This window comes from Schistocerca serialis, chromosome 4 (genome assembly GCF_023864345.2).
Source record: "Schistocerca serialis cubense isolate TAMUIC-IGC-003099 chromosome 4, iqSchSeri2.2, whole genome shotgun sequence".
NCBI lineage: Eukaryota > Metazoa > Arthropoda > Insecta > Orthoptera > Acrididae > Schistocerca > Schistocerca serialis.
Window position 1 is genome coordinate 277,634,710 of NC_064641.1, and position 72,089 is coordinate 277,706,798.

Below are 72,089 nucleotides of genomic sequence, written 5' to 3' on the forward strand. Positions count from 1 at the left end.
TTCACAGACTCTTTTCCGTCACGTCTAGCGTTACAAAATATGGTTTTCCAGATATCTGGCAGGTGGTCACGTCAATGTACTGGGCAGTGTAGATTTAATACAAGGAACACTAGATATGTGCTTTAGTGGCCCGCAGTGTTTGATAGGCATCTGACTGTTGTCAGATTGAGATTACTGTGCGGCGAGTACTGTGTACAATAAACACAACCAGTGGCTGGCGCATGCGTTTCGAATACTAAGTGTTAGTCACAAGTTCAAATGTTACATAGTGTGGCCGTGGGATCAGAAGAGTGTGCACTTTGTGTTGAGTTTTATCTCCCTCCTAAGAACGTGTTGTAGATTGGTACAAGGGACAGTTCAATATTTTGTTTGAAACTATGTTGAAGCCGTTTTCAACTAGCGTATACAGCTCTAAGTTGCCTGAATTTTATGTTGATGTTGCCCTCAGACGAAGTAGACCTGGTAGCCCTGTTTTATGAGGCAGTAGTAAGTTACCGATGAAGGACCTGTGTGGTATAAGTAGAACCAGTTGTGGTTTTGTTTAAATTCCACTGTGTTTATATGATTGCCCGATTGTAGCCGCGCTGTCTAGGGCGCTTTGTCCCGGTCCGTGCCGTTTCCCCCGTCTGAGGCTCGAGTCCTCCCTCGGGCATGGGTGTGTGTGTTGCCTTTGGCGTAAGTTAGTTTAAGTTAGATTAAATAGTGCATAAGCTTAGGGACGAATGACCTCAGCAGTTTGATCCCATAAGACCTTACCACAAATTTCCAAATTTCCTGATCTACAATCAGGAAGAGACTTTGAGTATTGTTCTTTCTAATCTGCTGTTCTTGGTTGGTGCCCGCTTATGTATCACAGGAACTGAAACAAATTTGAGTTGTATGCATATTGTACTAAATATGAAGTTTTTTATTTATTTTATTATTATTTAATTTCTTAATTACGTAAGGATTAGCTCTGGGCATAATAATGTTGAATTATTGTTAACTGGTTAACACCCTATTGATGTCATTGTGGTTGTGTAAAACTACCTATGTTAGTAACACACCCTGTTTAAAAAAAAAGTCTACCCCTGCACAATATCAGCTCAAACCGCTTTCAGCCAAATCCTATCACATAGAAGGAAAGAGTAATTCTCTCTCGAAAGAGATCGATTGTAACGTAGCTGATGGAACAGTTCTTGTATACTACTTGTTGGCCAGAGATCTATACAGACTTGGATTATTGGTAGAGATAGAAAAAATAATTGATAGAAAACTCTGCTAGTCAGCTTGAGATGCTCGCAGACATTCTAACTTCACTGCGGCGGAGGACATTAAGGAAGAGACACTGTGTATCGAGAAGAGCATTTGAAGACTCGTCGTCCGACGCTAAGACTATTGCACAACAAGACTAGCGCATTGTCAGAAGATACTACTTGTGTCGAGTCTCTTGCAACATGGTTCTACGGCGATACGGGAAAGGGGAACGTCGTAGTGTGAGAATGAAACAGCACCGCAATTGGAAACATACTCCAAAGTTGGAGTACAAGTGCCAGTACGATTCTTGCAAAATAGTTCAAGTGGCTCTGAGCACTATGGGACTTGACTTCTGAGGTCATCAGTCTCCTAGAACTTAGAACTACTTAAACCTACCTAACCTAAGGACATCACACACATCCATGCCCGAGGCAGGATTTGAACCTGTGACCATAGCGGTCGCGCGGTCCCACGATTCTTGCCGGCAAGGTGTCTAAATTTGCCCGCAGATTCATAGAGAAATTATTGCGGCATGTGGGCCAAATGCAATTTGGCGTCAAGCCATAGTGGAATGGTTGAACATTTTGATTAAGGCCGCACAGACGTGGGTGATGTTGACCGATAAGGGAGGCCATCGGCATCGACCAAAGAGGAAAATATCCAGGCAATCGAGGAAGAACATCTCATGGACTGAGATTTTCAAATACAGAGGAGGTTGATGCAGCGGTTCCCGAATGGCTCCGCAACCAAGGAGTTGATCCCAACTGTCGAGGAACTAAACAACTGGTAAAACGTTCCGACTGTTGTTTACTGAGACTTGATTACTATGTTGAAAATTAGTGTCATATACCTGTTACTTTGCAGTCCAGTGCAACATTCGAAAAACAATTACTTGGCATATGATAACAACGTGTAACTCAGTGTATGGAGTTCACTCTTACAGAAGGTGATTAAGCTGGTTCTACCTATGCATTTTATGCAACCCGTAACGGCTTCAAAATGTGTGTGCATGATTTTCATATTCTCTCGCTCACTATGTGCAAAATATTAAACCTACCGATAAAATGAACAGGGCCTTTTCATGGCAAATGTAAAGCTGTTAAACTTTTTACCAGCATGCGTTTTCGCTGGAGGGCACGGTTTTCGAGTTATTCAAGAAAAAAGCATTAGGACGTCATTTTTGTACAGTTTTCATTTTTTTAATAATTCTAAAAATACGATGTCTAGCGAAAACGTATCCAGTACAAAATTTAGCTGCATTAAATTTGTTACGAAAAGGTCTAGTTTATTTTTTTCTGAAGGACTAATAGTTAGCACATAGCAAATAAGAGAATATGAAAATCTTGTGCATAGTTTTTGAAGGCTGGGATACGTTTTCTATAGAGTCCGTAGTTCTAGGATTTTTCACAAAAAATCCGCAGAAAAGCTACCTTCAAACACTTTTCTCTTGAATGACTCCAAAACCGTGCCCTACAGCAGAAATGTACCCTGGCGCAAAACTTAACCACGTTACACTTACCACAAAAATGTCCTGTTCATTTTTTCAACAGGACTAACAGTTTGCACATAGTGAGCGAGAAGTTATGAAAATATCGCGTGTTGTGTTTGAATGCAATGCGGGTTGCATAAAATCTGTAAGTGGTGACAGCTGAACCACCCTGAACAATAGTTAGCACAATAGGCTCGGATTCAGTAGGGCGAAGCTTCGTACCTACATCCAGCCATCATGGTCTGGGTTTTCCATGATTTCCGTATTTATTTGAGGCAAATGCCAGAATGGTTCCTTCGGAAGAGCACGGTCGATTTTCTTCCTTGTCCGTCCTGAAAACGAGCCAGCGCTCCATCTCTGATGATGGCACTTCCGACGGGGAGTAAAATTCTAATCTTCCTTTCTTCCTTTTTCGTATATAATGACGTTAAAAATCACAGACCCTAGAGATCGTACATAAGGGCAGAGATAATCTTTCTGCCTGTGTACAATCCGCGAATGGAGTGGGAAGTGAGTATATGATGCTTTTTACACTTGTGCCCAGCTTCGCGTACCACAGGGTGATTTGCTGAGTGAGAATGAAGGTGTAGGTTTTCCGAGATAGTTCTAAATGAGAGCCAATGATATGGCAGTTTGATCAAAACGAATCTGCTAATTATTGCCACAATCGTTCCTCTTCTGAAGTAGTACTTCGTTTATAGCGACCTAGACATGGACAGCACATTCATAACTACCATTTACTCTTCTTCATATGATACATTTTCAAAACGAGCCCAAATCCCACCCTAGATCATCATTAACACGCGCCTTAAAGCTGCGTCGTCCAAAGCTATTAAATATTCAGCCTCACTATTTATCACTTGTCATTTGACAAACCTTACTGATTTTAATGAGCGGTCCACTACGTTGTATTTAAGACCACCTAAGTTAGAAGCGTGTACTGATTTGCTACCAGGAAGCCGTATTCCGGACAGGGCACTAAAATTTCAGTAGCCTAAGCGAACATGTAGTCTCTTTGGTAAATGTTACGTCTGACAGTTACGAAATAAGTACAGAGGACATCCAGGCTTGCCAATGATATCACAAACCGAGTCGCCCTACGGGGTGCCGCATTGGTGAGACAGTGGAGTCGATCGGAAGGCCTGTAGTTTAAATCCCCATCCGGTGATCCTGATACAATTTTCCCTTGGTTGCTGAGATTCGTTCGAGGCAAATGTCAGGGTGGACTGTCGGAAGTAAAAAAATAAGTCCAGGTAATGTTTTTCCCCCTCCCTTACTAATCCGATCTTCTGCTCCGTCTAAAGAACTAGTCGTTGACGATACGTTATTCCTGATTTTCCTTCTTTTTCATCCACTTCGGTGAAATACGCTCTCTGTTTGCATACCGTGCATGCCAGCACTGGAATTAGTAGTTTTAGTTATTTGTCCTCGAATTATTCAATAAATGGTTTTAAAATTATCACATTACATAGAAAGGTATATAAATACTGGAAACCATAACTATATTTCAGTGTTACTATTGCACTGACGGAAAACAATCGCAATACCAAAAAATAATAGATGTAGTAAGCAAAATTTAGGGGATATTTTCGTGTTGGTAACATATTTAATGAGTAACATTGCAAGATCATAAGTTAATATAACTGCGAGATAAGCCATTTCAAATGTGAAATGCTGGTACATTATTAATCGTTGACAGGACGTTGAATACAAGCTGCAAACGTGCATGCATTGCGGTGTACGGGTGCGGGATGTCAGTTTGCGGAATGGAAAATTTGGAAATTTGTGGTAAGTTCCTGTGGGACAAAACAGCTAAGGTCCCTAGGCTTACACACTATTTAATCCAACTTAAACTAACTTATGCTAGCGACAACACACACACACCCATGCCCGACAAAGGACTCGAACCTGCGACGGGGGTAGCCGTGTGAGCCGTGGCAAGGTTTCGAGAGGGTGCGTTTCTGGATGAGGTATCGAATATATTGCTTCCCCCTACTGATACCTCCCGAGGAGATCACGAATGTAAAATTAGAGAGATTAGAGAGTGCACGGAGGCTTTCAGACAGTCGTTCTTCCCGCGAACCATACGCGACTGGAACAGGAAAGGGAGGTAATGACAGTGGCACGTAAAGTGCCCTCCGCCACACACCGTTGGGTGGCTTGCGGAGTATAAATGTAGATGTAGATGTAGATTCCTGCCAAGTCTTTATGCACTATCGCACAAGGAAAATTCAGCTACTCGTAGCCCTATTACACGACCACGTTCAAACTTAGTGAGGTGTTGACAACGGCGTCTTTGTCATCTTAAAGGTGTGCTAGACTAACATCAACTTACCACGCCCAATCTCAAAGGTAACTCTCGTGACCATTTGAAGCAGATCTGATTTTCGTCCTCATAGTGACGCTACCAACGCCACTCTTATGCAGCTGACGTGAAACCTGAATAGACGCCATCTTTCAGCCGTAGAAACACGCCTACCAACTTTTGTTATATTATACGACTCTTTCTTGGTGTTACGATTTTTTTTCGTCAGTGTATTTACTCCGAAACAAATATACACACATAAACGTCATTGTCACAGCTAATAAATTTTTTTTTAGGTTTGTGACCGCATTGTCATATGTAAAACTATCAACGTTTCAATCACTTGCTACAGTGCTTTTGTTGTAAACAAAAACACCCTGCAACGATGATAGAAATGTCGGTAGTTTTACATATTGACAATGCAGTCACAAACCCAGAAACATTTTTATTGAAATATGCACATGTTTACACAGTCTCATTCCCCTTACTTCACTGAGTTTCTTACCATATAACTCTTGTCCACCTGCCTACTGTGCACATCGTGGTAACGCAAACGGAGAGAAAAGTGGACAGCACAAGCACTGAAACAAAGCAAACAATTTATGCAGTACTTATTGTCTGTATATATCCATGATTTGAAGGAGATCCTCTCGCTGGGATACTCTCTTCGTGACGTCTAGTTTCTAAACATTCATTTGCATGGTATAGACACGTTTCTACTCAGTAGCTTATTTCCAAATACGTCTGGCTTTTGTATGCCTTTTTCCTGTGTGGTAGGTAGTTATAAATAGTGTGTCTAGCACCTATGAATTACTTTAATCCGTTACTTTTCAAGACGTTAATCAACAATATTAGTACGTCAATATTTAACAAATATGTAAGGCTATTCCTTAATTAAAACTGTTTCATAGACACACACAATACTTCATTCTCTGAATATATCTCCGTCGGGGTGCCTATTGAGCAAATTGCTAATGAATCTGAAATCCTTATTCTGCAGCACAGGGGTCCTGTTTATGCTTGAATTCCTTCCAGTTCTCCATGTTAGTGTCTACTAATAAATTTTCGGGTAAATTATGCTATAGCGCATTTTTGGAACTGTTTCTGCATTTACTTTCGCTGCCTTTTCGTTAGGAATGTGATGTAAAATTTGGGATAGTTTATGTTGATGTGATGAATCCATGGCACAATGTTATCATCGTATTTGTATACACCGATATATTTTCATACTTTCAAGTGAAATATTAAGTACGAGCAAATCCCTTTTAAATTTAAAGAAATTTTAGTTTTACTTCTACGTTGAGCGTTACCTTTTAGTGACTAATGTCTCGTTTCCATATGTTATTATGAAATTCTAAAGTTACTTCATCTACACTGTAAATGAAGATGAGAACGAATTAAAATTTTAAATGCCACGAGAATAACTAATGTACGCCAACATTCCTGTGAAAAATATACGTGTCAGAGAAAATGAAGCGAAAATTGGACGGAAATATAGGGTGAAATAAGCACAAAAATTAGCCTATTGAGTCAGTAACAAGGGTACGTATTTGGATTTTTCCTTAGTCGTGTAAATGAAAGAACAAGGGCAGTAATTGTGTAGCCAAATTGTCATTTCAGAGCTACAAATCACAAAAAAGTAACAAATGAGTGAACAAAAAGCGAGCGAACAGAAAGCGTTTATTTCCATGATGACTTTTTCTCTGGTGAGAACTTTGTCAGTCTTCAAAACAGTCCGGTGGAACAGTCTGCTTATGAATGAATCTAAGGGAAGTAACGTATAAGCCAAAAGTAAATCATAGGGAAAAACGATGCGATGTCCTGAAACATATAATGCAGATTTGGAGAACTAGAAAATAGAAGCAACAAGCTGCGAGATGTCGAAAGGAAACCTTTGATAGATGCAAAGCAAAATAGCATATCGACGGTATGAGTACACCCACGGCTTACACTACCGAAATGTTCCTGGAACGTGATAGCGTTGTAGGAAGAATAAGGTGAAGGTGAAAATGAACAAAAAAGTGTATATATATATATATATATATATATATATATATATATATATATACAGTTGCTAGAAGGTTATTTGAGGTAATGTTACAAAAACTAGTGAAGCAGGTACCTTAAAAACTGATTTACGATAAAGATATCATCACATTACCCAAAAAGGCAAGAGTATTCAAGCAATAAAATTATAGGGCCATCAGTTTGACATTTCACGCTTGTGAACACCTAACCAAAGTAAAATATGCGACACTGCAGTATCTGTATTATTCCGAATAACGTAGGAATGTTCGTTCGGGCATCTGGACAAAATGGTCGTCGGGACTACATGGACTACCCTAGCACGCCACCACTGGGTAAAGAATGGCTTAGTAGTCAAAGAATCTGCCTAGTAACCAGGAGACCCCAGTTAGAATGCTGGTCTAGCACAAACTTTTAACTTTCCCTATTGATTTAAATCAATACTTACTCGCAGCCAGGTCTGTAATTCCTTCGCGTCTTAATTCATAGTGGCTGCTGGATCAATGCCAAATGTAAATAAATGTATACTGAAATTTATGGATCTCCTTGACTGACTGTGTCAGGATTTGTAAACCCATTACGACAAGACGAATAAAACTCGGAAATATTATTCGTCACGTACATAGCAGTTCCAGAAAATTTCGTTTTGAAGAACATGCATTCCTTGCCATAATCTCACATTTCTTAATACATCACTGATGGAGAAACAAGTGTTCATCAGAGTATCTATGAAACTTCAGTAAGGCGATGCATTCAAAACACTCTTGTTAAAAACATTTGTTAAAATATACGCCGATAGTATCTGAGGGAATACTCATCTTCACCACACGTTATTTAAGTGCCGAATTAACGGTGGCGATGCAAATCAGTGGGTCTTAATGACTTCACAGTATTACCACGACCAAGAAAGATAGTCTCGAATGCCCTCAATGTCGATCGAACGTCAAGCAGTAATTCACCTTCTCATTTTAGATATGACTTAATGTCACTTAATATCGTTCATCATGTCAGATGATTCAAGATAGCCTGCAACTGTGTCATTCATGGTTAAAATAATGAAAACTGCACCAGCTACTTTTTTATGCTTAGCAGAACGCGTTTCGAGAATTTATTCTTATTTACAAGTGCATGTGTGCATTTGTTTACATGAATATGTTTGGTGAGGTTTGCATGTGTGGTTTTAAGCCTCTCTTTCGTGATGATATGCGTGTCTGTGATATTCTGTATAATGGAGGAGCCAAGATATCTTCTAACTTCAGAAAGACGCAAGAGAGGCAGAAAATCAAACAAGCAAATATCACCAAACATATTCAAGGGGAAAAAAAGTGCAAATGGCCCTGAAAACGAGAATAAATTCTCAAAACTCGTTGTGCTAAGCACAAAAAATAAGTAACTGCTGCTGCAGTTTTCATTATTTAAATCATCAACTTATTGTCATCTTTATGGCGGCCGGCTGCAGTTGGACGTAATTTTGCTAAATGGGTGCAAAGTACTGACAATGAAGACTGCTGCTCTAGTAAACATTTGGATATTTAAAATAAGAAATAGAATCCAACTTTGAAAACAGTTCAGGAATTTCGGGAACTTGTACTAATGGAAGTATCGAAAATACATTTCGGTTCACTATAATCCATACCCTATTTCAGCTGATGAATGTAAATTTGAATGTATTGAAAGTGTTCTCATCAGTTTCCTTACAACTCATTTTAGAAAGAAACCTCATCAGTTTCCTTACAACTCATTTTAGAAAGCAATACAAATTGCACCTATAGATACTTTCATTTTTGTCTGAAAAGAAACACTAGAAGTGAAAAACCTTATGCAGACTTCTAGGTATAAAGTTTTGATGCGCTAGTTGGCCTTTTGGGATACACTCAAACCCCGATAGAGTAATATTCACGGATCCAGGAAAATTATGTTGTTATAGCTAAGTTATTGTTATAACGAGGTCTTGTTGATAGTGACTACTACAGTACTGTACGTTAAATATCGGTATATACAGTACTGTAGTGCTTTTCTGAAGAAAAATAACATTCAGAGACAAATAATGAAACAGATTTTGTTCACTCCATTTATTAGTAGAGTAACTTACTTGAGTACAGAAGAATTCACTTATTTTCCTTTGCTTGTTTTTCTTAAGGATTTTCTTGTCTCAGTCTCCTCTAACGAAATGAACTGTTGCGCGGAAACACTGGGGTTGAAGATGCTACTTACTGAATATTTTCCAAATGACTGTGGCCTCTATCAGAGGAGGACGATTCTCACTTATCACAACATTGTCATTATCAGAAACTTCTTCGATGACAGATTCCTCGGTGTATGTTTCAAACACCAACGCCTCATCATTCACTGACACAGAAGCCATTACTAATACATCTATGGTTTTACCGCTTACTACTGAATACATCACAGGACCAGTCTGAATATCATCCAGCATTAGTTTTTTCATCCACCACAACATTCACACCAATTCTTTTTTGTTTTTTGCAGTAGTTCGCAATCACATTCGGCTCTACACAGTTCCAGGCTCCGGTAATCATGTTACAAGCCTGCGGGGACCGACCACCTTTCTCTCTTTCTTTCTTTCTTTCTTTCAATAATTGAGGTCACCTGTGGAAGGAGATCTGAACGGTATTTTGTCTTGAAGTTCTTAACTATCCCCATGTCTAGAAATACATTCTACAATGCTGGTGCATGTTATCATGCTCACCACAATGATCCACCAGGAATTTTCTCATTTTTCCTTGCCAGCTCTTTATCAAACAATAAAACCCGGTCACTAAAGAAAGCAGTCGACATCCATGCTTTTTGATTTGTCTTCTAATTGGCAACAATAAAAGAAATGACATTGGGAATAGGGAAAAATTACAAAATTAATCTGTTAGAGTACTGTATTGTATACAGTCTTCAAGTATACTTATAAAATTACAGCTGCAGGTAATGAATCAACTTATGAATTAAAGGAAAGTGAAATTAAATTCATGTACTCTTACTCGTTAAGCTCGTTCCATTTCTTAAGTATCGGTTGTTGATCGCCTGATCACCATTAGTGTGACCGTATGTGGCCCTGAAGTGTTCCTGCGGAGAAGAACAGTTAGTGGTACGTTAGACACCGTGGTTATAGTGGGTGGGGCAGGTAACAGTATTGACAGAGATCCTGGGTACAGCATAGAGTGTGACCTGGCGAAGATTGCATCAGCATCGAGGCATACCAGTGTTGAGTTTGTATCTGTTCTTGGGCGCCATGACCGACCTCATTTGAACTCTTCTGTCAAGAGAGTTAATTTGGAGCTGGAACGGCTGCTCATGTCGGGTGCGGGGTCACACATTGGTGTGGTTCATGTTGATTCTGTCAGTAGGTGGGATTATACTAGGCATGGCCTTCACCTCAACAGGAAGGGGAAGGGTAAATTGGCTGGGGAAATAGCAGGAAAGTTAAAGGGGGGAGGCACTGTCATGAGTGGTAAAATACCAGTGGTTATAGGATTCAGAAAAGACCCTTTTTTAGGGTAGGGAGGACAGAAAGAAAACAAATTTTAAGAGAGGTTAGAACTGAGACAAACCTTCAGTTTGAGAAAGAAATCAAAAAACATAATTCCAGCTTATTACATCAACATAAACAGCCATTGGTTAAGAATTTTCAACTGTCAGCAGATATTTTAACTCCATCCAATTTTAAGTCAGTCAATGTGAAATGTCAGCTATCTTTATTGCATCAAAATATTCGAGGACTGAGAAATAAAATTAATGAATTAACTATCTGCATAGATGAATTAGAGTCTTCAAACCCAGCTGACATAATCTGCCTCTCTGAACATCATGTGACCACTGGTATAGAACTTTTAAGTGTTACAGGGTTTAGGTTAGCATCTCACTATTGTAGATCAGAAATGGAGAAAGGAGGAGTTGCCACATTCATCAGGAACTGTCATAAATTTAAGAACATAGACATTCATAAATTTTGCCTAGAACAGCATATGGAAGCATGTGCAACAGAATTAGATTTTCACAAAAAATCTTTCATAATATTAAGTGTATATTGAGCACCTGCAGGTAACTTTAATCTGTTTGTAAACCACCTTGAAGCTGTACTGGCCCATTTAACAACCAAAAACAAAGAAATAGTGGTTGCTGGTGATTTCAATGTAGATTTCCTTAAAGACTCTCCCAATAAGAACCTATTTGAGTTAGTAACACTATCATTCAACTTAATTCCCACAGTAAAGTTCCCCACTAGGATAACCACTTGCTCACAAACAGCCATTGATAATATCTTTATAGAAAAGTCAAATGAACAAAATTATATTACAAAACCAATAGTCAATGGCCTCTCAGACCATGACATGCAGTTCCTTCTGTTAAATGTTAATACTGAACAGGATATAAAATCTGTTAAATCTGAGCTCAAGAGGGTAATCAGTAAGCCAAAAATTGATTATTTTAGGACACTCCTCAGAGACATTCACTGGACTGATGTTTACAGTGCTCATGGCATGAATGAAAAATATAACATATTTGCTAATAAAGTGCTTACCTTATTTGAACACTGCTTTCCCCCAAAACTTACCAAGGTTAGAGCAAAGTCTACAAAGAAGCCATGGATTACTCGAGGAATAGGGGTATCTTGTAAAACAAAAAGAAAACTGTATCTGTCAATCCGAAACATTTCCAATGTTGATGCTATAGCACATTATAAGAAATACTGCAAAATATTAAAGACTGTAATACGGATGTCAAAGCAAATATATTACAAGGAAAAGATAGTCATATCAGATAACAAAATAAAGACAATATGGGATATAGTGAAGGAGGAGACCGGTAGAACCAGACATGAAGAGGAACAAATAGCATTAAGAGTAAATGATGCATTGGTGACAGATGTGTATAGTGTTGCAGAACTTTTTAACAAACATTTTATAACTGTTACTGAAAAGATGGGGTTGTCAGGTTCGGTAGATGCTGCTATGGATTACCTTAGACCAGACATTTCAAGTAACTTCCATAATATGAATTTGACCCTCACTACCCCAACAGAAATAATGTCCATCATAAAATCTTTAAAATCAAAAACATCTAGTGGGTATGATGAAATATCAACAAAGTTAATTAAAGAATGTGATTCTGAGCTAAGTAACATATTAAGCTATCTGTGTAACCAGTCGTTTATCAGTGGAATATTTCCCGAATGGCTGAAATATGCTGAAGTTAAGCCACTGTTTAAGAAGGGAGATAAAGAAATAGCATCAAATTTCCGTCCAATTTCACTGTTGCCAGCATTCTCAAAAATTTTCGAAAAAGTAATGTACAGTCGTCTTTATAACCATCTTATCTCAAATAACACACTGTCAAAGTCACAGTTTGGATTTCTAAAAGGTTCTGATATTGAGAAGGCTATCTACACTTACAGTGAAAATGTACTTAATTCATTAGACAAAAAATTGCAGGCAACTGGTATATTTTGTGATCTGTCAAAGGCATTTGACTGTGTAAATCACAATATCCTTTTAAGTAAACTAGAATATTATAGTGTAACAGGAAATGCTGCAAAATGGTTCAAATCTTATATCTCTGGCAGGAAACAAAGGGTGTTATTAGGAAAGAGACATGTATCAAGGTATCAGGCATCATCCAACTGGGAACTAATTACATGTGGGGTCCCACAAGGTTCCATTTTGGGGCCCTTACTTTTTCTTGTGTATATCAATGACCTTTCATCAGTAACATTACCAGATGCCAAGTTTGTTTTGTTTGCTGATGATACAAACATTGCAATAAATAGCAAATCAAGTGTAGTCTTAGAAAGATCAGCCAATAAAATATTTGTAGACATTAATCACTGGTTCCTAGCCAATTCTTTGTCACTAAACTTTGAAAAAACACACTACATGCAGTTCAGAACTTGTAAGGGGTGTCCCAAGAGTATATGTCTAACATATGATGACAAGAAGATAGAAGAAGTGGACGGTGTTAAATTCTTGGGATTACAGCTTGATAATAAATTCAACTGGGAGGAGCACACCACAGAACTGCTGAAGCGTCTTAACAAATCTCTGTTTGCAATGCGAATTTTGTCAGACATAGGGGATATAAAAATGAAAAAGCTGGCATACTATGCTTACTTTCATTCCATAATGTCATATGGGATTATTTTCTGGGGTAATTCATCAAGCCAAGCTAAAGTTTTCCGGGCACAAAAACGTGCAGTAAGAATTATATGTGGCGTGAACTCAAGAACATCCTGCAGAAGCCTGTTTAGGGAACTAGGGATACTAACTACAGCTTCCCAATATATTTATTCCTTAATGAAATTTGTCATTAAAAATATATCACTTTTTCAAACCAACAGCTCAATTCATGGAATCAATACTAGAAATAAGAATAATCTTCACAAGGATTTAAAGTCACTTAGTCTTGTACAAAAAGGTGTGCATTATTCAGGAACACACATTTTCAATAACTTGCCAGCAGCCATAAAAAGCTTAACAACCAATGAAATTCAGTTTAAGAGAAGCCTAAAGGATTTATTGGTGGCCAACTCCTTCTACTCCATTGATGAATTTCTGAGGAAAACCAACTGATTTGTATATAAGTACAACATAACTTCTGCACAATTTCAGTGCAGTAATGTGTTCACTGAAAATTTGTGTGTGTGTGTGTGTGTGTGTGTGTGTGTGTAAGTATAATCTAACTTCTGCACCATTTCAGTGCAGTAATGTGTTCATTGTAAATAAGTATTACAGTAGTTGTATTACATGTTTCTTACCTTATAAATAAATATAAAACTTTTTTATTTTAAATTCAGTGCAATAGTATTTGTAAAATGACTCTTAGTGTTCATTAAAAAATGACGATCATTCCACTTGGGACCTGTGGAATGGTACATTAGCTTATTTGTTTTAGTTTAAATATTTGTCATGTATTGTTGTTTTTCTGACATGTTCCACATCCTGGAGGACCTCCTCACTACGGATCAATTGGAATGAAAGTAAATCTAATCTAATCTAATCTTAGACTGCTTCCCTTCTTTACATTTTTCTCCTCTAAAGGCCATCGTTTTCTCTGGCATCAGCTCGTAGAACTATCCCGTCTCATCTGCAGTGTACGTGTTTCCAGAGCTGTATTCCTCCAGCAGTTTACATATGGTGTTTATCTGCCAACACTCTGCATCATCTAAAGGTACCGATTTTTCTTCGCCTGAAATCAGTTTACAAATGATTCCATGTCTCTCCTTAAATCTCTGCAACCATCCGTTACTTGCCTTAAAATTAGAATCACCAAACAACTTAGCCACACCTAAGACATTTTGACATGTCAAGGGCCATTAATTAATATGATCTGCGGACGCATCTCATTAACATTGATGTGCCAGTCCATAGTTCCTCGCCACGTGTACCTGTTTCATTCCGTTACCGATGTCTTGGAAATATCCGTATTTGTCTCTGACCTGACCTGCTTCCGAGTTTCAGCTATTGTCCAAATCTTACTATCCAATTCCAAAGCATATTTATATCAACTTAAAAATATTGAAAGATTACAAAAATCGTGAAAATAAACTACCAATGAGCTCAACACAACTCTTCTGACAGAAATTCAAGCTCACCAATGTGCAAACTAAAACAGTTAACTCTAGTTCAAACATAGGACGTCTATGACCTTTTCTATTTGCCGCGCAGCACAGCTCGCCCGTCTCCACTCACCACCTGCTTACCGTCAGCACAGTGTGAAGCGAAGCGTCTGGAAACACGGCGCTCATGGTCACGAGGTTTAACAAACAAGGCGTTGTTGTATCGGTAATAGTTTACAGAGGTTTGCCTGTGTTTCCTACAGGCAAAGATTGGAATTTCGCTACAATCCGTTGCCGCAGACGCAAAAATAAATTTTCCAGAAACAAAAAGCCTCCACAATTACATACTGGATGGTTCATAAAGAATATACGTATTACAAAGTTGAATTTTCTCATTTTGAAAGTACTGAAGTGGTGATCTGTTTTACTTGCTAAAAAACATTCAGATTCCTAGATGATATAAAATATTTCTTTATTTCAGACAACCGGTTTCGACAGATTTGCTGTCATCTTCGGGTCTTAAGAAACACGGTAAATAGCACTACTCAGTTCAAATAAGTTGGACTTATTTTAAACAGCGAAAATCCACTTTACACTGCGTATAATATACCGTTGTAATTATACCTTTTACGCCACTTAAAGTGGATTTTCACTCTTTAAAATACGTCGAGCTTATGTAAACGGATGTCGTACTACACTATGCGGTCAATAGTAGCCGGACACCCCCCAAAACATAACGTTTTTCATATTAGGTGCATTGTGTTGCCACCTACTGCCATGTACTCCATAACAGCGACCTCAGTAGTCATTAGACATCGTAAGAGCAGAATGAGGCACTCCGTGGAACTCACGGACTTCGAACGTGGTCAGGTGATTGGGTGTCACTTGTGTCATACGTCTCTATGCTAGATTTCCACACTCCTTAACATCCATAGGTCCACTGTTTCCGATGTGATAATCAAGTGGGGACATGAAAGGACACGTACAACACAAAAACGTACAGGCAGACCTCGTTTATTGACTGACAGGGACCGCCGACAGTTGAGGAGGGTTGTAATGTGTAGGCAGACATCTATCCAGACCATCACACAGGAATTCCAAACTGTTTCAGGGTCCACTGCAAGTACTATGACAGTTAGGGGGGAGGTGATAGAACCTGGATTTCTAGGTCGAGCGGCTGCTCTTAAGCCATACATCACGGCGGTAAATGCCAAACGACGCCTCGCTTGGTGTAAGGAGTATAAACGCTGGACGAATGAAAAGAGGAAAAACGTTGTATGAAGTGACGAATCACGGTACACAATGTGGCGATCCGTTGGCAGGGTGTGTGTATGGCGAATGCCAATTGAACGTCATCTGCCAGCGTGTGTATTGCCAACAGTAAAATTCGGAGGCGGTGGTGTCATGGTGTGGTCGTGTTTTTCATGGAGGGGACTTCCACCCCTTGTTATTTTGCGTGGCACTATCAAGGCACAGGCCTACGTTGACGTTTTAAGCATCTTCTTGCGTCGCAATGTTGAAGAGCAATTTGGGGATGGCGATTGTATCTTTCAGCACTATCGAACACCTGTTCATAGCGCACGGTCTGTGGCATCGTGGTTGCACGACAATTACATCCCTGTAATGGACTGACCTGAACAGAGTCCTCAGCTGAATCCCACGGAATACCTCTGGGATGTTTTGGAACGCCGACTTCTTGCCAGGCCTCACCGACCGACATCGATACCTCTCCTCAGTGCAGAATTTTGTGAAGAATGTCTTGCTATTCCCCAAGAATCCTTCCAGCACCTGATTCAACGTGTGCCTGCGAAAGTGGGAGCTGTCATCAAGGCTAACCGTATTGAATTCCAGCATTACCGACAGAGGGTGCCACGATCTTGTAAGTCATTTTCAGCCAGGTGTCCGAAGACCTTTGATCACATAGTGTATGTACTGTGTTTTTGTGACGTAACAAGCATCTGTGAGCGATATACAAAAGGATATGCCTTTTGCACAAGGTGCTTTATGATTTGAAATATGTTAGTTAGTTAATTAGGACAAACCGTTTATAATGTGCTGCTTTTTATCCTCTTGACAATTTGGCATGAGGTTTCAATGTATACTGACTACTTTTTACAACAAAAAGACTTTTAAGAATTGAAGATGACAGCAGAGTTCGTCGAAACTGGTTGTCGTAAATATAGAAGAATTTAATGCGATCTAGCTGTTGAATGCTTTCAAGTATTACGAAGTAGTATGCTGTTAAAACTATCGATCGTGGTGCCACGGCTAGGTGTTGAAGGAACGAATGTATTAACTAGTTTATATTCATTGGCGCAAAATGTAGGTTGTCTTCTGTTTGCTTAGTTACCGTTACGGGTTTCAAAATGGATAATCCGTAGCAGAAATCATTTTGTGTTCTCAAGTTTGCAAAGTGTATTCACTGATTATTGTGCAAAGACGTTTTCGGAGGAGGTACCAAACTGATCCCCCGATTGGGTGAAACATTCGCCGATGGTATTGTTAGTTTGTAGACGCAGGATGTGGTTATAAAGGAAAGGGTCCTGGTTGTCCCCGTGTTTCCGACGAAAATGTCGCATGAATTCAAACCGCTTTCCAACGTCGACCTAAAAAATCAACTCGTCGTGCCAGTCGGAAGTTTTAACATCCTACATTAGCAGTTTGGTTTGTTTTGAGACGTCGGATGGTTATGAAGCCATACAAGTTACAGTCGTTACAGGCTATAGCCATGACGACAAACGTTAACGATAGAATTTGCCAACCAGCTTCAGAATGCTACTGATCATGATAACACTTCCGCACAACGCGTTGTGTTCACTGGTGAAGCGACTTTTCATCTTAGTGTGTAAATAAACAAACACGATCTTCAAATTTGAGGTGATTTCCCTAAATCGCTCCAGGCAAATGCCGGGATGGTTCCTTTCAAAGGGCACGGCTGACTTCCTTCCCCGTCCTTCCCTAATCCGCTGAGACCGATGACCTCGCTGTCTGGTCTCCTTCCCCAAAACAACCAACCAACCAACACATTTGAGGCCTACATAACCTACACGCACACACTGAATATGTACTAGATTCACACAAAATCAATGTGTTTCTTGCAATTTCGCATTCATCTGTTTACTGTCTGTTTTTCTTTAATGGAAATACGGTGAACGGTCTGCAGGATCGTGGTAAGTTACAAAATTGGTTGTTTCGGAAGCTGAACGAGGACAACTTCACTTTTTAAAAAGTTGGGGCGCCCCCTCACTGCATTCACAAAGTGCATGAATATCTAAATGATATTGGATTGGTTATCAAGCAACCGGCGACTTAGGTCTTCGCACCTGGCCTCCACGGTCACCGGATGTGACGCCCTGTCACTTCGTCTTGTGGGGTTTAATTATGGACTATGTTTACGCACCAACACTACCACAGACCCTAGAAGAAGAATCAGATACGTACTGCAATAACATCAGTGACGACTGACATGCTTACTCGAGCATGGGAGTAATTCGAGTATCGATGTGGCATTGTTCGTGTCGCTGGTGGAGGACACGCTGAACATCTGCAATCCAAATTTGAAAGTTTCGTAAATATGTGTCCCAAGTTTCATAATTGTATTTCTTACAGTTTAATAAATATCTGCGTTAGAAAAACGTATATTATTTTTGAAACACGATTTATGTACACGTCCCAAAGTTGGTACTCATTACCATCGTTTTATTGCAAGGCCACTCATGAACCCTAAATCCTCTACGCTATGTGCACAAATGAAGATTTATAAACCAGGGTGTGTGATTCACCGAGTTTCCAATGGGATAGAAAGCCCAGGACAACTAGTTTTTACATATATAATACGGTTTTTGCAACAGAGTGTTGATGTTGAAGAAAATTTTGGAATTCGTAACAGAGGAGAACTGATTAATCTATTGTGTGACAAAGCTTTTTCTTCCGACAGGATTCTATTCTCTTTACATATTAAAAAACTATATACGAATATCCCCATTAATGATTCTATTATCTTTATCGAAAGCAATCTCCCTAGGCAGCATCGACTCACTGTAGACGAGGTCACCGAAGCCATTTCACTTCTTAAATTAACCACTTCATATGACCGTTTTTCATTCAGTAACCAGTCTTATAAGCAAACAAGTGCTTAGGCCCGGGTGGCTGTCTGGCGGGCTCCATTGCCGATGTTCTTGTTAGTTATTTACAATGTAGTTATTTTAAGAACGCCACAGGTATGGATCCAAGTAGATCCTTTTCTGCAGCCGTAACGTCGATGACATTTTTACTGTCTTTGAAGCTGGTGTGCAAGGAGTTCCGTGTTAGTTGATAGTTTTTAGTTAGCTACACCTTCAGGTGGCTTTGAATCACGAGCTAATGGATGACAACAGGCTTCTCAGTTATCTGGATCTGAAACTACGACTAGACGGAGGTAGTGCCAACTTTGACATTTTTATCAACCATTCCTCTTCTTGTCATTCTTATCGGCACTATATGAGCTTTTTCAAATCAATGATTCTGTATCACGAAACTTCTCTTATGTCAGCTTTCCATCGAGAAAGAAATACCAAACATCATGTATATTGCAATCAGCAACGAATAGAACCGTAACATTATAGATGATCTTTATCAACAAAAAACCAGTCCTGGTGAATCTAAATTTCAACTACGTCAGTTGCCTGGTAATACCAGATTTGTCAGAATCGCTTTCACAGGCACTTTATGTATGAGTTCGCATAGCTATTTAGAAAACACCATGTGGACGTCGCTGTCGACAAACAAAGTCCAGTATCGGTAATGAAGTATCTACCTTAGACAAATACGCTGACTCCAGGGTTTACATACTGAAGCTCCAAAGAAACTGGTACAGTCGTACGTATTCAAATGCAGAGCTATGTGAACAGGCAACGCTGCGGTCGGCGAAGTCTATATAAGACAAAAAGTGTCTGGCGCATTTTTTAGATCGGGGTCTGCCGCTATAATGGTATGTTATCAAGATTTAAGTGAGTCTGAATGTGGTGTTAAAGTCGTCGCATTAGCGACTGGACACGGCATCTTAGAGGTAGCGGTGAAGTGGGGATTTTCTCGTACGACCGTTTCACGAGTGCACCATGAATATTAGGAATCCGATAAAACATCAAATTTCCGACACTGCAACGGCTGGAAAAAGATCCTACAAGAACGAGACCAACGAAAACTGAAGAGAATCGTTCAACGTGACAGAAGTAAAACCCTTCCGCAAACTGGTGCAGATATCAGTGCTGGGCCATGAACAAGTGCATGCGAACTGTTCAACGGAACATCATCGATATGGGCTTTCGGAGCCGAAGGCTAACCTGTGTACCCCTGATGACTGCACGAAACAAAGCTTTACGCCTCGTCTGAGCCCGTCAACACCGACATTGGAATGTTGATGACTGGAAATATATTGCCTGGTCGGACAGTCTCGTTTCAAATTGTATCGAGCTGATGGATGTGTACGGGTACGGAGGCAACCTCAAGAATCCATGGACACTGCACGTCAATAGGGGACTGCTCAAGCTGGTGGTGTCTCTGTAATGGTGTGAGGTGTGTGTAGTTGGAGTGATATGGGGCTCTTGATACATCTAGATACGATTCTGACAGGTGAAACTTATGTAAGCATTCTGTCTGATAACCTGCATCCATTCATGTCCATGGTGCATCGCGACGGACTTGGGCAACTCCAGAAGGAAAATGGGACAGTTTACAGGTCCAGAATTCCTACTGAGTAACTCCAGGAACACTCTTCTGAGTTTAAAAACTTCCACTGGCCACCAAGCTCCCGAGACATGAACATTATTGAGCATATCTGGGATGCCTTGCAACGTGTTTTTCACAACAGATCCCCAGCCCCTCTTACTCTTATGGATTTACGGACATTCCTGCAGAATTCATGGTGTCAGTTCCCACTAGCACTACTGAAGAGATTAGTTGAGTCTATGCCTCATCGTGTTGCGTCACTAATGTGTGCTCGAGGGGCCCTATACGATATTAGGCAGGTGTATCAGTTTCTTTGGCTCTTCGGTATAGAATTGAGTTCGTCGACTGTGAAGCTTAAAATGTGTGCCAGACTGGTAGGAAGTTTCGAACAAGATTCAGTGAACATTTAATTATCACGAAAGGGCAGATTAAACAGCATTCGGCTTTTGCTGAGCACCTAAAATAAGTGGCCGCTGCACCCCGACTTCGAAGAATTTGCATACAGTCCACACAAGAGACAAAGCTAAATCTTTTAGAGAAAATGGAAATTCCTTAGCACTCGGGTACAGGGAATGGTTAGTTATTGAATAATCAATCAGTTAGAGCCAAAATGTTTTTCTGTGATATTATGATAAACACTATAGCAACCCGCCAATAGTTCTTTATGGTGAATGTGAGACTACCTCATTCATTCCTTTAACTTCAGTTTTTTTTTATGTTCTGCTTTACTCTCATCTTAAGTACTACCGTTAGGCATGTTTTAACAAGCAATTTCATATATTACAGAAATCATTTAATCCCTACACAGCCTGTGTCTTTGCAGTATTTTATTTCTATACCTGTAATAATATGGGTCAAATGGTTCAAATGGCTCTGAGCACAATGGGACTTAACATCTGAGGTCATCAATACCCTAGAACGAAGAATTACTTAAACCTAACTAACCTACTGACAACACACACGTCTATGCCCGAGGCAGGATTCGAATCTGCGACCGTAGCCGTCGCAGGGTTCCGGAGTGAAGCGCCTAGAACCGCTCAGCCACCGCGGCCGACCCTGTAGTAATAATTTTACTGTTAACATGATTGCTTTCTGCCTAAGTAATTTAACTGTATGGTTCAAATGGCCCTGAGCACTATGGGACTTAACTTCTGAGGTCATCAGTCCCCTAGAACTAAGAACAACTTAAACCTAACTAACCTAAGGACATCACAAACATCCATGCCCGAGGCAGGACCCGAACCTGCGACCGTAGCTGTGTCGCGGTTCCAGACTGTAGCGCCTAGAACCGCTCGGCCACTCTGGCCGGCAATTTACTGTACAGCCGTTTTCTTCAGTACGTTAGTTAACTAACGCCGTCTACACTTAACGAATGTCTCTACGGTTGTATAATCTTGTCTTTACGGTACTATGTTTGTATGGCAAGCTGCTAGTTCTGATGTATCTTTGATTAAGACCGCATTGAATTTACATTTTTTCCGCTCTATGCTGTGTACTCCGGAATGCGGTTGGCCCCTTATTATGTAAGCTCTTTTAAATACTTTTCTTGGTTCGCCTTAGTTCTTCTTTCCACTGGATATTGTAGTTATATTTCGGCATTTCATTCCCGGTTTCGTGTCCCTTATGATTTTATCTTCCTAATGCCGATAGGACGATGTTTTCTTATAATTTTTATCCTAATGACATATTAGAGGACGGATGTTGGTTCCTCACTTTACTTATTACGTAAATTCACAGTCATTGTTACTTACAGAGATGGTTACATACCCTGGAACTTTGTCACATACTATTCCCATCCCTCCGTTTTAAATGTACCTATTCCTCACAATGTTATTTTACACTCCTAGATTAATCTAGAGATGCCCCACAGGTGCGAAATGCATCATTGGCAATAAATAGATAGAAAAATTTGCAACCAACACTGACTCATGGGGGATTGTAATGCGGTTGTATGGGAAGTAGTACAAGAGAGTTACGAGAAAATATGGGCTTTATAATAGGTATGAGAGCAGATATGTTATAAAATAGACATGTAGATGATCATTGCTGACCGGAAGCCGTGTTGAAGGACAAAAGGTTTTGTGATAATTCGCGGAAATAAAAGAAATTCTAACTAAATCAGTTCTGCAATAAATATCAGTTATTTATTCTCAATACTCTGTTCAAAAGTCACGACCGGAGGAGGTGTACTTGGAAAAGATCGCGAGATATGCGGAGATTCCAGCTGGATTATGTCATGATTAGGCGGAGTTCTGGAGTCAGATACTGGATTGCAAGACGTACCCACTAGGAGATACCGACGCAGATAACAATTTGGTAATGGTGAAGAGTAGGCTGAAATTTAAGAGATTCATCAGGAGGAATCTTTTGGCAAAGGAGAGAGATCTGGAAGAACTAGGGAATGAAGATATAGACTTGTAGTATTCTGAGGCGAAAGAGATAGCGATAATGAATAGCTCAGTAGTGGAATAATCTAAAAAGGGCAATCACAGATGTTGGAAAGGAGAATGTAGATACAAGAAAGGTACCTTCGAAGCAACCACGGGTGGCAGAAGAAATACATCGGTTGACCTACGAAAGAAGAAATTACAAAAATTTGCAAATACAGATAGTTGTTACTTAGGAACGAAATAAGTAGGACGTACTGGGCAGATAACGTGAAATGATTGCATGCAGATGTGAAGAAATCGGAAAAGGAATGGTTCTCGAAAGGGCAGACTCAGCGTATCGCAAACTAAAAATACCATTCGGAGAAATTAAAATCAATGCCGATAACATTAAGAGTGCAACGGAAATTCCAGTTTTAAAAGCAGAGGAAAGAGCGGATAGATGGAGAGAGTATACCGAAGACCTCTGTGAGGGGGAGGAATTGTTTGACGGCGTGATAGAAGAGGAAGCAGCTGTCAACAGAGAAGAGATACGGGACCCAGTAATAGAATTTAAAAGAGCTATGGACAATTTAAATTTAAATAAGGCAGAAGGGACAGATAAAAATCAAACGGAATTTCTAAATTAATTGGGGGAAGTTGTAACAAAACGGTTATTGACGTTGGTGTGTAGAATCTGTGACTCTGGCGATACTGCAACTGACTTCCGGAAAAACGTCATCCACAGAGTTCCGAAGACAGCAAGAGCCGAGAAGTGCGAGAATTATCGCACTGTCAGCATAACATTTCAATCATCCAAACTGTTAACAACAACGATATACATAAGTATGGAATTGGAAACTGAAGAGATGTTGACCTTAAGGAAGGTAAAGGCACCAGACAGGCACTTTTGGCGTTGCGGTTGATAATGGGAACAAGACTGAAGAAGCGTTCGACAATGTCAATGGTGCAACATGTTAGATATTCTGATAAAAGTAGTTCACTATAGGGGTGTACGGGTAAAACACAACATGCTCAGGAACAAGGAGGGAAAAATAAGACTTGAAGACGAAGAACGGCCAGCTACTGTGGCCGAACGGTTCTAGGCGCTTCAGTCCGAAACCGCGCTCCTGCTACGGTAGCAGATTCGAATCCTGCCTCGGGCAGGACATGTGTAATGTCCTTAAGTTAGTTAGGTTTACGTAGTTCTAAGTCTAGGGGACTGATGACCTCAGATGTTAAGTACCATAGTGCTTAGAGCTATTTGAACCATTTGACGAAGAACGAAGTAGTAGGACTAAAGCGGGTGTAAGACAAGGATGTGGTCTTTCGTCCCTACTGTTCAATCTATACACTGCAGAAGCAACGACGGAAATAAAAAATAGTTCAAGAGTGCGCTTAAAATACAGGTGGAGAAACAACAATGAAAAGTTTCGTTGAGGATATTGCTTTCCAGAATGAAAGTGGAGAAGAATTACGAGATATGTTGGATGGAATGAATACTGTAATGAATACAGAGAATGGACAGACAGTAATTCGAGGAAAGACGAATGAAATGAGAAGCGGAAACTTGATACCAGTATTATGGACCATGAAGTAAAGAAAGTTAATAAATTCTTCCTAGGCAGTAAAATAACCCATGACGGAGTAAGGAGTACATAAGAAGCACACTAGCAGTGGCAGAAAGGACATTCCCGGCCAAAAGAAGTCTACCGGTATCAAATAGACGCCTTAATACGAGGAAGAAATTTCTGAGAGTGTACGTTTGAACCACTTCGTTGTATGATAATGAAATATGGACTGTGAGAAAACCGGAATAGAAGAGACTCGAAGCGTCTGAGATGTGGTGATATAGAGGAATGTTGAAAAATTTGATGGGACTGCTAAGGTAAGGAACGAGGTGGTTCTCCACAGAACCGGCGAGGTTAGGAATATGTGGAAAACACTGACAAGAAGAAGGATCGGGATGACAGGACATGTGTTAAGACATCAGGGAACAAAATCGATAGTACTAAATGGAGCTGCAGAGCGTAAAAACTGTAGAGGAAGATAGAGAGTGTGATACATCCAACATCAAACTGAGGACGTAGCTTGCAAGTGCTACTCTGAGATGAATAGGTTAGCACAGGAGAAGAATTCTTGAAGGCCTTTAACGAATTTGGAGGAAACGAAGTATCACTTGCATAGATGAGGATGGAGTTGTCGGTTATATGAGTATGGTCGTTCATTGTAGGCATGTTCTGAGGATGAGGAGTTTCAGTCTATCGTGCACTTTCTATTCGAATATTTGGATTGTTATAATCTGATTTTCTTGGTTTCCTTCTGGTTATTAAATTGTAAGCAAGGGTTTAGAAGTTGTAAGATGAACCGCAGTACTAACTTTCAGCAGATTTGTACAAATGATTCGTGGTTGCCCTCTTAGGTACTCTTCAACATTTTTCGTTTCAAGCAGTGTTTAGTAAGGACGTCAGTGCACAACGACGAGTTGATGAAAGTTGTACCTCACATATACACTGCCGGTCAAAAGTTTTCGATCACCGACGATAAAAACTATTTACTGCATTTAAATGTACAAACACAATTTACAAACTTATTAGACCAAAAAAGTAATTACTTTCTCTTTCCATCATTAAGTACTATATAATGTGATACAGATTTTAGCCTTCTCAATGAATCGACCTTTTGCCCTGAGAAGAGCTGTACTAATTCTTAACATCCTGAAGATAAAATAGTGTAGAGTGTTTGCAGGTACTAGAGTTCACTATTTTTGTGAATTATTCTATAGATCCCCAACATGAAATGACCACACTTTTCTGACCTCTCCCTTTCAAATTCATCCCGTAAGGGTTTAATGGGATTTTGGTCAGGTGACTGTCTTGTCAGCTCCCACGTTTCGCATTTCTACTGACATATCCTCCCCACAATTTGGAAGCCTGTTTGGGATCACTGCGCTGCTGCAGAACAAACGCACGGCCAATAAGTACCTTGACAAATGGCACTGCCTTGTTGAACAGTGTACCGTGATATCGTAAATGTTCTAATATTTCTCACTAGCTCACTGATTTTATCAGCCGCAAAACGTGGCCACACCATGTCTGACGCTCCACCATGACTCATCATTCGCGTCACGTACTGACTCTCCATATGTTCTGCATGAGGTCGACGAACAAACATTCGATGATGGATTCCGAAATCTTCAGACTCAGATTCTTCTGTGAATAACAACTTGGACGCGCCAGTTTCAGTGTTACAGTACCAATCGCGATCTTTACACCTTATTTTGTTTCCGCAATAAAGCTTTTTTGGCTGCTGTGCAGCCCTTTAAACCTTGTTCACGAGGAAGGTTTTTTACTGTTGGGACAGAGATTGGAGTTGTAGCATACTATTTGCTTTCTTGGGAATGTCAGGCTCAGTACGAGTCCTCTCACGTTTACTGTATACACATATGAACTCACCTTCCCTGTATCATGTTAGTCGGGGTCTTACAGATCGCGAAACACTTGCGTTGTCACCATTTTGCTTGATCTGCTGCAATATATAAACCATTGTAGATGAGTCTATGTTAACCTTTGTTGCTCTTGCTCTCTTAGAATATCCTTCCTGATGCAGAGCTACAAGAACAGTCTGGTCTTCACTTACGGTCTCTTGCTTCCGTTCTATTTGGAGGTAATATGGCATGAACCTGACTGGGCATACAAGCACACTATCAGAAGCACACAATGCAATGTAGACTAATGCTGTTAGCCACACAGACAGCTGAAGGAATTAGACATATTCGAATGGAAATATCTTAGGTAAAGCCGTGCCAGTGCTGTTGTGGATACTTGTCAGCGGCTATGGCTTATGTGAACAACAGGAGAAATACGCAACGGAGACGCTTAGTCTTTGTACGTTTATACTTTGTTATTGTCAGAACGGGTATATGATATACGATCCAGTACTGTATATCAGGGCTGGCCAAATTTCGGTTCGCGGTCCATGGCCAGGCAAGAGTGCCTAAGCGCTCAGCCTCGCATCACATGTCCCCCACAGCCACACCACGCTGTCTGAGCGCCAGGAGGGGCAAGAGGGGTAAACTACGAATGCGCCGCATTTAAATGGCACTGCAGTTGCGCTTCATACGACTTGGTTTTACATTTCACATTTATCAACAACACTGATAAGAAACAAAGCAGATATCCAGTATTATTTACTTTGGTGGGGGGAGGGGGGGTTAAAGACATAATATAATTAATTTTTCTCGCCTACAAATCTGTCGGCATACAGAGAGAAGCAGACAATTCCACAGAATTTCGCACTCAAACTGCCACCTAATAGTAACTTATTTAGTCTCATAATCGAAAGTAAGTATTGTAACTCATTGGTAACCTAATTATGGAGACTGCATGAATAAAGCAATGTAGACGTCCTATACAGGTTTAACGTAATAAGATTTGTAATTAAAACTGGAACTACGTTGAAGATCAGTCTTTTACATCTGCACTTGCCAGGGGTGCTCTGAACTGAAACGGCAAAAGTCTCGAAAACAGCTGTAAGATAAATAATTTTCTCAAAATCTATATAAAACTATCCTCGTAATTGTATGTAAATTGAAGGTAGATGGAGGTGAACTAAAAGGAGAGGGAAGGGATTACTGATGTCAGCTGCATCGGGACATTTCGCGGAATCAGCGGTGGGAACCGACTCGTGGAGATAACATCTTGGACCTACTGATAACAAACAGACCCGAACTTTTCGACTCTGTAAGTGCAGAACAGGGAATCAGTGATCATAAGGCCTTTGCAGCATCCCTGAATATGGAAGTTAATAGGAATATAAAAAAGGGAGGAAGGTTTATCTGTTTAGCAAGACTAATAGAAGGCAGATTTCATACTACCCAAGAGATCAAAACGAAAGCCGGCCGGAATGGCCGAGCGGTTAAAGGCGCTACAGTCTGGAACCGAACGACCGCTACGGTCGCAGGTTCGAATCCTGCCTCGGGCATGGTTGTGTGTGATGTCCTTAGGTTAGTTAGGTTTAAGTAGTTCTAAGTTCTAGGGGACTTATGACCACAGCAGTTGAGTCCCATAGTGCTCAGAGCCATTTTTTTCAAAACGAAAATTCCTGTTCTGACACTGACAATGTTGAGTATTTATGGAAAAAGTTCAAGGCAATCGTGAAATGCGCTTTAGACAGCTACGTGCCGAGTAAAACTGTGAGGGACGGGAAAAAACCACCGTGGTTCAACAACAAAGTTAGGAAACTACTGCGAAAACAAAGAGAGCTTCACTCCAACTTTAAACGCAGACAAAACCTCTCAGACAAACAGGAGCTAAACGATGTCAAAGTTAGCGTAAGGAGGGCTATGCGTGAAGCGTTCAGTGAATTCGAAAGTAAAATTCTGTGTACCGACTTGACAGAAAATCCTAGGAAGTTCTGATCTTACGTTAAATCAGTAAGTGGCTCGAAACAGCATATCCAGACACTCCGGGATGATGATGGCATTGAAACAGAGGATGATACGCGTAAAGCTGAGGTACTAAACATCTTTTTCCAAAGCAGTTTCACAGACGAAGACCGCACTGCAGTTCCTTCTCAAAATCCTCGCACAAACGAAAAAATGGCTGACATCGAAATAAGTGTCCAAGGAACAGAAAAGCAACTGGAATCACTCAACAGAGGAAAGTCCACTGGACCTGACGGGATACCAATTCGATACGTGAAAGAACTTGCTCCATTCTAACAGCCGTGTACCGCAAGTCTCCAGAGGAACGGAAGGTTCCAAATGGCTGGCTCTGAGCACTATGGGACTCAACTGCTGAGGTCATTAGTCCCCTAGAACTTAGAACTAGTTAAACCTAACTAACCTAAGGACATCACAAACATCCATGCCCGAGGCAGGATTCGAACCTGCGACCGTAGCGGTCTTGCGGTTCCAGACTGCAGCGCCTTTAACCGCACGGCCACTTCGGCCGGCAAGGTTCCAAATGATTGGAAAAGAGCACAGGTAGTCCCAGTCTTCAAGAAGGGTCGTCGAGCAGATGCGCAAAACTATAGACCTATATCTCTGACGTCGATCTGTTGTAGAATTTTAGAACATGTTTTTTGCTCGCATGGCATGTCGTTTTTGGAAACCCAGAATCTACTATGTAGGAGTCAACATGGATTCCGGAAACAGCGATCGTGTGAGACCCAACTCGCTTTATTTGTTCATGAGACCCAGAAAATATTAGATACAGGCTCCCAGGTACATGCTATTTTCCTTGACTTCCGGAAGCCGTTCGATACAGCTTCCCACTGTCACCTGATAAACAAAGTAAGAGCCTACGGAATATCAGACCAGCTGTGTGGCTGGATTGAAGAGGTTTTAGCAAACGGAACACAGCATGTTGTTATCAATGGAGAGACGTCTACAGAGGTTAAAGTAACCTCTGGCGTGCCACAGGGGAGTGTTATGGGACCATTGCTTTTCACAGTATATATAAATGACCTAGTAGATAGTGTCTGAAGTTCCATGCGGCTTTTCGCGGATGATGCTGTAGTATACAAAGAAGTTGCAGCATTAAAAAATTGTAGCGAAATGCAGGAAGATCTGCAGCAGATAGGCACTTGGTGCAGGGAGTGGCAACTGACCCTTAACATAAACAAATGTAATGTATTGCTAATACATAGAAAGAAGGATCCTTTATTGTATGATTATATGATAGCGGAACAAACACTGGTAGCAGTTACTTCTGTAAAATATCTGGGAGTATGCGTACGGAACGATTTGAAGTGGAATGATCATATAAAATTAATTGTTGGTATGGCGGGTACCAGGTTGAGATTCATTGGGAGAGTGCTTAGAAAATGTAGTCCATCAACAAAGGAGGTGGCTTACAAAACACTCGTTCGACCTATACTTGAGTATTGCTCATCAATGTGGGATCCGTACCAGATCGGGTTGACAGAGGAGATAGAGATGATCCAAAGAAGAGCGGCGCGTTTCGTCACAGGGTTATTTGGTAACCGTGATAGCGTTACGGAGATGTTTAGCAAACTCAAAAGGCAGACTCTGCAAGAGAGGCACTCTGCATCGCGGTATAGCTTGCTGGCCAGGTTTCGAGAGGGTGCGTGTCGGGATGAGGTATCGAATATATTGCTTCCCTCTACTTATATATCCCGAGGAGATCACGAATGTAAAATTAGAGAGATTCGAGCGCGCACGGAGGCTTTCCGACAGTCGTTGTTCCCGCGAACCATACGCGACTGGAACAGAAAAGGGAGGTAATGACAGTGGCACGTAAAGTGCCCTCCGCCACACATCGTTGAGTGGCTTGCGGAGTATAAATGTAGATGTAGATGTAGATGTAGACGAGTGAAAATATGTACTGTACCGCGCATCGAGCCCAGGATCTCCTGCTTACTAGGCCTGTGCGTTAGCTGCTACCCTGTCTGGGCCACAATGTTACCGCAACTGTGCGAATTATCTCAGGACGCCTCACGGCCGATTCACATTCCCACCGAGCGCCACCAATCCGTACAATCTCTGTCCGTTTTCTTCATGCTCTCTATTCTGAGATTCCCGCAGGAGGTAGGTCGAACTTTTACAGCCCCACTGAAGAAGGTGGATCAATTGTCCATCTAGACGAATCATTTGAATGCGTGGTTCATGTTCTTTCGAACATCTCCAAAAGGACCAACATCATACACTCACATGATATTCCTGTAATTCTTTCAAATCCATAGTGAATTTTTCAGACCTCACATTTCCTTTAGCGCCGGTGTGCGTAGGGAACTTTATTCTCAGTATGTGGCTCTTCTACAACGCAATTTTCTTTTTAAACACATCCTAATCGAAGAAGTTACCCTGCAATGTGTCACTGTGGGCAGTGTGCAGTCAAGCCTACTGAAACTTCGAAGTCTGCAATCCCTTCCTGATGTTCTTATTTTCGTTCGTGCACTTCTTTTTCCTCTATAAATTCAACAGTAGTGAGTTTCAAATCGAAAAATCGTTCCAGGCATTCCCCCTGACTTGACCAACGTACTGTCCATTAGTATAAGAAGTCTCCATACACTTCGTTCATTTCCACTGAAAGCTGTTGCAGCTGGCAATGGAATAATACGTGTGACTTCAGAAATTTTACAGCTCATACCACCGATTTCTTCGCTTGCTTCACGCCTGAAAATTTAGCACAAAGTGCTTCTTGATGTGCAGAAAAATGAATCACGTTTGTTGAGCGTTGTAATTTTTTTTTCTCTTTCATTGTCAGCAGAATCTTTAAATTCTTTCTACGTCGTATAGTAATGTAATTTCATACCTCATATTGGATACCAGTCGCTTATGTGAACAGAATTCTCATCCTTCTCTGCTGTCATTTCCATTCATTTCAAAGGAATGTGACGTAAGATCGCTAGATTGCTTCTTTTTGTGCAAATAGCCACTGGATTCATGAACGTCCTTCGCACCACAAACAAATAGCGAAGGGTAAATAACGCTGACATTACGATTCTGCCGAGCTCAAAGAGTTGTGCCAACCGCAATGCTAAATGGGATGTCACGGTGTTCCGAATACTTCCGAGACTGACCGAAGAAAGCCGAGTTAGTGTCTGGCCTTTGGACATGCTGCACACGTGGCCAGTCCTGCTATAAACGGAATCTGTCTTAACGACAAATCCATAGTTGTGACAGGTGATGGAAACTATTGACTCGTAGTGTTTATACGTTTGCTGACACGAATAATGTTGAGAATCTCGGCGACGGCGAACTGTGGTGGTGAATTCGTCGGAAGTTCAGAAAGCGGCCAAGTCTACATGGACAGCTCTTAGCGAGCGGGCGTTTTTTTGCAGGCGAATATCGCAGCGGGGAGAAGTGTTTACCGACCTCGGAGAGTTTACTCTCTGAAGGCAGAATTCTCGATTGCCTTCGCCATTGTGTTTCAGCTGCGTATAATCCGGCAGTTGAAATCCTTCTTCTCTCTAAGCCGCTGCAGACATGCGCTATTTTGGGTGCAGGATTTCCATGAGCGTAGATCCACACAAATGTTTAACGACGTGTAATCAACGTTCAGATTGTCCTGCAAACAAGTAAGCATGAAGGAAACGTCTTGGAAAATTAATTCCCGACAGTCGAAGAGCCATGTTGAAATATTCATTTTCATCACACAGAGTGTAATCCGTTTTTAAATCAGATCTGTACATTTATAAGCAAAGACATCTAGAAAACATATACACATACAAACACAAACACAATTCCCTACGATTGCATTTGTTCTTGTATTTAAATTTCAGTTCAGAGTTAAACAGCTTTGGGAGAACAAACTTTGAGATAAATTAGATACGCATTTTTAACTACATCAACATCGAAATATTGTATCCTGACGCCGACTTATAAGGAATTATGCTGATTGCAGGCTTTCTCGGCGTATTCAAATGAAGAAACTTCTCGGATGATTAACCGAGTGATGGCGTCGTCTTGTCGGAACGTTTAGATGAGTTTCATACTCATCATCTTCAAGCGCTTGGAGACCATGGGTACTTAACTCATCGAAACGTTCCGACAAGATGATGCTACCACTCAGCTGATCACCCGAGCAGATTTCATCATTACCGAGTTTTCGGAATGTGTCCAGTCACTCAAATAGTTACTGATAGACTGGAATATTCCAAACCCCAACGATTTTTGCGCACCAGGAATATTTTGATCAAAACTAGGTACGTCTTCATGAAACTTTCACTGCAGTTAATGGTTAGCGATTATTGGCGAAGTATTTATTTCTTCTCTTTCGAAAAATCGACAGTTCAGTTTTATCATTTATTTAATGCAGTACGAAAGTACCTTACAGAAATATTTAGTGTATCAGCAATTTGATGCATTTAGTTAAAAATGAATAAATGAACGAACTGGCAGTACTAATGGAGTTAAGGACCTCTCAGAGTCGTACAACGTCCAAACTATAGCACCGGAATTTATGGAATTAGCTCATTCCTACACACGATTGCTTACCGTATGGTTTTGTAGTCCTATGAGTCTCGTAATTTCTCCGGCTGACTACAAATTATCTGCCTATCAAGTTGAGCCTCACTGAATGTGGCAGGGAAAGTTACTGCACCGATACGGTAGGCGAAAACAATAAGTTGATCGCCAAATAGACTAGCAGTGCTCTGATAAAAGAATGAACGTTCTGACACTGCACTTGCCTACCCAAACTGTGATTGCTTAAATACATTTCCTTTGAGCAAAAGTAAAGCCATAGTCAGGAAATTAAACGATGAATTCCCTCTCGCCAAGATGAAAATATTTCCTCGCCTTGGAACAGCAAGACCCAGTTCACCTACAGGTAAATGGAATAACAGATCCAACGACGTAGCCCTGTAAAAAGCAGCACAAGAACACACAAATCGATATTACCCCAGCCAACGAAGACAAAAACTGGTCAAATAGGGAAAAAAATTGCCAATTTTTGTAGATTGTTAGGATGTATAGTGTCATGAATAACATACTAAAAATCCCCACCTGTGGGGTGTGAGTGTGGGGATACAGCCGTATTATGGGGCCAATTGTGCTCTATGGATACAGTAGGGTGGATGGGCTGAGAAAGGAAGGAAGAAGCGCGAGGGACGGTATGTCACCGAATTGTGGTGATTCACTTCCCCTCTAGATAGGTCTGCAAACTGAAGAACGAGCGTTCGATTCCTCCCTCTCTCTACACCACTGTGTCACAAGAAGCAAGTAGCACACCTCAGAGATCACAAGCAACTTACTGTGCAGATATGAGTAAATAATAATGCTAAAGCAAGCAACACATATGGACAAAATCTGTAATCTACGTACTCACTTCTCTACACTGCAGAATGGAAATTAATTATTAGTCAACCTGTATGGCAGCAGCAGTGATATTTCGGGATAGGCAACTTCTCCCAACATAAGCGCTGCTCGCATTTTAGTTTACCGTGGGACTATACCCCCTCGTCCCAGCAATTCCTGGTTGGTTCAAATGGCTCTGAGCACTATGGGACTCAACTTCAGAGGTCATTAGTCCCTTAGAACTTAGAACTAGTTAAACCTAAGGACATCACAAACATCCATGCCCGAGGCAGGATTCGAACCTGCGACCGTAGCGGTCTTGCGGTTGCAGACTGCAGCGCCTTTAACCGCACGGCCACTTCGGCCGGCAGCATTTCCTGCCCAGTTCTCTTACATGAGTAGAGGAAATAATTACACTAAATTCGCTTATATATAATACGGTTGTTTTCAGCTTGTTAAATCTGTACTTACAAGGTGACAATTATTGAACTATATCAAGTATAGTCCTCATAACTTCTGAACGGCTTGCGTTAGGACGTTCATTGTTGCCGATTGGCCGCGGGGCATGACGGGAATTAGTGTGCGCATGTACGGTTTTGTATAGCGACGGAGCACACTTTCATTTATATGGGTTCGTCAATAAGCACAATTGGCGCATTGTGGGGACTGTGAATCCGCATTTCGCAATCGAGAAATCTCTTCACCCTCAACTGGTGACTATGTGGTGTGCCATGTCCAGTCACGGAACAATCGGTGCGATAATCCTTAAAGGCACCATGACTACCGAACGGCACGTTAAGGTTTTGAAAGGTTATTTCATCCCCATTACCCAAAGTGACCCTTATTTCGACAAGATGTGGTTCATGCAAGACGGAACTCGACCCCAACGAAGCAGGTGAGTGTTTGATATCATGGAGGAGTACTTTGGGGACCACGTTCTGGTTCTGTGATACCCAGAGGCCACTGGCATGGGTCTTGACTGGCCACCATATTCTCCGGATCTGAACACATGCAACTCCTTTTTGTGGGGTATACTACTGACAAGATGTACAGCAATAACACCGAAACCATTGCTGAGCTGAAAACAGTCATTCAGGAGATCAACGACAACATCTATGTTCCGTCACTTCAGCGGGTCATGCAGAATTTCGCTGTTCGCCTGAGTCACATCATCGCCAACGATAGCAGGCATATCGAACATATCATAACCTAAATCTGAATATCTGCAGTGAAGATTATGTGTTGAACGAAGTATGTGCACGCCGTAGTTTGTAACTAATTTACGTTTTTCTTCATATAGTTCAATAATTGTCACCCTGTACTTGCAGTTGTTAAGGAAGGATTTATACAGAATATGTTCTTGTAAACAATGGCTGAGATGGGTATAATTTGTAAATGTGGCGTTGTCAGCGAGCTGTGTCGTGTTGCTGGGAAACGGATTGTATTGGTAGATGAGACACCTTGCTTTTATCTATAGTTTACAGCATATCATCAATACATACAATTGAAGTGTAGTCACTTGGCGTTGAAGTAATTGAATGACTGGAAACTTACTGCACTCCCCTCACTATTGATTGTGTTTCTGGGCCTAAATTTCCTTCATTTAGGAAATGCTGGTTCTTGTAGAAAGAGCTGTACTGAATGGAGCCACTCACCACACTGAATGGAGCCACTCACCACACTTTCAAAGTATATCTTCCAAGGTGAGTGTGAATACGTCTGGTGGAAAGGGACTAATCATGTTGAAGTCTAGAACAATAATCTTCTGTAATGCATTGCGCTGTCTGAAGTTCCATAACACGTACGTGACTTACATATGTCGTAGAGGGATGCTACTGGGCACCTTTGGATGTTGGGAGAGTTGAGAATGGGGTAATGCATTTGATAACCTTCATGCTGTGAAATGTATTCCGACCTGTGATAGCGGAGACAATGGAATCGACAAAGTCGAATATGTACTGACATCAAATTGCATTTCGGAAGGGCTCTTCAGTGTCGTAGATATTTGAAAATTCCAGCGGCTGAATCTTAGTACATAGTAATGAAGTGCAAGGGATCTAAGATATTGGAGTAGTAAGCTGCCGAGTGCAAATAAAATAATGTCTGAATAAAATTATTTTCTGGTGTAGCCGTGCGGTTAAAGGCGCTGCAGTCTGGAACCGCAAGACCGCTACGGTCGCAGGTTCGAATCCTGCCTCGGGCATGGATGTCTGTGATGTCCTTAGGTTAGTTAGGTTTAACTAGTTCTAAGTTCTAGGGGACTAATGACCTCAGCAGTTGAGTCCCATAGTGCTCAGAGCCATTTTTTTTTCTGGTGTAGGCTTATCCCAGAGCTCCTTTCACATTGCGGAAGCAAGTGATACACGTTCACCACAAGGCTGCGCTTCAGAACAAATCGTTAGGTTCTGAGGAATACCCGAAAATTTATCAAAATTTACTCAGACATATTCGGTCATACACATCGGCAAACAACTGACACAGCAAATAATATATATATACATCCGTGAAGCAGACCGAATACGGAATGAACAGTGGCATCAGTAAGTATCAAACATTAAGTAATTACATAAACATCTGAGAAAGCAAGCAGAAGGAATTGTTACCACACTAGCCCGCACAATCAGGGACAGCAGTGATTTGAAATAATGTACCCTTCAGTGAAGCAGGCTTTTGCGCCAGTAATCATGAACCACATGAGAAAATAGTATTAAAATTTTAAAGCTCTACATATACGGCTGTGAAGCTGTCGAAAGGAACTGCTAGTTCACTAACGTGCTAAGACAAGAAAATTTCCAATACTATGTACGTTTCCCCATGAACTATGGACCTTGTTGTTCGTGGGGAGGCCTGCGTGCCTCAGCGATACAGATGGCCGTACCGTAGGTGCAACCACAACGGAGGGGTATCTGTTGAGAGGCCAGACAAACGTGTGGTTCCTGAAGAGGGGTAGCAGCCTTTTCAGTAGTTGCAGGGGCAACAGTCTGGATGATTGACTGACCTGGACTTGCAACATTAACCAAAACGGCCTTGCTGTGCTGGTACTGCGAACGGCTGAAAGCAAGGGGAAACTACGGCCGTAATTTTTCCCGAGGGCATGCAGCTTTACTTTATGGATAAATGATGATGGCGTCCTCTTGGGTAAAATATTGCGGAGGTAAAATAGTCCCCACTCAGATCTCCGGGCGGGGACTACTCAGGAGGACGTCGTTATCAGGAAAAAGAAAACTGGCATTTTACGGATCGGAGCGTGGAACGTCAGATCCCTTAACCGGGCAGGTAGATTAGAAAATTTAAAAAGGGAAATGGGTAGGTTAAAGTTAGATATAGTGGGAATTAGTGAAGTTCGGTGGCAGGAGGAACAAGACTTTTGGTCAGGCGAATACAGGGTTATAAATACAAAGTCAAATAGAGGTAATGCAGGAGTAGGTTTCATCATGGATAAAAAAATAGGAATGCGGATAAGCTAGTACAAACAGCATAGTGAACGCATTATTGTGGCCAAGATAGACACGAAGCCCACACCTATTACAGTAGTACAAGTTTATATGCCAACTAGCTCAGCAGATGAGGAAGAAATTGAAGAAATGTACGATGAGATAAAAGAAATTATTCAGGTAGTGAAGGGAGACGAAAATTTAATAGTCATTGGTGATTGGAATTCGAGAGTAGGAAAAGGGAGAGAAGGAAACATAGTGGGTGAATATGGATTGGGGCTAAGAAAAGAAAGAGGAAGCCGCCTGGTAGAGTTTTGCACAGAGCATAACTTAATATAGCTAACACTTGGTTCAAGAATCATGAAAGAAGGTTGTATACATGGAAGAATCCTGGAGATACTAGAAGGTATCAGATAGAATATATAATGGTAAGACAGAGATTTAGGAACCAGGTTTTAAATTGTAAGACATTTTCAGGGGCAGATGTGGACTCTGACCGCAATCTATTTGTTATGAACTATAGATTAAAACTGAAGAAATTGCAAAAAGGTGGGAATTTAAGGAGATGGGCCCTGGATAAACTGAAAGAACCAGAGGTTGTAGAGAGTTTCAGGGAGAGCATAAGGGAACAATTGACAGGAGTGGGGGAAAGAAGTACAATAGAAGAAGAATGGGTAGCTCTGAGGGACGAAGTAGTGAAGGCAGCAGAGGATCAAACTGGTAAAAAGACGAGGGCTAGTAGAACTCCTTGGGTAACACAAGAAATATTGATCTTAATCGATGAAAGGCGAAAATACAAAAATGCAGTAAATGAAGCAGGCAAAAAGGAATACAAACGTCTCAAAAATGACATCGACAGGAAGTGCAAAATGGCTAAGCAGGGATGGCTAGTGGACAAATGTAAGGATGTAGAGGCTTATCTCACTAGGGGTAAGATAGATACTGCCTACAGGAAAATTAAAGAGACCTTTGGAGAAAAGAGAACCACCTGTAAGAATATCAAGAGCTCAGATGGGGACCCAGAGTAAGTAAAGAAGCAGAAAGGTGCAAGGAGTATATAGAGGGTCTATACAAGGGCGATGTACTTGAGGACAATATTATGGAAATGGAAAAAGATGTAAATGAAGATGAAATGGGAGATACGATACTGCGTGAAGAGTTTGACAGCGCACTGAAAGACCTAAGTCGAAACAAGGCCGCGGGAGTAGACAACATTCCATCACAACTACTGATGGCCTTGGGAGAGCCAGTCCTGACAAAACGCTACCATCTGGTGAGCAAGATGTATGAGACAGGCGAAATACCCTCAGACTTCAAGAAGAATATTATAAATCCAATACGAAAGAAAGCAGGTGTTGACAGATGTGAAAATTACCGAACTATCAGTTTAATAAGTCACAGCTGCAAAATAATAACGCGAATTATTTACAGACGAATGGAAAAACTGGCAGAAGCTGACCTCGGGGAAGATCAGTTTGGATTCCGTAGAAATGTTAGAACACGTGAGGCAATACCGACCTTACCTTAGAAGAAAGATTAAGGAAAGGCAAACCTACGTTTCTAGTATTTGTAGACTTAGAGAACGCTTTTGACAATGTTGACTGGAATACTCTCTTTCAAATTCTAAAGGTGGCAGGGGTAAAATACAGGGAGCGAAAGGCTATTTACAATTTGTACAGAAATCAGATGGCAGTGATAAGAGTCGAGGGGTATGAAAGGGAAGCAGTGGTTGGGAAGGGCGTGAGGCAGGGTAGCGTCTCCCCAATGTTATTCAATCTGTATATTGAGAAAGCAGTAAAGGAAACAAAAGAAAAATTCGTAGTAGGTATTAAAATCCATGGAGAAGACATAAAACCTTTGAGGTTCGCCGATGACATTGTAATTCTATCTGAGGCAGCAAAGGACTTGGAAGAGCAGTTGAACGGAATGGACGGTGGCTTGAAAGGAGGATATAAGATGAACATCAACAAAAGCAAAACGGGGATAATGGAATGTGGTCGAATTAAGTCAGGTGATGCTGAGGGAATTAAATTAGGAAATGAGACACTTAAAGTAGTAAAGGAGTATTGCTATTTGGGTGGCAAAATAACTGATGATGGTCGTAGTAGAGAGGATATAAAATGTAGATTGGCAATGGCAAGGAAAGCGTTTCTGAAGAAGAGAAATTTGTTAACATCGAGTATAGGTTTAAGTGTGAGGAAGTCGTTTCTGAAAGTAATTGTATGGAGTGTAGCCATGTAGGGAAGTGAAACACGAACGATAAGTAGTTTGGACAAGAAGAGAATAGATGCTTTCGAAATGTGGTGCTACAGAAGAATGCTGAAGATTAGATGGGTAGATCACAATAAATGATGAAGTATTGGATAGAATTGGGGAGAAGAGGAGTATGTGGTTTGACAAAAAGAATGGATCGGTTGGTAGGACATGTTCTGAGACATCGAGGGATCACCAATTTAGTGTTGGAGGGCAGCGTGGAGGGTAAAAGTCGTAGAGGGAGACCAAGAGAGGAATACACTGATTCAGAAGGATGTAGGTTGCAGGAGGTACTGGGAGATGAAGAAGCTTGCACAGGATAGGGTAGCATGGAGAGCTACATCAAACCAGTCTCAGGACTGAAGACCACAACAACAACATGTACGCTTGTCATACAGACTGTAACACTAATAAATACCGATTTCATAGAAACATAATTAAAAAGAGATTCACGCGTGCGTGGCAGGCTTTCGAATGAATAAATGTCAATCACACAGACAAAGAAATAATAACTTTACATACACTGCTGTGCAGCAGCCAAAGGGAACTGCTTTTCCGTTAATAAACATAATCGCAGTATCTGGTGAATTTAATTTATAGACCTGTGAAGTAAACTTTTGCTTTTTAATTTTACATACACAGTGGTGGAGCAACCGTAAGGAATTCGTATTTGACTAATATGAGTAAAAATAAAAAGCAGAAAATTCAAAATATAAACGTCTGTGAAGTAGCCTGAGGGGTTTACAAGGCACTTTTATGAGCAACTATATCTCAAGCAAGCGAAGGGATTCAAGCTTATAAATTAATCATATACAGTAACGGCTCGATTTCAACGACCTCTCAGAAAGTTTCTCGACAAATTCTAAAACATACACACAGAGTACAAATTAAGTTTCTAACAGCAAGTGAATGACAGGCGGATTCACAACCACAACAGCAACATGAGGGCGTACAGCTGAGTCCATTTGGCCTATTAGTACCAGATAAGAAAATAAATAAAGAAACACTTAAATAAAGGAGACAACAGACAATAAAACTTTAATTTAGAGAACATATCTGCCTTCTGTAACTGACACCTTCTTGCAGATATGAGAGCATTTGCTTTAGCAAGAGTCTTGTCCGAAAGATGCCGATCCACACGAAGATATGGGCCAAACACGGCCAGTAGAACAAGCTAGACCAGTTTAAAGTCAAAATAACAAACGGCACTGAAGTGATGCACAGGGGTTGGAGAAGGGGGGGGAGGGTCTTGTGATCCTGACCATCACTGATCAACCACAAAAATGTCGATCTCCGTCGTTCCTGCATGAGGCCGAAGCAAATCTTGAACAGTATGTGGCTCTCTCCATGGGTCAAAGCAACAGAAACACTCCCTAAACCCAAGTCCAGAATATGGGTCGTCATTGCACAGACAGGATAACCATGCAACGCCCATTTAGGTGGAGACTCGGTCTGAAAACTAAACATCAACCGTGCCGATACAGTGAGCACAACGGGTCCTAACTACAAGTGGCTATACTACGCGAGGTTCCTTCAAAATATATATAATGTGTTTTAATGCTATAGCTTGGATGCTCTCATTCTAAACGTCTAGCGTAGAGTGGTCAGAGATCGTGCTGTCAGGATTTAGACTACCAAACCGCTGGTCCGTGTTCGGTTCTTGGTCGTGGCTTTTTTTGTTTATTCGATAATTTTCGGCGAAACTGATAATTTTCTGGTAACTGCGACACTTGTCTTTACCTTTTTTTAAAACAAAACATCGGTAGACGTGCATAATAATCAAATAAGTGCACGTAACGTATTCATATATTCATTGTGATACATGGCGCCCTACGACAGGACCTTTGTAGAGGTTGATGCTCAACCGGCCTGGACCGTGAAAGTGATACCACCGAAATGTACCTCTCTTTGCCAGTCGCGTGACGTTTACTTTTTCCGACAGCTAAGGAATTTCATCGCACGACTTCAAAATCATGGAAGATCACAGCAAACAGAGAATTGCAACTTGAAGCGGATGCTATCAAAATTCACGCCTTGATCCATAACGAGTTGTCCGCGCCTGTCTTAAATGATATTCTATTATACGCTAGGCACGCGTGAAGACTGATACTTGGTAGTCTGCTTTTAGCTACGCGAGTGAGATACGTTGTTCACAAACAATGTCCTGGGAAATATGACAATTGTGTTGCACATGGTGTGAGAAATATTTATGTTTTGCCTGTTCCTATGATAAGCTTCACCCCTCAGATTACGAGAACGCTTACGAACGACGATGAGTTAGAATTACGCAATAATACACTTTCGGTGTATTACTGTATATAATCATAACTACTGATGTTTTCCTTAAATAAAAAATATTCTGATATTCAGAATATAATCAAATACACCGAAAAAAATATCGAATGAGAAAAGACCAAGTATCTAACAACGACAATTCGTTTGGTAGTTTAATGTCTTGACCACTCGATCCCCGACCTCGCTCTGCTAGAGCTATAGAATGAAGAGTACCCAAGTAGCAGCATGGAAACCTCAGAAGATGAAAACTCAAACATTAGACAATCTTTCGATGTGTAGCATTGAAATCTGACTTTCCGTCATCACCTCTGAGCTCTTTTTATTTCGAGAACTATGTAGTGTGTGGCGGAGAGTCGAACCACGTGTCACTTTACATTCTATATAGAACGTCGTTGCAAAATTTGATCAATATCTGTGACCCACACGTCAGACGGTCTCCTTGTGAGCTGCGCGTGCTTAAATCCATCGTGCAGCCGCCCCAGGTGTCACCAATCGGGATACCAAGAAAGCTGTAGCTAAGCAACGCTAGACAAAGTCTTTCCTAAAGTACAGGAATCGATATTACCATGCATCTGGCTCATAATGCTGTCTTTACATCTGCAAATACGTACTCTTTTAACGAACTGAAAATAACTTCCCCACATAAACCCAATGTTATTAAAGTTATTTTGTCTATTTACGTAAGAGTATTGCACAGGAAATTCTAGGGAGGTATCGTCTGTTCGCAAAAGCAAAAGCATGCTGTGTTCATAGTGAAAGAAGCTGCCTTTCCTTGAAATACGCTACCCCTACCATATAGGATGACATAATTTAAAAAAATGGTTAAAGCTTGTAATGGCATGATATGTATAATGCAACACGCTCATACTCACGTATAAATATGTTGTACAATTGTTTCACAGTGTTTTCTGTTTTACATTTGTATAATGCGGCGTACATTTGTAAATTAGGCTACCTCTAAGTGTTTACATTTTTCCATTTCTTGAGATGGTCATTTTCAATCGAAATTAATAACCTGATTACAGATAAACATTGTGATCCAAGGCTGGAATTAAAATTAATAATTAATTTCCTCTCTAGCAATGTAGACCAGTGTACAGAGATGTGCATATAATCTGACCATATGTGTTTCATGTTTTAGCATTATTAGTGACTCACATCTGTATGCCATGTAGTGCTTGCATTGTGTGGAAAATGAACAGCCACCTGGGAACATCTGCACACTGTTTCACACCCTGTAGCTGCTTCATGCGGCATACTAGAGTAGACAGAGAGGGGATTAGCATCATTGTGTAGACCTACCAACGAGGTAAGTGCATGACCTACCATCTCTTGAACGTCTATCATGTATCTCCGACCGTTACACCCTGTTGCATCCATAGAACACAAGTTGTCCTTTAATATGACCCTATTGCACTTTAACATTTAACATTTGTTCTTAAACCACTTCATTCAACAGTAAACAGTAATTTTATACTATTAAAACACTTTTGTAGTAGTCAGTGAGTTTTTCTTCCCTTCCAACGCGTTTCCTATTAGTCCTGGATAAAAAATTAACAGGATATTTTTTGTAGGACATTGAATGTAGTTTAATTTTTTACCAGGAAACATTTTCAGCAGAGGTTGCATTCACACTAACATCTAACTGTTGTCAACGGCATTCTCTCCTACCGCTGTACAAAAATTTGCGAGTGGAGGATTCTTTTCCCGTAAAAAGTGGTCAACCGTGTTGTGAACATGAAACGATGTTTTTATGTTCCTGAATTTAAGCTTTCTGGCTAAATCCAATCAGACTTTTTCTAAATAAGGGTTTATGGATCGTTTTTTGTGTTCTTTAAGTGGTGGGTCGAGAACAGAGTAAAGTAGAGGGTGCATCGGTTGTTTCTGTTTTTTGTGCATTGTGGAGTCCACTGAGGAAGAGGGTAGCCATTGTTTGATGCTATTTGTTTGACTGCATTTAATTCCATTTGGAATTTATCTTCACTCCGGGGATGTATTTTGAACGATGTGCCGTTGAATTAAAGTCAGTGTGCTTATGGCTCACCGGGTGATGAGAATTAGCAGGTATTACAATATCTGTGTTGGTAGGTTTCTTATAAATCTTGAAAATATGAATATGGTCACTGATGTCTATGGTTAGATCCATGTAATTTATGCAGTTACGCCGAACTCTGTTATGCATTTTATACTGCTGTGATTAGAATTTAGTTGTTTGATGAATTTTGAAGTTACCTTGTGGTACCTGTCTGTAAGCACAGTACATCATCAGCATACCTAAACCTGTATGCAGCCTCGTAAGAGAGTGGAGATTGTCCATAAAGATTTCGTAGGAACTAGACTGAGGGGAGATCGAGTAGCTGTTGGACACTTTTCATCCAATGGTAAAGACAGCACTCCAGCTTTGGAAAAGAGTGAAATATATAAAATTACTTATAATTGTGACAAATGCTATATAGATAAATCTGGCAGTGCAATATGCAGCGGCTTTAAAGGACATAACAGAAGTGGTAAAAACGAGACTCTACTTTTGCAGGCCATCTGCTTAAAGAAGATCATAGATACAACCTGCAACATGAAATATTACGACACATCCGTAAAGGAAGGAGGATCAACTAATTTGAAACAATGGAAATTAATAAACATATATCCACCTCCCCACGTTTAGTACTCAGTGACACAGTTCTCTTAATCGTCACTTCAAACTGCAGATACTACTCATAATCCGATCCAGGCCATATAGGCTCCTTCACTCACATGCCCCATTTCTGTTTATTTCAGTTACTATAACTTTCCTTGTTGTGTTAAAAATTTTATTTTGTATAATCACAGTTGCTTCACTTATTGGCTTAACTTTTTTAGCATATCTCATCTGTTCGTAATTTACGGCCCATTAAAGGCAAGATTACTTTGTTCAGCCCAACTGTTCGAACATGTCACCGAAGCTTATTGTTCATTTATTTGCTTCTACGTACAGCTGTTGTATTGTGTCTATAGTTCATTAGTTGAGGTGCCACATATTTTATCTTATTTGAATAACTTGACATCTCACTTACACTGAAATAATTTGTCCTGTTTTATTCCTAAAACTAACGTCAACATTTTCATCTCTCCATATGTAAATACTCTGTAGATGTACTAGTTTAAAATCTTTGCTCCAACAAAATTCACTTCACCTCATACATATCGTTTGAATCCATCCGTAGCAGCTGAATTGTGCGAAAGCATACGCTTAACGCTTCACTTCTGCCCTGTATTCAGGATTCCACTGCCGCCGTAATGCGAAGACGCAGAGCTGCGGTTTAACTGAAGCAATAAAGAGCGTTGCTGGCTCCTTGAGGAAATTTAATAAGGCTGCGTGAGACGGCAGTTCTGCGGTGTAATAAGGATCCTCTGAATACAATGAAGTGTAATTCAGAACACAATGCACAGCTAGCGAACTAGCGAACTAGAAGTGTGTTCGTTCGTAACGCTGACCCTACAGGCCTCCCACAGACAGTGAATGAAAGTCGAAATACTGTAATGCAGGAAGCCTGTTTCTGTTCCTTTCCGTCGCAGACAAATATCATCAATTAAAGAGCATCTCCCTACACCAAACTGTGAAAGTAATGTTTTTATTGACATGATGGTGCAGGTTGTTTTGACACAAAAGAAGATCTATAGATAACAGTAGCTAATAGGCCGACAAACACTCTCGTTTAGAGATTATCTGACTAAGTTACTTACGATGATTCATAGGCCTAACTGTGGGGCAATCAGTCAATTTAGACTTGATCACTTCTGCAGCAGAGCACTATATTTGTGCTACTCGAAGAGCGGTTCTCACGTCCTAGTTTACAGGCCCCACCTCTGCTGGGCTTATAGCTACAACTTTCACTACAATCAGCACAATGCGAACACGTAAAAGAAAAAATGCAGATCAAACTAAAGCATCTTCCATCACAATTGAACATTAAATTTTTTGTGCCATGGAATCCGACTTTCGGCATTAGGTAAACCACTGTCCACTGCGGGGTTGGATGCCATCTGGTGGCGCTGGGGGCATGTGACGTCGTAGCGAAAGCACGTAAACGGGGCAGATACGGACGTGGGATCACCCTAGCGAAGATATGGACTACAAGTTAGGAAATTCATTGACATAAGCATCTTTGTCAAAGGGCAGATTATTATTACACAGTTCCTGTGAACGAGAATCTCGAAAATGGCGAAGATAGTCGAATGTTCACGTGCTACTGTCGTCAGCATCTACGGAAAAAGGTAGGACAGTGAAACTATCGCTAGGCGCTAAATGGTTGTACGGGAGCTTATCTGCCTGTACAGTAGGACAGATAATTGTATGCGGTATCTCTGATGAAGGAGCTCAATGCTAGTGCACGCACAATTGTTTCGGAGCACACAGTCCATCGTACATTGTTGAGCATAGAGCTCCACAGCAGACTACCCCCACATATTCACACGTGGACCCAACAACATCGTCAGTTACGGCTTCAGCGGGCACGGGACCATCGGGATTCGACCGTCGATCAATGGAAACGTGTCGGATCTTCGGGAGATAACAGTTTTGCTGCACTAGGTCGATGGGGTCGTCTCAACAAACGCCGCCATCGAGGTGAAAGCCGGCTCGAAACGTGCAACGCGTCACGGACACAGGCTGGTGGGAGCAGTATTATGGTATGGAATGCATTTCCCTGCGCCTGCGTGGGACCAGCGGTAGATCTCGAAGACATGTTGACTCTTGCGGACCACCTGTATCCCGTCATGAGTGATGTCTTCGCTGACGGCGATGTAGTTGTCTCTGTCTCTGAGCCAGAGCAGTGCTACAGTGGTTTTAGGTCCATTTTACTGAACTCACTTTCATGACCGAATTCTCCTGATGTAAATCCTAAGAAACCCATCTATGTCGCTATTAAGAGCCATTGCCGCGTACGCAAATCAGCGACCCGTTAATGCGAATTACGTGACTTCTGAGTAGACATTTCATGCCACGTACCTCTGCAAACCTACCAGCAAACTTTTGGATACCTAATACGCAGCATCAATTATGCATTTCGTTCCAATGACGGACAAACATGCTATTAAGCAGGTGTGCACAGTGTTTGGACTGTACTATTTTTGGATTACATTATAGCCATTAGGGAACTCGCGGATAATACAATCTCGGCATTAGTATACGAGACCTGAATCCGACTTTCTTCGTAAGCGGGATGTATGTCTCAATTAGGACACCCAATCTCTCCGATATTCGAAAGGAAATCTGTATTATCCGATACCGTAAGGCGGCAAGTAACTCACCAACTACCTTAACCGGAATCAGGTGCGCACGCACACACACACACACACACACACACACACACACACACACACACACATGAAAGTATTAACGCTCTCATGTACTCACTGATTTTACTTCCAGTCGTTCCACCATCGTTCTCCCCACTTTTGGTTCTCGTTCAGTTTCTCACAATGCCGGCCTGAGGGACGTGGAATGTAAGGAATTTTAACAGGCGGATTCCAAACTAAAAGGCAAGCATGGAGGATGGAGGCAACACTTGTTGCAGACCTTCGCCTCCAGCCAAGGGCGGCAATTTGCTTAGTGGAATGCTAGCGGTAGAAGCGTTCGCGTGCCTCTCATCCCGCGGTATTTTCACTTCTTAATAACGCATAATGCGTCAATACTACGTAAGAGAACAACCATTCGTAATGCTGTGGTTAGCTTCTGCTTCCTGCGATACTGCAAATACCAATATCTTCTTGTCTAACTCAGGAGAGATCCTTCCTAACGCCAGTCAAAACTGCCCTAAAATTTGACATATTTCCAAAGAGAAGTATGCAGCCTGTGAAACGTTATGTAAGAATTTATTACGTCCAAGATCGCTTAAAAATTACGGCGTTCTGACTATCGGTTTCAGCACTTTCTGATCCGGTAATGCGAACATCGCAATTCTAAGCGAACTTCGACATAATAAATTGGTGTATAACCTATTGTTTCGTATATAGAAAGAGATAAACTTTTGAACGTCTCTAATGAGACAAACGACATTGACTACAACAGAAGGCAGGTCAGATAAGCGGCGTTTCAGTTAACAAACATTCTGTTGAAGATACGACAATCTACAACCAAGGCTTTCAAGGCTAGAATTTAGGTCCTTGACGAATTTTAAGGCCATTAGGCCGTGATTCAAAGGAATTTCTGCGCCTAACGTTTCGTGTCGTAACGCTGGCGATATGAAAGGCCAGAAAGGCACAAATAGAGCCAACTAAAGAGCACACCTTTCTCTTATTCGTACAGTCTCAGGTTGCACCATCAGACTATTAAGAAGACTCTATAACATGGTGAATAAACTATTTTTTTATCAGCCCAAGGGGCAATATAACATCCACGATATACATTTTTTTTTTTTATTACGAGCGGAATATGAACGTGTGGATAATATTCATTCAGTTATGTAATTATTTCTTAAGAAGATGATAATTATGTAAAACAGAGACAATATTTGTCTCTCATTCTTTGTTAATCTATGTCATTCTTTTCTTTTGTTTTGTACCCTTTTGTCGTCTTCTTCTGATATACATCGCAAGACGGGAATCGATTTGAGGTCTGTTAAATGGAAAACATTTAATGTAAAATTATTGTACTTTTATGTTCATTTGCTGGTAAAACAAATAGAGCCAAATGCGTTAAAACTATTTATGATTAATTATTGAAAATTCACTTCCTCTTTTAATTATAATTTTGTATTAATTGTTTTATCATAGCTGCAAGAAGCGCAGCCATTGTCAGTTGCGATTATATAGCAACTTCGTCTGTACTTCTAGTTGAAAATAGCATGGGTTTGTGTTAATCTAACATTAAAAACAATTCAATATTTCTTTTATTGGTAGCATCAATTTATATGATTTAGTGTGAAAAGGAAAATTTTAATTAAAAAAGAAATCCTCTATATATTGTTGGCCGCCATCTTAACTTTTATTACAGCAGCAAATTTAAATTACTTGAAACTGCAAACTTTCAATTTCCAATGTGAAAGAAATAAATGTGCACCGGTGGTACTGAACTCTATTTAAAAAAAAATTAATTTAATCATACTGCATTTTCTAAGAACAGTGCTGATGGTATTTATTGTTGAACAAGATTTCATTGCTGATGTATGTGGCCAAAATTAAACTACGAGCAAATTACGGAGACAAGTATTTTTTGGTAGCATACGTCAGTGTTGTGTGCGGGTGGTATTCTGTGGTTTCTTTTCGTGATCAGTTTGCTAAGAATAATTAAATCCATCGAAGACAAAAAATAATTAAAAAAGCTCTGATGCACGACCTGTAATTTTAGTGATGTGAACACAGCTCACAGTCAACATTATTACACTACGTCAGGTGGTATTCTTGTGCAATTTGAACGAAATAATTATCCGGGAGGAGTTGCATTTTGAATAATTCATTATAATCGTGTATAATATTGTCACTGTCATTTACAAAATCATATCAATGGAACAGCTGATAAAAAATAGAGTGAATTCAAACCACAGAATACCATAGACATTGAGTATCGTATCATCCATATTCATTGCACTTGTTGATGTTGATGATACACAACAAAAACCGCCACACTGGCAGCCGAACAGGGACCACCTATGCACATTTGTTTATTTAAATAAAACCACAAAAAATTTGTAATTTGTTACAGGTATACATTGCCACAACAACGTATTAATTATTTGTACATATTGTTCTTCACGAACATTGGCACCTATCCACCGAGTTGCTGTTACTACTTACACTAGAGCTAGCGCTACACACGAATAAAATGGAGCACAGCTGACCACTTCAGAAGAGTACATAGTTATGAACAGGGATGCATCTTTACTTTCTTAATATTGCAGTTGCACTTTAACATCATTTATAGCACTCAACGTAGATTGAACACCAGCAGCCACAAGTAGTGCAGATCCAATAAACCGGCTGCGAGAGAGTTACTGCTTCTCTACACAGATGTAAGAGTTTACAGTGTTAATATATATATATATATATATATATATATATGTGTGTTACTTATAAGGTTGTTTTGTGTTGATGTATATGTGTCAGTGATATATATATATATACATGACTTGTTGTGTTATATTATGTATAAAATTTTTCGGCCCACGAAACTGGTTAAACCTAGTGAGGATTGTTGTTGTTGTTTTGGTCTTCAGTCCTGAAACTGGTTTGATGCAGCTCTCCACGCCAATCAATCCTGTACAAGCTCCTTCATCTCCCAGTAACTACAGCAACCTACATCCTTCTGAATCTGCTTAGTGTATTCATCTCTTGGTTTCCTTCTACGATTTTTACCCTCCACGCTGCACTCCAATGCTAAATTTGTGATCCCTTGATGCCTCAGGACATGACCTACCAACCGATCCCTTCTTCTCGTCAAGCTGTGCCACAAACTTCTGTTCTCCCCAATCCTACTCAATGCCTCCTCATTAGTTACGTGATCTACCCACCTAATCTTCAACATTCTTCTGTAGCACCACATTTCGAAAGCTTCTATTCTCTTCTTGTCCAAACTATTTATTGGCCATGTTTCACTTCCATACATGGCTACACTCCATACAGATACTTTCAGAAATGACTTCCTGACACTTAAATCTATACTCGATGTTAACCAATTTCTCTTCTTCAGAAACGCTTTCCATGCCATTGCCAGTCTGCATCTTATATCCTCTCTACTTCGACCATCATCAGTTATTTTTCTCCCCAAATAGCAATACTCCTTTACTACTTTAAGTGTCTCATTTCCTAATCTAATTCCCTCAGCACCACCCTACTTAATTCGACTACATTCCATCATCCTCGTTTTGCTTTTGTTGAAGTTCATCTTATATCCTCCTTTCAAGACACTGTACATTCCGTTCAACTGCTCTTCCAAGTCCTTTGCTGTCTCTGACAGAATTACAATGACATCTGCCAACCTCAAAGTTTTTATTTCTTCTCCTTGGATTTTAATACCTACTCCAAACTTTTCTTTTGTTTCCTTTACGGCTTGCTCAATATACAGATTGAACAACATCTGGGAGAGGCTACAACCCTGTCTCACCCCCTTCCCAACCACTGCTTCCGTTTCATTCCCTCAACTCTTATAACTGCCATCTGGTTTCTGTACAAATTGTAAATAGCCTTTCGCTCCCTGTATTTTACCCCTGCTTCCCTAGTGAGGATACGGAGACAGAAATGATATCAGATCCTCCTGTAGAACAATGTGTTCACACTCCTACCCAGTCATTAGAGAATTTAATTACCGATGACAATTTTGTAGATGATGTTCCATCAGGTAGTGAGACTGAAGAGCTGCCGAAGCAAACTGACACTCCACCAGTCAATCAGTTAGAAAATAGAGACACTATTTGTACCGGCCCAGGAGCCCAAGTGCACAACGCACAAGCTATGCCGTTACAGGATATGTTAGCAGCATTATTCGAAAAATTTACTATCCAGCAGAGGGAAGAAAGGGCTAGAGAGAGACAGGAACAAGAAATTAAAGACCAAGAAAGGGAAAGGAAATTAGTTGAAAATATCAACAACATATTCTTTAAAAGAGATGAGGAAATTGTTCGCCAGGTCAATCAAACTTTAAACGAACGGGATAGTGCAATTACTAATCATGTGAAACAAGAGATCGATGTAGTGAAATCCACGATCGAACCATTAGTCAAAACTCCAGTTCAGGTTAGCAGCCTTCAAACTGATGTTGATAAACTTGAAAATAGATTCAAAGCTATAGCCACAGCTGTCGAAACATTGCAGGAAGATATTCCTTACAAAATTCATAGGCATGTCAAAACCGAGATAGCCAGAGCGATGTATCCTGAAAACCGTAACCCACAAAATCTGTCAGTATGCAGCAATAACAACACTGATGCTGACAGGCAAACGAACACAGAACATTCTACACCGAGTCTTGTTGTGCCGCAAAGAAAACCAGACTTTGGTAATCAAATGATTATGCCGCAGCAAAGCGTGACAACAAGAAACAATCATGATAACGGAGCAGAGTGTACTTGTAAAAAGTAAATGCAACACCTGCAAATGGTAGCAGTTCAATGCAACTAACAACTCTGATGCATGAAGAGAGTCTCATCAAGCATCGGCAGTTTCAGATCTTCAATGAACAAAGCAAAAGATACGTACACTCTGTTGTATTTATCCGTAATTTCAAAAGTGTTCTTCCAAAATCATGGTCAGAACAACAAAAGCTACAATTTGTGGTATCACTTATCTCTGGTGATGCGTCATTATGGGCATTAAATGCCACAGAAACATGTAAAACCTTTCATGACTTTGAAAAGGCGTTTTTAGATCAATTTTGGTCGGCGTCTATTCAAGAGCGACTTCGTAAAATAGTATACAATGCCGAAGTCTATAATCCGAAATCAGGTTCATTAAGGAAGTATTTTGAAAAATATGTTAACATGACCAGATACTGGGATGAGCCAGTTTCCACTAGAGATTTGTTACGAGTACTAAAAGGTATACTACCAATCCACATTAGAGAGAAACTGTTCAATGTTACAGACACCGACTTAAAACAATTTCTGTCTGTAATCGATTCCTTGGATCTTGTGCAGGAAGATGCCAGAAAAACTTCTGATGTCACCAGCAATACAAACAGTCCGAACGGAAAGAATTCATGGAATTCAAACAAGGGGAATAGGGGCGAAGCTAGTCCTAAACAAAATAAAAATAAATCTTATGGAAACAGCAATTACAACAATAACTGTAATAGAAACCAATACAACCAAGACTGTAGTTAGAACGATAATAATAACAAGGATTATAGGAAAGCCGAAGAATACCAACAGCCGAATGGTAATCCAAGGCAGCATCACAATCAGAATTCAAATTTTCATAGTGACATTAATAACCGAAAAAGACGGAATGACCACAGACCAAACAGTCCGTACAAAGATAAGCCAAAGAATATACGTGGAGATAACGAATATTGGCAGCAACCAGGACCAAGCCATTGGCAACCGTCGCTAGGTTCTTTTAATACAGGCCAGCCGGTAAACTATGCCCAAGCTATTCCGCTGTCAAACAACCAATATCCACCGTGGTGGGATACATGCAGGCCACCTCCAACTACAACAGAAAATTCACAAAATGTAAAAGTAACAGAGGTACTTTCTGATACCAAACAAAATTCACAGAAGCTGACAAACTAATTGTGGTCCCTGTAGGCCTTCGCCAGGCGACAGAGGCCAACAAGGAAGGCAATAGGTCGAAGAAGCACAATATAAACATGATTCTATATCAGAATGCAAATAAATTAGAAAATGAGCTACATAAAAAACCTGTCATTTCTGATAAGATAGAAAAGGAAATAATTCAAGCAAGTGTCAGCGGGAGTACAAATGGGATACCAACTACAATTCTGCTCGATACAGGTGCAAATGTATCCGTAATGAATATGCAATTTTTCAAGAAGGTTTCGCAACTAGGAAAATTACCGATCTTACCCGTCGCAAATTGCAAGGTTATTGAAGCATTGGGAAATAAGGCACAAACCGTAAAATTCCAGACACAGGCGGAAGTTACCTTAGGAAATGATCGCTTGACATGCACGTTCCTATTGATAGATAACTTATCCGTACCAGTGGTACTTAGACATGAGTTCCTTCGGGAACAGGAAGGTATAATTAATCTTGCCCGAGGGACGTGTGATCTTAATCACCAACAGCGACCGATGACTTCGATGTTGAATCAGGAGTTCGGTGCAAACGTTCCATTAATGCAAAAGGTACACCTTTCTGTCAGTAAACAGAAGATGTTAATGTTGAACCAAGAGCACCCGCAGATACGTAATCAAAACCGAAATAATGATGTACCCAGCGATGTGAATGACATCGTGGTAACAATACAAGAAAAAATAAAGGAGACAACTTGCATTAATACTTCTGAGGCTAAGCAATTGACTAAATTATTGTATGAACGTCATTAAGTATTCGTTGAACAACCTGGTATCATAAAATATTATCAATATAAAATGAATGTATTCCCGCACAAGACCTGTTGTAGAGCAGCTTAGCTTACTCGGTTCCCTAGACGAAGAAGAAGGGGCTATATTGCCATAAAGACATGAAAAAATATTTGTAATAAAATGTTTGTATTTAGAAAGGACTAATAAGAGGTGCTAATGTACCGTACATTAATCAATGTGATGTTTAGTTTTAGTAATGCAATGATATTATATGTTTGATAGTTTGTAGATTTACACGTCAAGTGTCACAATATAATATTCTTGAATTATTTGTGCAAGGAGGAAAGAATCTCCATGATAAACACATTTTAATAAAAGAAATCGGTATCTTCATAAAAGTTCACTTAAATATTATTGTATTAGATGTAATAAATTTTATTATTTTTTGTAGCGTACATACCAAAGAAATGCATAAAATATTTTAAATGAGATTGAGTCATATAGTCCCGTACATGCAACGAGTGTTGGTCATGTGTGAGCTGTGTGATCCTGTCAGCCACCTCTCGAATAGTATCTGACTGTGTACTAATTAATGTATACATTTCAATATGAAGTCATATAAAATGACTTATCAGGGACATTCCGGTTAAAAGATGTCAAACATGGATCTCTGTCCCAAGAAATGATAAAATATGTGTATTTGTCATGAACATGGAAATGTACTGTTATCTCGATTATTCGAGAATGATCTAATGATCACAACAATGTAGCAGATTCTTGAAGTTTTATACTGTATGATGTTTACGTAACTGGATAAAATTTTGATCTTGTTGTTCAGTCATTGTAATGCGAAAATATGTGCAAATGTACCAGACCTCTTTTCATGAAAGACGTCGTTCGCATATAGACTCTGTGTAAGTACTATGGGCATGTACACACAGCAATCAGAAACTTGATCTGTGTCTTACAAGAACTGCACAAAAGTCTAGTGGACACTGATTTATTTACCAAAAAATGTGAACAGTGATAAACTGTGATCAAGAAACCTTAAGAACACTCATGTAGTGTCGAAGGTAACAGCAACTCTATGGACGTTAAGTTCTGTTGCCAATATTAGCAGTTAAAAGAGAACTCGTGACCTCTAATAATTCGATTCGGAACGTCTTTGCGGGTAAAATATTATGTGACTGACTGTAGAGCCAGCCGCGCCGCACAAAAACAATGCAACGTTGCCTTCGCAGCGCGTCGCGAGAGAGAAAGTGTAATGACATTCTCCGAGTATACACAAAGCACGCTACGGACACGTGTGTTATTAACAGTGCCGTGACTGAAATGTGCATATTGTGATGAATTCCTAAATGAATCACTACATTGTTCAGAACAGTGTCAAGATACAGGACAAAATTGATTCCTTCTGTGTCAATGCGAGTGATATGGACCCCAACAAATTTTCTCCGCAGGATGGTAAGAGTGTTTATCTTGTCACTGACACATGTATTTTGACATTTCATGTACCCGTCTTGAACTGAATGACGAGGCACAAGAGAATCCAGAGCTGCTGCAGGGGTAGTTCCGGCCGGCAGCAGATCGCAATCACGACGCAGCCAACGGCAGTTGACGCTACGCCGACGCGGCCAGGGGCGGACCTGCGGCAGTCACTACCTGACTGCATTCCGACGGGTCGACGTGGAAGAAATTTTTGTCATACACAAGAAATATATTTAAAAAAAATCATAAAAATTCAATGTATTTCGCACATACGTCAGAAACATAAGTTCGTATTCCAGTTTGTACAACCTCAACTATGTCAAACCTGACTGTAAATAGTAGGTGAATGTATTGTCTTGAAGCCCCTTGGACGGTTTTGATCACGGTTTTAAGATTCCAGCTAACTCCAATGGGGGGGGGGGGGGGGGGATAAGATAATACGGGAAGTATCCGAAGCAGTTTCCGAGGCAATACAGTCACAGAGTTTTTTATTTTATTGCTCAATTCAAATACAATTTTCTGTGACAAATTAATTTGAAGTCAAATATTTGGACATTAAAAACAATGAATCTTCGTGGATTGTGTGTCCTGATTAAAAAAAGGCGATTACAAATAAACATGGCTAATGTTGTGGTTGTTGTTGTTGTTGTTGTTGTTGTGGTCTTCAGTTCTCAGACTGGTTTGATGTAGCTCTCCATGCTACCCTATCCTGTGCAAGTTTCTTCATCTCCCAGTACCTCCTGCAACCTACATCCTTCTGAATCAGTGTATTCATCTCTTGGTCTCCCTCTAAGATTTTTACCCTCCACGCTGCCCTCAAATACTAAACTGGTGATCCCTTGATGCCTCAGAACATGTCATACCAACCGGTCCCTTCTTATCGTCAAGTTGTGCCACAAACTCCTCTTCTCCCCAATTCTATTCATTACCTCCCCATTGGTTATGTGATCTACCCATCTAATCTTCAACGTTCTTCTGTAGCACCACATTTCGAAAGCTTCTATTCTCTTCCTGTCCAAACTATTTATTGGCCATGTTTCACTTCCATAAATAGCTACACTCCAAATAATTACTTTCAGAAACGACTTCCTGACACTTAAATCTATACTCGATGTTTACAAATTTCTCTTCTTCAGAAACGCTTTCCTTCCCATCGCCAGTCTACATTTTATATCCTCTCTACTTCGACCATCATCAGTTATTTTGCTCCCCAAATAGCAAAACTCCTTTACTACTTTAAGTGTCTCATTTCCTAACCTAATTCCCTCAGCATCACCCGACTTAATTCGACTACATTCCATTACCCTCGTTTTGCTTTTGTTGATGTTCATCTTATATCCTCCTTTCAAGACACTGTCCATTCCGTTCAACTGCTCTTCCAAGTCCTTGGCTATCTCTGACAGAATTACAATATCATCGGCGAACTTCAAAGTTTTTATTTCTTCTCCATGGGTTTTAATACCTACTCCAAACTTTTCTTTTGTTTCCTTTACTGCTTGCTCAATATACAGATTGAATAACATTGGGGAGAGCTACAACCCTGCCTCACTCCCTTCCCAACCACTGCTTCCCTATCATGCCCCTCGACTCTTATAACTGCCATCTGGTTTCTGTACAAATTGTAAATAGCCTATCGCTCCCTGTATTTTACCCCTGCCACCTTTAGTATTTGAAAGAGAGTATTCCAGTCACTACTGTCAAAAGCTTTATCTAAGTCTACAAATGCTAGAAATATAGGTTTGCCTTTCCTTAATCTTTCTTCTAAGATAAGTCGTAATGTCAGTATTGCCTCATGTGTTCCAATATTTCTGCGGAATCCAAACTGATCTTCCTCGATGTCGGCTTCTACCAGTTTTTCCATTCGTCTGTAAATAATTCGCGTTATTAATTTGCAGCTGTGACTTATTAAACTGATAGTTCGGTAATTTTCACCTCTGTCAACACCTGCTTTCTTTGGGATTGGAATTATTATATTCTTCTTGAAGTCTGAGGGTACTTCGCCTCTCTCATACATCTCGCTCACCAAATGGTAGAGTTTTGTCAGGACTGGCTCTCCCAAGGCCGACAGTAGTTCTAATGGATTGTTGTCTACTCCCGGGGCCGTGTTTCGGCTCAGGTCTTTCAGTGATCTATCAAACTCTTCACGCAGTATCATATCTCCCATTTCATCTTCATCTACATTCTTCCATTTCTATAATATTGTCCTCAAGTACATCGCCCTTGTATAGACCCTCTATATACTCCTTCCACCATTCTGCTTCTTTGGTTAGGACTGGGTTTCCATCTGAGCTCTTGATATTCATACAAGTTGTTCTCTTCTCTCCAAAGGTCTCTTTAATTTTCCTGTAGGCAGTATCTATCATAACACTAGTGAGATAAGCCTCTACATCCTTACATTTGTCCTTAGCTATTTTGCACTTCCTGTCGATATCATTTTTGAGATGTTGGTATTCCTTTTTGTCTGCTTCATTTACTGCATTTTTATATTTTCTCCTTTCGTCAATTAAATTCAATATTGCCTGTATCACCCAAGGATTTCTACCAGCCCTCGTCTCTTTACCTACTTGATCCTCTGCTACCTTCACTACTTCATCCCTCAGAGCTACCCATTCTTCTTCTACTATACTACTTTCCCCCACTGCTGTCAATTGTTCCCTTATGCTCTCCCTGAAACTCTGTACAACCACTGGTTTAGTCAGTTTATCCAGGTCCCATCTCCTTAAATACCCACCTTTTTGCAGTTTCTTCAGTTTTAAGCTACAGTTAATAACGAATAGATTGTGGTCAGAGTCCACATCTGCCCCTGTAGATGTCTTACACTTCAAAACCTGGTTCCTAAATTTCTGTCTTGCCATTATATAATGTATCTGATACCCTTTAGTATCTCCAGGGTTCTCCCATGTACACAACCTTCTTTTATGATGCTTGAACCAAGTGTTAGCTATGATTAAGTTATGCTCTGTGCAAAATTCTACCAGGCGGCTTCCTCTTTCATTTCTTACCACGAATCCATATTCACCTAGTATGTTTCCTTCTCTCCCTTTTCCTGCACTCGACTTCTAGTCACACATGACTATTAAATTTTCGTCTCCTTTTACTATCTGAATAATTTTTTTTTATCTCATCATACATTTCATCAATTTCTTCATCATCTGCTGAGCCAGTTTGCATATAAACTTGTACTACTTTAGTAGGCGTGGGCTTCGTGTCTATCTTGGCCACAATAATGCGTTCACTATGCTGTTTGTAGTAGCTTACCCGCACTCCTATTTGTTTATTCATTATTAAACCTACTCCTGCATTACCCCCATTTGATTTGGATTTATAATCCTGTGATCACCTGACCAAAAGTCTTGTTCCTTCTGCCACCGAACTTCACTAATTCCCACTATATCTAACTTTAACCTAAACATTTATCTTTTTAAATTTTCTAACCTACCTGCTCGATTAAGGGATCTGACATTCCACGCTCCGATCCGTAGAACGCCAGTTTTCTTACTCCTAATAACAACGTCCTCTTGAGTAGTCCCTGCCCGGAGATCCGAATGGGGGACAATTTTTCCTCCGGAATATTTAACCCAAGAGGACCCCATCATTTAACCATACAGTAAAGCTGCATGCCCTCGGGAAAAATTATGCCTGTAGTTTCCCCTTGCTTTCAGCCGTTCGCAGTACCAGCACAGCAAGGCCGTTTTGGTTATTGTTACAAGGCCAGATCAGTCAATCATCCAGACTGTTGCCCCTGCAACTACTGAAAAGGCTGCTGCCCTTCTTCAGGAACCACACGTTTGTTATTTATCGCATCATACATTTCATCAATATCATAATTATCTGCAGAGCTAGTTGGCATATAACCTTGTACTACTGTAGTGTGTGTGTGTGTGTGTGTGTGTGTGTGTGTGAGAGGTTTACGGGCGCTAAACAGCGGGGTCATCAGCTCCCAAACGCATAAAAACAGGAACACATGCAGTGAAGGGACTAAGACGAACAGCGAACAAGGGGAACAGCTAAAAGACACAGACCTGACGCAGTTCCAAATCCTCACATACAGAGGCAAAACAAGAGGAGAAGGAGTGCACTAAAGAAAGGAAAGGAAACACAAGGAAGGGAGGACAGAAACCGAAGGGAAACAAGGAGGTATTCGTGACTGGCGGACTTCTTACCTAAAATCTGGGTGAGCCAGTCATCCAGCAGCACATTAAAACCCTCTCCCTAAAAGCCGTGGCAACAAATTGGACAGGACACAAAACTGTAAAACCCTCACCACAGACGATGCGTCGTCTTTCAAAATAGAGGGCAAATCCGGTGGCAAGGAAACCACCGCCCCCTGGTCAGAGAATAAAAGACAGTCAAGTAAAATGTGGCGGACAGTAATCTGGACGCCACAAGCACTGCAGATTGGGGGGTCCTCCCGCCGGAGTAAAAAAACATGCGTTAAGGGACTGTGCCCGATGCGGAGGCGAGTGAGGAGCACCTCATCCCGCCTGCATGACTGGTAGGACGTACGCCATGGCCACGTGCTGGCCTTGACCAGACGCAGCTTATTTTCACCGACTGCCAGCCACTCCTCTTCCCACTGACGCATAACGCGAAAACCCAGGAGGGAGGTAACAGCATGGAGGGGGACGGCACATTCAACAACGTGAGGGAAGGAACATGCATGTTTGGCAGTCACATCCGCCAGCTCGTTTCCCCTAATACCCACGTGCCCCGGCACCCAGCAGAAGGAAACCTCCTTCTCCTGCCGCTGCAGGTGGAGTAGGGCATCATGGATGTTCTGGACGACCGTATCCGCTGGGTACAAGTGTTGCATGGTCTGAAGGGCACTCAGGGAGTCAGAACAGATGAGGAACTTACGACTGGGGCACATCTCATCTGCCTCAATGCCCGCAAGATCGCAAACAATTCGGCATCAAAGATGGTAAACGCCGCAGGAAGCCGTAACTTGACGACTCGATCAGGGAAAACAACAGCACAACCAACAGAGTCCTCCTGTTTAGAGCCATCCGTAAATACTGGTACATGGTCGGGATGCTGGTTTAAAATATCGTAAAATAAGGAGGTAAAAACAAACGTAGGAGTGCAGCTCCTCCGGTACTCCGACAAGTCTAAAAGGACGCTGGGCCTCTGGAGCAACCAGGGAGGCAGGCGAGTAAAACCTTGTCGTTGGGGGGCCACACGCTCCACACCAAGGGACTCAAGCAAATGCTTGGCACGAATCCCAAATGGTCTCGTTGCCCTGGGACGACTGGAAAAGAGACGTTCCATAGGCGGTCGGGCAACGGTAGGGTACGCAGGGGAGGTAGGACAGGCGAGGAATTGACACACCCGTCGCACCATGAGGAGTTTCCGCCGAATGGCGAGCGGCGGTTCCCCTGCCTCAGCATACAGGCTGGGGATGGGACTAGTACGGAAGGCACCAGTGGCCAGCCTGATACCCTCATGGTGTACTGCGTCAAGAATCTTCAGATACGAAGGCCTTGCTGACCCATACACGGTGCAACCATAGTCAAGACGCGATCGGACGAAAGCCCTATAAAACTGCAGCAGACGCGCCCGATCTGCTCCCCAGGACCGATGGCTCAGACACTTCAAAATATTCAGTGCCTTCAGGGCCCGCACCTTGAGGTCTTTAAGGTGAGGCAACCACGACAACTTTGAATCAAAAGTGAGGCCCAGGAACCGCACAGTGTCGCTAAAAGGAAGAATGGTGTCCCTCAGACGCAATTCAGGGGAGGTAAAAAGACGTCGAGAACGATTAAAATAAACACACACATTTGTCTGCAGAAAAGGTAAAACCCGTCTTCGCAGTCCATGCCTCTAATCGCTTTATCGTAAGCTGCAACTGCCGACTAGCAGTGACAAGACTGGAGGAAGAACAGAAAACGGCAAAATCGTCCACAAACAAGGAGCATTGGGCAGGACTCCGGATAGTGGACGTGATACTGTTAGTGGCGACGGCAAAGAGGGTGACACTTAAAACGCTTCCCTGAGGAACACCATTCTCCTGCACATACAAATCAGATAGCACATTACCAACCCTATAGCGAAAGAGGCGATGGGAAAGAAAGGACCGAATGAAGATGGGGAGACGGCCACGAAAGCCCCACTCATGGAGTTGATTGAGGATATGGCGGCGCCAAGTAGTGTCATACGCCTTATGAATGTCAAAGAAGACACCTAGACAATGCTGGTTACGCAGGAAGGCCTGCTGGATGGCCGCCTCAAGCAGGGTCAAGTTGTCTATAGTGGAAAGACATCTCCGAAAGCCACACTGAGAGGGGCTAAGGAGCTGCCTGGTCTCGAGCAGCCAAACCAGGCGACGATTGACCATGCATTCCAACGTCTTCCCGACACAGCTTGTCGAGGCGATACTTCGATAACTACTGGGATGCGTTCGGTCCTTCCCTGGTTTGAGGAGGGGTATCAAAATCGCCTCCCTCCACGAGTCAGGGTACGTGCCGGATAACCATATCGTATTAAAACAATTCAGGAGAACTTCCTTGGAAGGCAGTAACAAGTGCTGCAGCATGCTATACCGGATTTGATCATGACCAGGCGCAGTATCATGAGCCACAGACAGCGCCGAATCCAGTTCCCACATTGTGAAGGGGCAGTTGTAGGGTTCAGAATTAGGAGACCGGAAGTCCAAGTGACCCCTCTCGATGGCAGTGCGGTAGCGGCAGAAATCTGGATCACAGTTAATAGTGGCGGTAGATTCCGCAAAATGCATGGCCAGTGTCTGGGCAATGTCTCTCGGCGCCGTGAGGAGACTTCCCTGATGCAGCAATGCCGTGACAGGTAACTGGCCGAGTTTCCCGGAAATCCTCCTGATGGCTTCCCATACTTTCGTAGAACTAGTGGAGCGGGAGATGGAGTTCAAGAACGATTGCCATGACCGTCGTTTGCTCTCTTTAATCACTCGCCGCGCCTTGGCCCTTGCCACCTGAAAGGCCGCTAGATCGTCAGCTGAGGGACGGCACTTGAAGCGGCGCAGAGCTGCACGGCGGGCTCGGATAGCTGAGCGGCACTCAGTGGTCCACCAAGGGACAGGACGCCTCTTGGGATGACCGGATGACCGTGGGATTGACAATTCAGCAGCATGGGAGATCACGGCCGTAACATGGTCTACCCATTCGTGGACGCTGGCACGGTGTTCCAAAACAGCCAGTTGGCTGAAAAGTGTTCAGTCAGCCCTGCAGAGGTGCCACCGGGGCGGTACCGGAAATGCCATAGCCTCATCCAGGAGGCGAATCCAAAGGGGGAAGTGGTCACTAGAATGGAGGTCAGCAGCAACCTCCCACAGAGCAGAATCCGCGAGTGCTGGAGAGCAAAAGGAAAGGTCAATAGCTGATGACGACCCAGAAGCAGTACAGAAGTGAGTGGGAGCACCAGAGTTAAGGATGCACAGTTCTTCAGACATCATGAGGCTTTCCAGAATGCGACCCCTGGGGCAAGTAGTCGAAGAGCCCCACAAGACATTATGAGCATTGAAGTCCCCCAGAAGAAGAAATGGGCGGGGAAGTTGGCTAATAAGGTCTGTGAGAGCCTCAGAGTCTATCGCATCCTGAGGGGGTAAGTAAAGTGAACAGACTGTGAACCTCCGACCCACAAGAAGGTCAACTGCAACTGCTTGCAAGTCTGTAACGAGAGGGAGCTCAGATGAGGGGTGCATGTCACGGACAAAAACCGCAACACCACCCTTTGCCCTTTCCCCCGTCAGATCATCTTTCCGATATACGGTATAGCCCCGTAAAGAAGGAGCATCAGTGGCCCGAAAATGTGTCTCTTGGAGACATAAGCACAAAGGGAACTCACGTACAAGGAGTTGTAATTCGGCCACATGCGTCCTGAACCCATTCAGGTTCCACTGTAATATGGGAGCCAGTGATCAGGGTGGCTGAACTTTCACCCTGCCTCTGTGTTTTGGAGGAGAGCCCGTACTGGCCGGAGATTTATTCCTTGGGCGAGAAGATCGCCCCCGGTAGACATCAATGTCCATCAGTTCCGATGACGACCCACGGGAGATGTCAGACAGTACGATGGCCTCGTCATCGGACCGACCCTGACCAGTCTCCTCAGGTGGCAAAATCTTTTCCTTCGGCGTCTTTGTCTTAGGGGGCTTAGAATGCAGAGGCTTGTCAGCAGTTGGAGCTTTACTCGCCTGGGCAGAAGGTGCCATAGGGGAAGAGGCAGGAAGTACCCCAATGTCAGCAACCACGGCCTTGTCTGACGTTGCGGGGAGAGCCGCAGGTTGCAAAACAACCGCAGCAGCACAAGTGCACTGGCAAAGGCAGGTATTAGTGCTAACACTAGCAACCTCCGTTTGCGTAGCAACAGTGGCCATTTGTACTGGTTTTTTCAGGGTGGAAGCGAAAGATGTCGTGAACACAGGAGGTTGCATGGCCTTAAAGAGCTTCTTGGCCTCACCATAGGGGATGCGCTTAGATGTTTTTATCTCCTGTATCTTCCGTTTCTCGAGATAGATGGGGCAGACCCGGCTCCAGACAGGGTGACTCCCAAAGCAATTCACGCACTTCACAGGCGATGAACAATCAGCTCCTTCATGGGCAGGCTGACCACATTTACCACAAGTGGCTATCCCATTGCACCCCAATGTAGTATGCCCAAAGCGCTGACATTTAAAACAGCGCGTTGGGTTGGGGAAATATGGCCGTACTGGCAAACGTAAGAATCCCGCTTTAACATGCTCTGGAAGTCTCGGGCAACTGAACGTGAGAATAAACGAGTCGGATTTTACTAGGTCCCCATCGACTCGCTTCATAATATTCTGCACGGCAACAATACCTTCGTCAGCCCACTCAGATTTCAACTCGTCTGTGGAGATATCCACCAAGTCCCTACATGTCACAACACCCTTACTATAGTTGAGTGTGGAGTGGAGCTCGGTCTCGATAGCATACTCTCCGAGACTGGATGCTTTCCGAAGAGAAGCGACTTGGCGGGAACTAGAAGTCTCAACTAAGAGAGTAGCATTGCCCAGTCGCTTAAAAGATTTCAGTGTACCTGCAATTCCCTCAAGACCCTTGTGGATGTAAAAGGGAGAAACGCTCTCAAAGCTACCCTCCTTCCGTTTAATAACCAAAAACACATTCTGATTTTCAGCATGTGCTCTGTTACGACAGTCTGATAAATATCGATCAACACTAGGGGCTCAAGGACTCGCAGCACGAAGTCGCTTTTTCGATGGGGTGTGTTTTCCTACCAGTGGCCCACCCAATCCACTGGTAGGGGGAAATGTAGAGGTCGAAGGGTCCATTGCGCTCCCACGAGCAGCTAGGGAACTAAAGGTCCGCTCAGACAGAGCCCCGCGTGCCTGAGTAAGCCGTATACAACTGGGGTGCGGCAGGTGCCCCAGGGGTTGCCCGCTTGCGACTGTTCCACCCCAACAGCCATGCATCTTATAGGCGCGCAGCACACCGTAAGATTGAGGGGTTTTTATAGAGGTTTACCTTCCACGCAATCCAGGCGGTCAAGCCAAGATTACCATTCCCCGCAGCACACAACATTCCACCGCCGCACCATACGGTGGTCGCTGAAGCACGTCCGGGGGTTACGGTGACAGGAGACTGGCGGCGCTGGCCAGTCCCCAGCTCAGGACCCCGGGGTCCCCAAGCCTGTACTCAGCAAATGAACGCTGAGCCCCTGGGGGTTGTACTACTGTAGTAGGCGTGGGCTTCGTGTCTATCTTGGCCACAATAATGCGTTCACTATGCTGTTTGTAGTAGCTTACCCGCACTCCTATTTGTTTATTCATTATTAAACCTACTCCTGCATTACCCCCATTTGATTTGGATTTATAATCCTGTGATCACCTGACCAAAAGTCTTGTTCCTCCTGCCACCGAACTTCACTAGTTCTCACTATATCTAACTTTAACGTATCCATCTCTCTGTTTAAATTTTCTAACCTACCAGCTCGATTAAGGGATCTGACATTCCACGCTCAGATCCGTAGAACGCCAGTTTTCTTACTCCTGATAACAACATCCTCTTGAGTAGTCCTCACCCGGAGATCCGAATGGGGGACTATTTTTCCTCTGGAATATTTAACCCAAGAGGACGCCATCATAATTTAACCATACAGTAAAGCTGCATGCCCTCGGGAATAATTAGGGCTGTAGTTTCCCCTTGCTTTCAGCTGTTCGCAGTACCAGCACAGCAAAGATGTTTTGGTTATAGTTACAAGGCCAGATCAGTCAATCATCCAGACTGTTGCCCCTGCAACTACTGAAAAGGCTGCTACTCCTCTTCAGGAACCACACGTTTGTCTGGCCTCTCAACAGATACCCCTCCGTTGTGGTTGCACCTACGGTACGGTCATCTGTATCGCTGAGGCATGCAAGCCTCCCCGCCAACGGCAGAGTCCATGGTTCAAGGGGGGGACATGGTTAATATATTACTTTTTAATGCTTAATATACTGCTTTAATGGTTTATACTACTTTAATGGTTAATATACTACTTTTTTATCAGCCCAATTGGCAATATAACATCCACGATATATATTTTTTTTATTACGAGTGGAATATGAACATGTGGATAATATTCATCAATTATGTAATTATTTCTTAAAAGGATGATAATTGTGTAAAACAGAGACAATATTTGTCTCTCATTCTTTGTTAATCTATGACATTCTTTTCTTTTGTGTTGTACCCTTTTGTCGTCTTCTTCTGATGTACATCGCAAGATGCGAATCGATTTGAGGTCTGTTAAATGAAAAACATTTAATGTAAAATTGTTTTACTTTTATGTTCATTTGCTTGTAAAACAAATAGAGCCAAATGCGTTAAAACTATTTATGATTAATTATTGAAAATTCACTTCGTCTTTTAATTATAATTTTGTATTAATAGTTTTATCATAGCTGCGATAAACGCAGCCATTGTCAGTTGCGATTATATAGCAACTTCGTCTGTACTTCTAGTTGAAAATAGCATGGGTTTGTGTTAAACTAATTTGAAAAACAATTTAATATTTCTTTAATGGCAGCATCAATTTAAATGATTACGTGGGAAAAGGAAAATCTTAATTTAAAAAAAATCCTCTATCTTTTGTTGACTGCCATCTTAACTTTTATTACAGCGGCAAATTTAGATTACTTGGAACTGCAAACTTTCAATTTCCGATGTATAAGAAATAAATGTGCACCGGTGGTACTGAACTCTATTTAAAAAAAATTGATATAATTAGACTGTATTTTCTAAGAACAGTGCTGATGGTATTTATTGTTGAACAAATTTCATTGCTGATGTATGTGGCCAAAATTAAACTATGCACGAAACAAGGAGAAAAATATTTTTTGGTAACATACGTCAGTGTTGTGTGCGGTTGGTATTCTGTGGTTCCTTTTCATGATGAATTTGCTAAGAATAATTAAATCCATCGAAGACAAAAATAAATTATAAAAGCTCTGATGTACGACCCGTAATTTTAGTGACATGAACACAGCTCACAGTCAACATTATTACACTACGTCAGGTGGAATTCTTGTGCAATTTGAACGAAATAATTATCCGGGAGAAGTTTTAGTTGGAATAATGCATTATGCATGTGTATAATATTGTCAGTATCATTTACAAAATCAAATCAATGGAACTGCTAAAATAAAAAAATAGAGTGCATTCAAACCGCAGAATACCATAGAGTATCGTATCATCCATATTCATTGCACTTGTCGATGTTGATGATACACAACAAAAACCGCCACACTTAGAGACAAACGACATTGATTGCAACAGAAGGCAGGTCAGATAAGCGGCGTTTCAGTTAACAGACATTCTGTTGAACATACGTTAATCTACAGCCAAGGCTTTCAAGGCTAGAATTTAGGTCCTTGACGAATTTTAAGGCCATTAGGCCCTGTTTCAAAGGATTTTTCTGTGCCTAACGTTCCGTGTCGTAACGCTGGAGATATGAAAGGCCATAAAGACACAGGTAGAGCCAACTAAAAAGCACGCTTTTCTCTTATTCGCACAGTCTCAGGTTGCATCATCAGAGACACGATACTGACACAGCGCATAAACCATCAAGAAACGTGCGTGAATATCTCACCACTGAAAAGGACATACGCCAGCTGCTTGCGAAAGCAAAAGGATTCAAAAATCTCTTGTACATACGATCAAATGTACATGGGAGCTACGAAAAGAGGCACTGTGAAGAGAAGCGTAATTATTTTCTAATATTAGAAGCCAAGATCGCTTGATGCGAAATAGTTTATTTCATGACCAGTTTCGACAGTAACTAGCTGCCCTCTTCACATTCTCCGATCTCCCATAAACATACCTACACACCAGTCTCTGAGAGATCTGAAAATCTGAAGATGACAGCTATATGCTGTCGAAACTGGTCATGAAATAAACAATTTCACATCCAGCGATCGTGCCTTCTAATATTTTAAACTACATTTGATTGCACCAACAATGTGTGTAAATATAAGTAAGTTTGAGGAGATGTTACCTGTAGATGATGTCAAAAACTGCACAGTATTGCGTGCTCCTAAACACGAAGTTCTTTAAGAAAGCATTTGCAGAAATTCTTCAAATTCTAATGTTTCAGTGGAAGCCATTTTCAGTGAATTTATTGGATATTAAGCAAAGCTACAACGTTATTGACGCTGGCTTAGCTCACCAGAGACGGAGCGGTCCATGTATTACAACACCCAGTTTCCGCTACCGGCTACTGTTGTCGACGTCAGGTAGGACCATCGCAGATATGCAAGTCTGACAGCCTTCAAAACCATAACAAAAGCTCTTTACGACAACTATCAAGTATGCAATCTTCGATATGTCACTGCAGTTCAGTGAATTAATTACGTACGAAATCATTCTTCTGCAACAGGAAAATAAATATTAAAGATTAAATTAGGCTTGCAACGCAGAATTGTATAATCATCGAAAGGTTATTTTAGTTCAGCTTAGTAAAGCACATAGTCACAGCAAATTCTCTCACCGTTATTTGACGTACAGGTTCTATAAACAGATAGCAAAGAACACGAATAGACCTTGCGACACTTTTGGAGGATCAATTAGTGTCTTGATATTGTAACTTCATATTAGCGAAGACGAGGCTTAAGGTCAGTGATTCGTGGTTCCATATGGAGATAAGTACAAACACTAATGAGTAATTAATACACATTCCACCACGTACGCAATTAATTCTTATTGTAGTGATTTCATAATCTACATGTTGGAGTGTGAATGAGTGACTCCATATTGGCGTTGTATGCGCGAAGAGAGTGAGAAACAGCACTGTCAGGGAAGTTCGACGTACCAGCGCACATTGTTACTGGTTTTATACTTTTATAGACGTGAGAAGAGTAGTGGCAGTTTTGTGGGCGTTCACGTGAGTAGCGAAGAGTACTTGGAACAGATTCATTTCAACAGCCTCAAGACATGACAGCTTTTTCTGTTAATTTTATAAGACGGTAGGTAAGACTTTTTGAATCCAGGGAGTGTGATGGCCAGTTGGTACTGTAAATTTATTCTGGTGCTCTTCCAACAACACACACACTGCGAGCGTGTGACAAGTTGCATTGTACTATTGGTAGATGCCTTCGTGTCGAGGAGAACCAAACTGCATGTATGTGTGGACACGATCGACAAGGGTAAACGCATACTTGTGTGGATTCAGCGTTCCTTCTCAAATGACGAGCTCACCTATGGATCGCCACGATATGATTCGCCCGACAACAACGCTCGTTCCTCTGGGCTGGACCCTTACGACGATGTTTCAGAACCATACGCGCCAACAGCCATCTGTTTGGTGGAGTATAAAATATGATTCATTTGAAAAGGCTCCATGTCGCCACTCAGTGGACGTTCAGCTGCAGTATTTGCGCTCAAATTCCTGCTTCCTTCCTTGATGAACAGCAGTCAACATGGGTACATGATCCATGCGCCTCCTGCCGCGATCGACCGTTGAGGAGACGTTGTTGATAGTCCCTTGGTTCATCTTTGTCGTCTGTTGATTAACAGTTCCACATCTCCACAGCCTCGTGCATTTGTGTCCATACTTTCACCAGGGCGCCCAGCGAACAGTTTATAAACTACGCCCTTTCGGAAGTGCTTCCTGTGGCGTCACCGCCAGACACCACGCTTGCTAGGTGGTAGCCTTTAAATCGACCGCGGTCCGTTAGTATACGTCGGACCCGCGTGTCGCCACTGTCAGTGATTGCAGACCGAGCGCCGCCACACGGCATATCTAGTCCAGAGAGACTCCCTAGCACTCACCCAGTTGTACAGCCGACATTTCGATGGTTCACTGTCTTCATACGCTCTCATTTGCAGAGACAACAGTTTAGCATAGCTTTCAGATACGTCATTTGCTACGACCTAGCAAGGCGCCCTATTCAGTTACTATAATTACTATCTTCAGGAATGTATTCTGAACAGATAATATTGTGAATCATGTACCGTCAAGAGCGACGTTCATCATTAATGGATTAAAGTTAAGTATCAAACTAATTACGTCCGCTTTCTGAATTCTCATTCCTTGTCATGTTCCAGACCTCACGTCAGTATAGTTCTTCCCTCCGCACGCCAGCCTGCGTGAGCTAAAACGCGTGCATTTCGCCCTCCACTCGTAACACTGTGTTGGCTCTTCCGTTAACTCAAAACTTCCACCCTTGGCCCGAAAGCGAACGATCGTGTCCTTTGGGTTGTCAGATAAATCGCTCCTTCTTCACGTCACCACAATGAATGCACTGGATTTCGCATCTCCGCCCTCCCCCCCCCTCCCCCCCTCCCCCCCCCCTCCCCCACGCAACCACAAAACACGCTTTGTATAACATCCACCACAAGTGCTGCTGCCTGCCGTTTGTGAGTGGTTATTGCACGTTCACGTCCAGCAAACATAAGTTCTTTAAGACCTAAAGAACTGTGACGATGTGCTAGAGGTCATAGCGTACGCTGACGACCTCCTCCTGCTGGTCGGCGGCCGAATCCGCGAGGACTTAGAGCCGAAAGTGGAGAGAGCCTTAACCGTACTTACATCGTGGTGACATAAAAGCAAAATGACGATTGCGCCCAATAAATCCACATACCTACTTCTCAAAGGCCAACTGGTCAGAAACCCCACTGTCATAATTAATGGCACACCAGTTCTTCGGCGCCGCGAGGCCCGATACCTGGGTGTAATCATCGATGAGAGGTGGAACTTTGCATCACACATTGATACCGTATCTCAAAAATCTTTGGTTTTATTAAACAATCTCAGTGGAATTGGTCATAAGCGGTTTCACCTTCCACCCAACTTAATCAAATTATACCACAATAGTATCTTGACCTCAATAGTAGGATACGGATCAGGAGACTGGGCACACTGACTCACGAGGGTCTTGCCTGCCATGGCCGTAAGGCGAGTGCAGCGGAACATGCTTTTACGTTCAGCATGGGCCTACAGGACAACACCTAGGGGAGCGCTGTTAGTGCTAATGGGGATCTGTCCACTGGACATAAAAATTCGTGAGCAGGCCGCCTGGTACTGGGCGAAGAAGGAGAACAGGGACAAAATCAGGGAGATACTTGGGGTTTATGCTGAGGATAAGTACGCCATCAAAAAGAGAGGGATCGAACTGTGGCAGGAACAATGGAACAATGAGGATACGGGACGCAGAACCTATGAGCTGCTACCGAATATAGAGAAAAGGATAAGACTTACATTTTTCACACCTACGAGAGGAATGCTGCACTTTCTTACTGGAAATGGACCATACCCAACATATCTATGTCGGTTTGGGAAGCAGGCTACACCAGCGTGTGACTGTGGTGCAGTACAAGGTACCCCAGAACATGTGGTGTATGAGTGCCACCTCTTCGATGATGTAGCCCATGATCTAAGACAACAGCTACCAAACAATGACACGTACCACTTATTAAGGCACGACAAATTTTTTAAACACCCTAAATAAACTCACCGATGAAATATCAAAAAAAGTACTTTTTAAGGGACAATCACCATTAAAGGCAAAAACGTTTCACTGACTTAGACTTCGTGCACCCTTCCTGTACCGCCGAGTAAGGACTTGGCCAGCCGCTTCACGGCTGGAATCCGCCTTGCCCTGGACTAGGAGGGAGGGGGGTACATAAACACCGGACTGGAACGCACACCAATTATGACGTATGTAATTAGATTAGATGTAGAAGATAGGATAACACCTTAGAATAGGTATACTTGAAAGGAGAGACGGCATTGGTCGTATATTTTTGTTTATTATCGCATAATCGATTTTTGGTCAATTAGTGACCATCTTCAGTGCTGTAATATATAACTTAATTTAGTAAGCACTGGTGTCAATAAGCTTACGGCGATCACATAGACTCATGAGTCTATGTGATCGGTAATAAACAAAAATATGCGACCAATGCTTTCTCTCCTTTCAAGTATACCCATTATCTGGTCGTAGTGCACAGGACACTATGGAGTCGCCAATCAATAACCTTAGAATAGACTGCAGCGATACTAAGTGAAGGGCAAGCCCAGTGCCAGGGGCATGACCACTGGGATTAGCTCAGTGGGCCTGGCCAACACCCAGTAGGTTTATAGTAGCACTGGCACATCTGTAACGCTGCAGGTAGCATGTAGTTTCCTTGTGGATTAAGTAGCTTAGAACCTCATAGCGGTAAGATTAGAGTAATAACAATAATAATAAAATTACCTGTAGTGTAGAATACAAGCTGCATTTTCTCTGTATCATCATTAGGACTCACTAATGTAGTCAGGTAGTGGGTTATTATGTATAATGTAATGAATTGAATAAAGATTGTTTTAAAAAAAAAAAAACATAAGTGGTGGTCACCTAAACGTGGCTGGATGGCGTGCAAGCATGTACTACACTTGATGTCAGTTTGAGATTTTTGATGTAGTCTTCATGACGCTGCAATTTTAATGACTAGCTGTGCTGAAACAGTAATTCTAGATATCTACTATATACATGATGTGAAACTGCCTTTGCGTGGTTGTAGGATCCTACCCGACCAAGTGAACAATATGTCTGCCCTCTCGGGCGCTACTCGCTCGGCTGCCGTTGAATATCCCCATGGGATTGAGCATGGATATCCTGAAATTCATAAACTTTGTATTGTGTTCTTGACAAATCGCTGTAATACTCAGGAGCGACAGGAGTGACCACGTACTCATCAGTATCTACGATTCCGCCGAAAGAAAGCACCGTGCGACCCGCA